Source organism: Camellia sinensis, chromosome 15, assembly GCF_055761805.1.
Source record: "Camellia sinensis isolate YWXY chromosome 15, ASM5576180v1, whole genome shotgun sequence".
NCBI classification, from domain to species: domain Eukaryota; kingdom Viridiplantae; phylum Streptophyta; class Magnoliopsida; order Ericales; family Theaceae; genus Camellia; species Camellia sinensis.
The window spans coordinates 90,766,449-90,838,537 of record NC_138975.1 but is presented as its reverse complement, the minus strand read 5'-3'; the positions used below and the strand labels follow the sequence as shown (position 1 = coordinate 90,838,537).

At 37.5% G+C, this 72,089-nt stretch overlaps 3 protein-coding genes and 3 long non-coding RNA genes across 9 annotated transcripts in view; 3 read left to right on the top strand and 3 right to left on the bottom strand.

The window, feature by feature from the left end:
- The window catches only part of LOC114302760 (GDSL esterase/lipase At5g62930), a 12,131-nt gene extending 8,587 nt beyond the window's left edge, over window positions 1-3,544 (top strand). For 2 of the 4 annotated variants that reach the window (XR_014356858.1, XR_014356857.1), the window contains exons 4-7: window positions 773-849; window positions 1,384-1,548; window positions 2,252-2,390; window positions 3,161-3,544. Coding sequence is in view for 2 of the 4 variants with exons in the window: in XM_082909395.1 (XP_082765521.1) it covers window positions 773-849; window positions 1,384-1,548; window positions 3,161-3,329 (411 nt within the window). In the remaining 2 variants the exon portion in view is untranslated. The remainder of the gene's footprint in view (window positions 1-772; window positions 850-1,383; window positions 1,549-2,251; window positions 2,391-3,160) is intronic. The other 2 variants (XM_082909395.1, XM_082909394.1) reach the window with 1 other exon arrangement.
- Window positions 3,545-28,753: 25,209 nt separating this feature from the next.
- Window positions 28,754-32,046, top strand: LOC114276260 (uncharacterized). Its single transcript, XM_028218052.2, has 3 exons — window positions 28,754-29,446; window positions 29,811-29,940; window positions 31,418-32,046. Exons 1-3 carry the CDS (start codon window positions 28,773-28,775, stop codon window positions 31,862-31,864), a joined length of 1,251 nt encoding a protein of 416 aa, XP_028073853.2. The 5' UTR covers window positions 28,754-28,772; the 3' UTR covers window positions 31,865-32,046.
- LOC145812729 (uncharacterized) lies at window positions 31,317-37,626 on the bottom strand. Its single transcript, XR_014356229.1, has 2 exons — window positions 36,808-37,626; window positions 31,317-31,736 (listed from the first exon to the last, which is right to left on the bottom strand). It is a non-coding gene; the product is annotated as an uncharacterized LOC145812729 (long non-coding RNA).
- An 808-nt stretch (window positions 37,627-38,434) lies between these two features.
- LOC145812728 (uncharacterized) lies at window positions 38,435-40,659 on the bottom strand. Its single transcript, XR_014356228.1, has 2 exons — window positions 40,533-40,659; window positions 38,435-38,653 (listed from the first exon to the last, which is right to left on the bottom strand). It is a non-coding gene; the product is annotated as an uncharacterized LOC145812728 (long non-coding RNA).
- Window positions 40,660-41,768: 1,109 nt separating this feature from the next.
- On the bottom strand, window positions 41,769-51,887 carry LOC145813511 (uncharacterized). The gene is made up of 2 exons (XM_082908991.1): window positions 50,993-51,887; window positions 41,769-50,883 (listed from the first exon to the last, which is right to left on the bottom strand). The coding sequence occupies exons 1-2, from the start codon at window positions 51,462-51,464 to the stop codon at window positions 49,910-49,912; spliced, it is 1,446 nt and encodes a 481-aa protein (XP_082765117.1). The 5' UTR covers window positions 51,465-51,887; the 3' UTR covers window positions 41,769-49,909.
- Window positions 51,888-60,084: 8,197 nt separating this feature from the next.
- On the top strand, window positions 60,085-64,136 carry LOC114276266 (uncharacterized). The gene is made up of 4 exons (XR_014356752.1): window positions 60,085-60,389; window positions 60,935-61,116; window positions 62,169-62,244; window positions 63,919-64,136. It is a non-coding gene; the product is annotated as an uncharacterized LOC114276266 (long non-coding RNA).
- Window positions 64,137-72,089: the final 7,953 nt, after the last annotated feature.

Below are 72,089 nucleotides of genomic sequence, written 5' to 3'. Positions count from 1 at the left end.
TATTCACATAATAATATATACAAATATTATTCTCACATATTTATCAATACAAAAAGTTTTTATATGTGGAATATGGTGGGGGGGAAGGGAAGGCAGGATTAGATGGACTGCCTCTAAGTTAGGGTGACCTGAAAGCCTACTATCTAGAACTGGTTGGTCATAACGAGGTGGATCAGTGGGTCCATGTAGTGTAGTATCAATGTCCAATGTCTATCTATGTGCTGTCTAGAAAAAGAATAACGTTATGGGACACAATGCTGTTATGTTTGTTGTGGTGGAGAGAAGGCATAGGTTGTTTGATGAGGTGAAGTCACTGCTTATTGTAAAGAGCAAATATTGATCTTTTTGTGTAGTTGAATTGTTCATAGGGTAAATTGTTGATGGAGTCATGCAGCATATGTAGCAAATTTTCTGAAAAATAATTGCTTTAGTTTGCTTAATCATATTTCTCGATGTCATTGTTGAATATATTTGGAATATGGCACTTTTGCCTTTTTAATATTGCCAATTTTTTTTTTAGATTAGTAAACATGTTATCACCTTGCAGGTCAAATCTTGTTTTCCTTTGATTTAAGTATTCCTCACTCATGGTTCTTACTCATGTTAACACATTGTATACTCTTTTCATAAAATTCTTATTCCAAATTATAAGTTTAGGACCTGCACTTCCTATTTTTGCATTCTTTCCTCAGGAGTCTTTTCACTATCTATTGTGTGTATACCTTTTTAATTTCTAATTAATAGCTCACTCTTTCTTGGATGTTGACTGCAGGAATGCTCTCCCGCTATGCTAGTAGTGCTTATTACTCCACCACCCATTGATGAAGAAGGACGTTTTACATACTCACGGTACCTCCTAATTTCATATTTGATTATGACAGAAGGGAGAACTGGAGATGGAATAAAATTTCTGTAATTCTATGGTCCCAGAAAGGGAACCAGAAAAAAGGAAAAAAAGGAACATCAATTCAATGGTTGATATTTAAAGTTGGTGTTGTGGGCCCATACCTTAAGTAAATCTAAACCATTGATACAAAATTCTGGGTATTTTCTGGGTTTTTATGTCTGGGATTGTAGTATTGCTCATAAAATTTTGAACAAAATACTACACTTTGTGTTACAAAATAATAATAATAAAGTTAAAAAGTTTATTTGAGATGCAATGTTGTTTTACTATGAGGAAATCTACTTACCTTGGAGGGGACTTGATTCCCCAATTGTTGCACATGGTCATGAAGGATTCTCGTCCTTCTTAACAACAATGGCTGCTAGTGGATTGGGTAACCCATCCTGTAGCCTAGGTCATGCATTAAGTTCAGTATGTGATTATTTATTAAAACCAGTATACATTATTATGGTAATAAGTTTAATTTGGCTGAGCAGATCTTTATATGGCGAGAGAGCAATGGAACTTCCAGAAAGGACAAATGAAATGACAGGAGTTTATGCCAAGCAGTGTGTTGAATTGGCCAAGGAACTAGGTCTCCCTTCCATCAATCTATGGTTGAAAATGCAGGAAACAGAGGGTTGGCAAAAGAAGTTCCTCAGGTCAGTGAATATTTGGAGGTTTTTTATAACTTGCTGTGTATTGATACCAATGCTGCATAACTGCATTGGTTACACATATCATGCACATACCTTTTTTGATCAGCTAAAAGAGAACTTTATTGATGGAAAGAACATACAAAGTATGGAAATACATCAATAAAGGGGGAATTAGTGCAAAAGCATGACAGAACACAAACTCAATCCCAACTAAGTTGACACTGAGAAAGGGATCCTATCAATTGCTAGCACTAACCATAGGGGTTGGTGAGAAACCAACAAGCAGCCAAAGACAAACAAAGGCCACTGAAATACTAGCCTGCACCCTCAAATAGAAAATCTAATCTGATGGAGATTGGAGACAATATCATGAGTTGAATAATCCACCTCCATGTGCACTATAACCAAAAAAGCAATCTGCAACATCACCTTTTCACCTAATACTTCAAAATTGGGTTGGACCCCATTAAAAAGACAATCATTTCTCATTTTCCAAACAGACGACAGCACAACTAAAGGTACTATCCTCCACATTTTGAACAACCAACTTTTCAATTTGCCACCTGACCACCAATGACGTAGGTCCTCGATTAATCGAGGAATTGCCCAGGATTGGTCCCACCAACTTATCATTTTTTACCACAGCTTCCAAACCAGTGGACAAAGCATTAGCACATGGTGTACTGATTCCACCTCTGATTTGCAGAATACACACAAAGTGTTGGCAGTGGCATCTAATACCCCAATCCTTTGAAGGAAGACTGAAGTTTTAACTCTGCCTCTCCAAGCTAACCAACCGAAAAATTGCACTTTTGGGGGAGTTATATTTTCCCACAACCCTTTAGGTAATTTCAGACTTGGTCCTTTTGATTCTACCCACCACTTCCACACACAGGCCACAGAGTACTGCCCTGAATTATTACCTACTTGGGTGACGTTTCTTACGTGGAAATGTGTTTCCACACTCTCAAATAAACAAAAGAAAAACAATTCAAACTTATTCTAATACTTTCTGTTTACATAATATTTATTCATACTTAACAAAGACAATTTGTAGTTGACATTAAACTCCAATAATAATTCATATTTAAACACATTGCAACTAAGCAGAAAAACAAATAATGGTTAGATTATATTTATATATTTAATTTATAAAATATATACATGCTGCCATAAGTGCTCCCAACCTTAGAAACTTCTATGCTCTCCTGTCCCTGCTTTGTGCAACTGAGGTACATACCGTGACAGCAGATCTCACTTTAAAGGGGCTGGTAGCTTTAAACTACTGCTACATTGTTCTGATTGAGTTGATATGTTCCTTGTTTGTTTGGGCTTACCTGTGAGACACAAATGTGAGCTGAATTACAGATGTGCCCATATTTTCTTGAAAATAAATGCTGGACAATATCCAATTAGAGCCTTTAAAGGTCATGGCATTTGGTTTCTGGAAACAAATGCTAAATCTTGATGTACTTCAATTACTATCAAAGAAAGGAAATGAATTTATAACCGTTAGCATGAATATCCTAGTTGTCACCGATGTTTTTTTAGTTTACCAGGGTTGAACTTGATGTTTGCTAGTGTGTTCTAATATTTCCCATTGTGTTGTTTACAGTGATGGGTTGCACCTGACACCAGAAGGCAATGCAGTTGTCCACCAAGAAGTCGTAAGAGTTTTTAATGAGGCAGGGCTTTCTGCTCCAGAAATGCCATATGATTTCCCTCATCACTCAGAAATTGATGGGAAGGCACCTGAGAAAGCTTTCCAGCAACAATGCTTATGATGTTTTAGTTTTTAATGGAAAGTTAACTTCATTTTTTCTTTTGAGAATGTGTATTGATTTCCATGAAACGACTACTACCATTATTATTTTTATTTTTATTTTTATTTTTATTGGTTGTACCTCCAAAAGATCATGAGCAATGTTCTTGGTGATTCTGCAATAGATTTGATACTTTATTTTTGTTGTTTGATTAATAATATACTCTATTTTGAATATCTTATCAGTCTTGTTGCTTAAATAGGGGTCCAAGTATTGTTGATATGTATGGCTTTGTTGTGAATCCCTTTTTCATTCGACTGCATTGAGATTAAACTAAATAGATGGTATCCCATATATGGATGTATGTTTCTGAATTTGAGCATTTTAGACTTTGCTTAGCTTTTCAGATGATCATACTAGCATGTGCCCTTCAAATAAGGGAAATGGTGGTGAGTTAATAGCAGAAAGTTGGGTAAATTTAGGTGTAAAAACAGCCTGAGGGCCCAACAGCCTGCCCGCGGCCGAACCAGTCTTGGAGCCTGGCCCAGCCCGATACTCTGAGCTAGGGCTTGGGCTGTGTGTCTATGGCCCAAGCCTGACCCAATCTGGCCTGACAGCCCAGCCCAACGGTTCGAAATTGGTCTTTTCTGGCCCGACCTGCACACACCCCTCCCCAAGGCAGCAATGGTCCAAAAAAAAAAAAAAAAAAAAAGGGAAAAAACAATCAAACGGCAATGGTCAATTTTTTTTTTTTTTTAAATTTTAAATTTAATTTAATTTTTATTATTTATTTATTTATTTATTTATTTATTTATTTATTTATTTTTAACATTTGGCCACTCCAACTTTTTACTATAAATAACCTCTCATTTCAGTTTTTTTCTCAAACAAATCTCTTTGACTCTCAACTCTCTCATCGCAATCAACTTTCAAGCCTCATTTCTAAGAGGTTATTGTAATTGTGCAATTCTAAGAGGTTATTGTAATTGTGCAAGAAGAAATTTTTATCAAAATAAGTTCATTTTTATATCGCATTCGTCATTCGGTAATATTAATTGTTTAAATTAATATTTATTAGTTACTCAATTTTTTATATTAATTGTTGTTAATATATATTATTTGTTATTGTTGATTTATTAGTTACTCATTATTTTAATTAATTGTTAGTTAATATATATTATTTTACTTGTATTAATATGGATCTTAATGTTTTTGTCGATATTTGACATGAATCAGTTGATTCTATTGCTAATCCTTCTAACCCTACTGTAACAGCATCATCATCATCTAGGGGTTAGTTTATTTGTGAGCATTTTGAAAGAGTATCTGTAACTAATCTTGATGGGACAATTGTAACTAAGCAAAATGTAATTATTGTGCAAATTTACTTAGTTGTGCGTGGTACTAGTCATTTAGAAAGGCATGCTCAAAGGTATTTAGGAAATTAACAACTTGATATTAGAAGTCAAAAGAATTTGGGACTTCATCAACTGTTAATTTGTCTACCTTTTCATATGATCTTGTATGTGTACAAGATATGGTAGTTAATTATATTGCTAAAAAAGAACGACCTTTTACTGTTAGTTAGTGAATGTTCCAATTTTGTTGAAATGATTCAAGGAGGTTTTGTATCTCAATTTCAAAGTTTTTTAAGAAATACTATTAGAAATAGTATATTAAGAAATTTCATGATATTAAAATTGAATTTTTAAAATTTTTTAAATATTTGAATGGAAGAGTTTGTTTAACATCTGATTTGTGGAAGTCAAATAAAGGTTAAAAATATCAATGCATCACTGCACATTATATTAATAATGCTTGAAAATTAAATAAAAGTATAATTTTATTTAAATTAGTTGAACTTCCATATACTGATAAGCAACTTGGGATAGAAATAAGAAATGTATTATCTAAGTATGCTTTGCAAAATAAAATATTTACAATTAATTTAGATAATGCAACATATTACAATAAGACTATAGCGCATCTTAAATCAACTTTACAATTACATCTCAGTGGTGATTTATTTCATGTTCGTTGTTGTACTCATGTTTTAAACTTGATTGTTAAAGAAGTTATAAATACATATGAGGATTTTTTAATGATAATAAAATAAGCGATTTTTACTATTAATAGTTATTCTCATCGAATTTTTGTATATAAGAAATTTTGTCAACAAGAAAGTATGAAATCTAGAAAATTACCTTCAGTCATTGACACCTGATGGAATTCGACATATAATATGTTAGAGGTAGTTTTAAAACAAAGAAAAATAGTAGATTTGTTTTTTTGAAACAAATATAATAACAAGAGTACTGAAACCCACGGAGCATGATTGGCTCCACATAGGCTTATATAAAAAATTTCTAAAACAATTTGTTTGGGTAACACAATTATTTTCTTATATATATATATATATATACACATATATACTTGTTTCACCATTTATTTTACATATTTTAATAGATATAATGATAGCTTTCTTAAATATATATCTATTGAATATTATACCACCATTATACGAAAAAATTTAATAAATATTTTAATCAATTGTCTCATCTTTTAGGTTTAGCCATTAATCTTAGGTGTAAAAAAAATAGTTTAAATTTTTTTTTACAACTTATTTTCAGTGATAAAAACAATTTGATTCTATTATTGAAATACTGCATAAATTATTTCAAGAATATAAAGATGTAGTTGTAAATAGACCACCTACACACACACTACACCAACATTATCTTGAAGTGGAAGATTAAATATATTTCAACAATAAAAACTAGAAGAATGTTTCAAAATGCGAGCGTGAGTAGTTTTGAATTATAACATTATTTGGATAATACACTTGTTGATGATGATGACGGTTTTAATATTTTAGATTGGTAAAAACAAAATAAAAATACATGGCCTATGCTTGCATAGATGATCCATGATATACTAACCGTTCATATTTCTACAGTGGCTTCTGAATAAGCTTTTAGTATAGGTGGATGAGTGTTAAGTGATTACCATGACGTGCACCTGATATGGCTGAGGCACTTATGATAACGAGGGATCATTTTTATACAAGCACAAGAAGACAAGACTGTATTAAAAATGAGAGAATTCAAGATGATTTGGATAACATATCATTGGGTACTCTAGATGAATGGTCCAACTCCTCTGATGGTTGATGAAGAATTTTTTTTTCACTATTTAATTTCAAAACGTTTTTATTAGATTGTTGAGGTGAAGTATAACGCAAATGATTGATAAGTTAGTAGGTGTCAACCTAATTGGGATGTACTTGACTAATAGTGATGCAATTTTTCTACTATCAATAATCTACATCAATGAATAAAAGTTATTTGTTGTAATTTCTTTAGTGTGCAATTTCTCTCCTATACAATTTGTAATGGTTTATTTTATTTTTAAATAATGCATTATTTAAATCTTATACCCTTTTTTTTGATATATTTATTGTAATTTTTTACTCTTTAAAAAAAAATTAGCCCGATCCGGCTTGACCCCACTCCTGAGGAGGCCTGGATTTCTTTAAGGCTTGGGCTTGGGTCGAGATTTTGTACAAATGGGCCGGCCCAGCCTCATTTGATTTTTTATGAGAGTCCGAAAGGCTTGAAGGGGGGGCCGGCCAGGCCCAGATGGGATGGGCCAAAATTATATGCCTAGGTAAATTGTATAAATTATACAAATGGTCTCTAAAGTAATTTTTGGTCTTAAATCGTTATTTTATATAAATTACATTTCTGAACTTCACACACTAATTTAATGTAGCCTCTGTTTGGCAACATAGGTTTTGGGTTTTTTTTGGCTATTTTAGCCACAAAAGACAAAATAGGCTATTTTAGCCACAAAAAACAAAACATCACATCCAACCCATAATCATTACACTCTTCTCTCACAAAAAAAGCTAAAAAAGTCAAAAAGCCAAAAAGCCCTTCCCAAACCAAGCTTTTTAACCCAGGCTAAAATAGCCAAAAAAGCCAAAAGGCCAAAAAGCCAACCCACTTCCCAAACCAACCCGTAATATCTTTTCCTGATTGTCGTCTAATACATATAAAAATGATTATGTCAGCCTTACATCAGGTATTAAAAGACATTAACAATATGTAAAACGTCTATTCTTGTAATATATATATATATATATATATATATCAAATAACCAAACACACTATATATTTGACTATCAATAATGGAGTAAAAGGTTTTGGATATAGATTTCAATTGCCTCATGATTAGGATTACGCAAAATATCATTCAATCTGTTAGAATTGTATTGATTCCTATCAATCTGCACTATTTTATTCTCTAATCGCGGATTAAATTTTAAAGTTATTAATCCGCCTTTGAAACAGCTTCACTCCATTATAGTTAATATATACATATATATTTAACCTCTAATGAAATATCAAAGTAAAAATGAGTGTGAGAGGAATTTAATGTATGAAATTTATTACAAATTAGTAGTTATATATATGAAAAAAACTATGTAAAATTAATTTGTGTTATATATATGAAAAATATTATATAAATTAGTGTAATATATTATGCAAATACTTGATAGTTGGTTAGAATATATTATGTAAAATTAATGAGTGTGAGAGGAATTTAAGATATGAAATTTATTACAAATCAGTAGTTATATATATGAAAAAAATTATGTAAAATTAATTTGTGTTATATATATGAAAAATATTATACAAATTAGTGTAATATATTATGTAAATACTTGATAGTTGGTTAGAATATTTATCAATCCATCAATTTGTCCAAAACCGCCCAAACCACGATTTGACAATCTCGCCATTCAATTTATAATTTTACTCTCAAATTGTCCGAATTACACCGCGCACACTCCTACTCACGATTCATTTAGAAAAGAAATGAGATAAATTTCTCTCAACACCCTTCAAATTTTTAGATTGCAGTTACGATAGATGCCACATTAAAGACCACATTAAATTAATGTGTGAAGTTCAGGTATCCAAGTGATACATATTAAAGATATAAGGATTAGAATAAAATAGGTGTTATATTTTAGAGATCATTTGTCTAATGGGCTGGGTTTCTTTCATGTTGAGATCTTAATATGACAGAACTTGAGGGGCATATAGAGCTCATTACGAGTCCCGTTTTGGTTATTCAAACCGTTCATTTTGTAGGATCCACGATGTATATTATCTGTAAGAAAATTTATGGCAATTCGAAAACCGTAATTTATCATTTTATCGCATTTATTTTTTAAAAAAATGGATGGCCTATTTCAAATATACATGTCGTCTATTTTTTCGGAGAAAAATGCAATAAAATAAAAAAGTCATGATTATTGGATTGAACTAAATTTTTTCATAGATAATATACATTGCGAGTCTTACAAAATAAATAGTTCAGATCATTGAAATGAGACCCGTGGTGGGCCTTATATGATCTATTTCAAATATATATTCGTCGTCCATTTTTTCGGAGATGAATGTAATAAAATAAAAAAGTTATGATTATTGGATCGAACTAAATTTTTTCATGGATAATATACATTGCGAGTCCTACAAAATGCACTCTTCAAATCATCGAAATGAGATTCGTGATGGCCCTATAGGACCCTCAAATTTTTTTTAATATTGAGATCTCAACATGAGAGAAGCCTAACCTTATCTAATTTAAGGGGACTTACATGTATGTCCTAATATGTGGACTTATTGTCCAATAGATCATGTGATAACTAACGGTATTTTTCATCAAACATTATTAAAAAAACATCCGTAATTATTACTTTTTAGTGACAGTTTGAAAATTTTGTCACAAAAATATTACTAATTATAAGTTTTACTGATAGTTTAAAAAAATTGCTACAAAAAAGTCACAGAAAAACGTGACTAACTGTAAGTTTTAGCGACAATTTATAAAACCATGACAAAAGTTACTGATTGTCAATTTTTAGCGTCATGTGTAAGAAATCGTTACAAAAAAATATTTTTAGTGATGATTTTGTTAGGACTAATTTTCAATAAGACCTAATAGGAATTAGGTCCAATTATTAGAACTTATGGGTAGTTTACTCTCTAATTTACCCAAAAGTTTAATGGGTACAACCTCATATGCATGTTTAGCCGATTTTTATTTATTTTATTTTTTATTATTGGTAAAGATAAGAATGACGACAAATTAGATATTCAATTAAAACAATGTCACAATTAGGGGTGTAAATTTGGCCCATTGGCCCGCGATCCACCCAAAAACCCGCCCGTGGCTCGGCCTGGCTAGGCTTGTCCAGCCTGAGCCCAACTTGAGATCCTAAGCTTGGGCCGTTTGTTTCAAAGCTCGACCTGACTCGTGAGCCCGACCTGCTAGGCCTAACCCATCGATCTGCTCATTGCCTACTCAAGACCTGACCCAAGACCCGGCTTGCCCTACCCGACAGAGGCCTATTGTCATTTTTGGTGAAAAAAATAAAATTTTGATGAAAATATATAAAAAAAAATGGTTAGGCCAGGCCCAAGCCTGCCTGAAACCTGACCCCAACCCTAGCTCGTCAACCCACCCTAAACCTGACTACCCTGTGGGTAGGCCCAGCCCGACCTGAATTTTAGTGGGAACCTGCACCGCTTGACAGTAGGCCAGGATTAAGCCGGATTGAGTCGAGCCAAATTTACACTCCTAGTCACAATGTATAATAAACTCAACAATTGGACGCTAAAAAGAGCCAAGTGCAAAATACAAGGATTCATCGTCAACGGACTAGTCTTATTGGTTGCAAGTTTAGGTAATAACAAAAGGTTGATTGTATTGTATTTGTACGCCATCTATCTGATCAATACCTTATAGTTTCGTTTCTTTCTTTTACACACACAAAATAAACAATAATTTAGATGGTTTAAAATACACAGTGAACAAAAAGTCTGGTTAGATATGAGTATGAAATTTTGAATTAATAATTAAGGACATTAATTTGCTAGTATAACTAAAGGTGGTAAAATTCTTCTCTATTTCTACTATTGGAGTAAATAATGAAATTAAGGTGTGTTAATTGTGTTGCTTTATCTAGGACTAAATTTTGCTATTTACTTAAACTTTTAATGACAATAGTTATTTGCAAATCAATGCAGAGAGAGAAATGAGTTTGAATTTGATTTCAGTTACTGTAACTCGACTTTTTCGCGCCCCCTTCAGAGGTTGAAATAAGTCCTATAGTATCGGACTCCCGCGGTTTTGAATCTGATTCTACAAGTGTAATGTGAAATAGATAAAAACCAAAGAGTCCAAATTCGGCAAATCTTTTGAAAAATCGATTTTGAATCAAATTGCAAAAAATGGACTGCTTTGCCAGATACAGAGTCGCCACCTAAATGTTTTATTTTGGAAAAATTTAGGAAACCCATAACTTGCGCCAAAGGCCACGTGTTCATCATCACCCAATATTGTCTCGGCTTGGGAACTTAGGTACGAGAGGGGAAGGTCATGAATTGAGCATTCCCGCTTGCCCGATCAAAGATCGGCCTCTACTAATCATGATATGAATCTTACTTTGCATTATATGTTTTTGTTCCGGTTATTAATCTAGCATTACTATGTGATGCGCACATACAAGTATAGACTAACTTGCAAAAATTGGAACACTTGAGTCATGTTTGTTTTTTGTAAAGAGTTTGAATTTGCCACTTGAAAATTGAATTATTCCAATTCAAACAATTAGCCTTCATTCACAGGCATACAAGCAGGTATATCAATTAAGCACTTAGTCTCACGGTAAGCATGCTAGACATGGCAACAATCACACTCGTGCAATATACTAAAGAAAGTAAAGGCTCACTTTATACTCCAAGCCAAAAAGACATAAGAGAGTTAGAAAGAATACATGATTCCTAACTATGCAATATGACTAATGCAACACATGCAATATGCAATCTAAAATAGGCTCAACTACTTAACATGGTATACGAATCAATCGATAGCATGTGGTTTAAGCACATATTCAAATAAGTATTAAACTAACAATGCAGTTGGAATGATGAACCGAGCCTCGGTGCATGCAATACAATGCAAACATGAAGAATGCTAATTTAAACGTGATGTCCCTATACTAACCATCATAAGCAATTAAATAAAATGAAGAAAGACGTAGGGTTGGAAAACATACACATTATTACAACATTATGCTCTCACGAAGGAGAGTCCGAATGAATAAACTAACTAGCTAACTAGTTAAGCTAAGCTAATTAACTAACTATTACAAATCAAATGAAATAAATTAACTCACAATTAATTAATTACTTTAGCTAATTAAATAATTACAACACAAGTACAATTAAAAGAAGTCAGTAAACTAAACAACTAACTACTCCGCCTCGGGAAGCGAGGAATGTTCATGCACATGCTCGAGGTCCACTCGAAAAGCCACTGTTTTGCTTTTAGAGAGCCTCTGTTGCACAATAGAACACATACACTATTGCCCACTTCCAGAATGGCTCTACTCTGCCAAAAAAACACACTACTGAATTTTGCATTAGTGGCCGGATGGCCACTAGTGAGAGATGTTGGCCATGGAAAGTGGCTTGCTGGCCACTACTGCCCAGTTCACCTTATTGCAATAGAGGACAAACAGAGCATGCACAAGGTATTCTCTAGGGTTGTCTGCACAACTCACCCCTCCTTCTCATGAACGAATCAAAGGAAAAATAAACTTAAGCCACAAACCACTAACTCAAGCAATTTCATTGCATGATGGCTTGTGAACCAAAGTGTACAAGTTCAATTAATGCAACAAAATATGATTCTAACCTTTTTCCTTTCATGAATTGATCAAGGAAAGTGGTGACCTTGGAAACTTGAATCATTTCATCACTAATGAGTATTAACTGCCTGAGTTTCTATGTGTTTAATTAACGTCCGATTGGACACAACCAAATTATTATCTTGCACAATTTTAGCCTTAATTTTAGTTACTCATCCGTTCTTTAATTTATTAAGTCCAATGGTGAGTTTAAGTCTTCTAAATGGAAAGAAGCGTCAAACAAGGAGCTGTTCTTGGCATGAGAGAGATGTAATGTCCTGATAATGAACCTCCGAAGAGATTAAACCATTTAGCATGGAAGGTCTCTTTCTCATGCTAAAAACAACATATATGGGACTTCAATTCACCACTTTCAATTAGATTATAACAATATACAATATAACAATAAATCAAAGCAAAAGAGTAAAATAAGTAAGAAATGCAAGAAAATGAAAGGTTTGTGAAATTCATCTCCCAAGGAAAGGATGAACTCCTTAGTTCACAAACCCCTTCTTGATCACCCTCAAGTGTAGGAAGTGTGTTCTCAAATCCTCAATCCGAAATTATGGCGTGTTTTTGGTGTATGGAAATGAGGAATTTCAGTAGTTATGGAAGCTTGGAATTTGGCCATAATGGTGAAGGTTAGTATTAAAGTTAAAATTTCATCTCTCTTACAGAATATTCTGTGAGAAACACATTCTAATTGTTATCATCGAGTAATCAAAAGAAAACATCTAAGTCTTAGAGCCGGTCAAAATTGAGATGTCTACAGTTACTTAATCCAATTACTCATTTGGAATGAAAACCTTTTTATTGAAAAAAAGAAAAAATATATATATATTTTAATCTTTTTAGGGACATTTTGGATTACTTTCTCACGTTTCGTACCCAAATAGACATGAAAAACAACACTTCTTTTATTTTTAAACTGTCCATTTGATCGGAGAAAAAATAAATTTTATTTTGCTTATTTGTTTCCTTTTCATTTTTTTGTATATTAATTTAGGGAGTCACTATTTTCATTATTTTTGGAGTGAAGTGAAATAGGAATAATAGCTCCCTTAATTTACCATTGTTTTATTTTTATATGACAAACTTGAAAGGGAGAGTTTCGGAGGCAACTCATCAAAGCTTAATCAAATAAATAGATATACCAAAAAGAATTTCTAGATGAATAATACTAGGGATCATGAAATGTATGATAAAAATTTTTCATTCTTTGATTAATGTGTGATATTTTATTGTATATGTATTTAAAGATGGAGAATATTTCATGATTATCTTCATAGTATTTTTTTTATAATCCCAAGCGTTACTCTTTCTAGATATATATATATATATACACACACATATAACGTATTGCTTTTTGTACGGAAATATTTTTATGAAGAGACAAGTATCACTATTTTGGAGAAAGGCTCTTTGCGTTACTTTTTATATTCATTTTTTTTTTATATATAGAATTTATCGGTGATAAGTTCAATAGGAGAGAGATGATATTAAAGTTCAAAGACTGATCTTTTACAGAGATAAAAATATAATTAATAAAATTGCTTAGTGAGAATAATAAATTATTGTTTGAAGAGAATTTTTTTTTTTTTTTTTTTTTTTTTTTTTTTAATGCTGCTAGATCATTGTTGGCACAAAAAAATTCTTCGGTAGAGGCCTGTCAGCTGCAACTCCTGCTAGTGGTGATATGGACAAATACACATATTAGATATATGAATAAGTAACATATAGAGAAATAGGAGATGACATGTGAATAAATAGGTGATGTGAACATATATATATATATATATATATACATGAAAGGATAATGGCCTTTTCATATTGTTTTGTCATTTTGAGCCCAAAAGTTTTGAAACTGGATTTATGGCCCTAGTTTCTTTTCCTTTCCTTTTTCGTTTTTCTTTTTTTTTTTTTTTGGCTGAATGGATGACCACAAAAAAAAAAAAATACTATATGTAACAATAAAACCGTTGACACAAAATATTAGTCACAAAAATTACTCTTTGCGGGATTTTTTTTTTAAAGATCCCTAATATTAAGATTTTATAGCATAAAGGACATTCAATATTTTCATAATGTCTAAGGTCCCTTAACATTGATCCAGAGAAATTTCAATCCAGAGAAATTCTGGACTTCCTAAAGAATTTCTCTGGGTTTATTTTGTCCAATTTTCTCTGGGTTCAAATTCAAATTCAAATTTCTCTGGATTCAATTATAAACCAGAGAAAATTCAAATTTCTCTGAGTTCATTTTAACCAAATTTTGCTGGATCTCTGAACTAACATAAAAAAACCTTTGAACCTTTCTCAAATTTCTCTAACATCAAATTTCTCTAGATCTCTTAACTAACATAAAAAACATTTGACCATTTCACAAATTTGTTTGGACTAATCATCAGAGCCAATTTCTACTGTGACATTTAAGAAAACATAATTGCTGTAATCTTTTTGAGAGAGAGAGAGAGAGAGAAAGAGAGAAAGACCTAGATTCTGAAAACAGAGAGAGCCATTCTTGGACAAGTTTTTCCTTCCTCGTGGAACAGCAGATTGAACCAAACAAACCATGGATTCCCACTGGTTCCGATTCAACGAGTCTCCAAGAATTGTGTGTGCCAAGCATCAAGAGACTGTGCGATTGCTTCCTACTGATTTAGTATAGGAAAAAGCAGAACCAGGAGTAAATGACTGATGAAGAAAGCCCAAATTGGCTTTAAAAACTTTAGAAGCATCATTCATCTATGCCTGTAAAATCAACAAATCAGTAACAGAAGTGACCTCTTAATTTACTAATTTGAAGAAGGGTGCAAATATGATGATAAGACCAACAAAAATCTGAACTTATTTCCTGGAATAAATTACCATCAGGGCTCAAATTGCTCAAAGTATTTCTTAAATTGGTAGGAGAAGCAACTTCTTTCGTCCTATTTGTAGATGCCCTGCGTCAACAGCGCAGGCTTCGCCTTAAAGCTATCACACTTCAACATGCATCTCGAGTTTCGGCAGCTATTTCATGATGTCTAAGGTCCCTCAACATTGATCCAGAGAAATTTCAATCTAAAAAAATTCTTTCTAAAGAAATTCTCTCCAAAGAAATTCTGGACTTCCCAAAGAATATCTCTAGATTCAACTCAGAGAAAATTCAAATTTCTCTGGGTTTATTTTAACCAATTTTCTCTGGGTTCAAATTCAAATTCAAATTTCTCTAGATTCATTTATAAACCAGAGAAAATTCAAATTTCTCTGAGTTTATTTTAACCAAATTTCTCTAGATCTGTGAACTAATATCAAAAACCTCTAAACCTTTCACAAATTTCTCTGGACTAACATCAAATTTCTCTGTATCTCTTAACTAACATAAAAAAACATTTGAACATTTCACAATTTTCTCTGGACTAATCATCAGAGCCAATTTCTACTATGACATTTAAGCATATAAACAAAAAACCATAGAAAAACCCATTTATATAAAAATATAGAGAAGGGTCTTTTTTTACTTTTTCTTTTTCTGTAATCACTAGCATATGTATATATATATATATAGTGATCAATATACAAGTTCAAGTCATGGATCATAAAAGCAATAACTTTAATCATCTCAAAATCAATTAAAAACTCAAGACTACTCACTGATTCAACAACATAGCAAGGAACCATCAAGATAACCCCAATCAAGAATTTTGCTCCTGTCAAAGAAAACCTAAAATAGAAAAATTCAAATAAAACAGACGGTATAACAAAAGTTTAATCATTGAAATGGCAAATATAAGGTGCAGAGAGAAAAGACCTCAGGGTTTTTGTAAGCGGAGAGGTGTTCGAAAAGTAGATAGATTGAGAGCGTAAGAGTGACAACCACAAAAGTCCCAGTAATAAGAGTTGCCCATGAAGGTGTTGAGTATGACAATGCCAGTTCCACCAGATTCAAATAATCAATTTCTGTTATCTTCATTCCAATTCTATAAATCCGATAGGTTTAGCATCATGAGTGAGAAAATCAAAATTAGGGTTTTCCACGCCTAACTTTTATAGATAGATAGAGCTTGGATTTCATTTAAAAGATAATCGAGAAAGAGATTTGATCAGATTGAATTGAAGAAAGCAATTTTTTAAAAACATTATAATAAAACAGAGAAGAGAGATTAGCTAATTGAAAATAAACGATCCCCTTGCGGAGTGTTGGAATAAAATACAATCCCAAGAGACTGTGCAATTGCTTCATGCTGATTTGTATAGGAAAAAGCAGAACCAGAAGTAAATGATTGATGAAGAAAGCCCAAAATGGCTTTAAAAACTGAGGTGAGAGGTGATAGAAGCAGTGGCGATAGTGCAAAAGGAAGAGTCGAGGTTGCCGGCGATGGAGCTACGGGGGCCATAGACCACCTTGAACCTCTCTGTAAACAGAAGCAACATGGCTGGTTGACAACCAGAGACTTTGCAATGGAGAAATCGCCGTTGGATACCAACCCAACTGCCATTGATGTAAGACAGAGAGAGAAGAAGCAGAAAGTGAGAAGAGAGAGACCAAAGCTTAGTTTTTGAAGATATTTTTTTGAAGCCCTTTCGTTTCTTCTCAAATTTCTCTGTGATATATGGAAGTGGAGTTGAGGGATCTTAGACATTATAAAATAATATTGTGAATTTCTTTCATTATTAAAAATGGGAGAGAGACCTTACACTAATTTTCCCATTTCTTAATTGACGGGCCAAAATAATATCATAAATGTTGACTTAAATAATAATAATAACAAAAAAAAAATGTTCACTAACCATAACCATCTTTGAAGCAGCGAAGATTAAAATTCTTCATACTAACACTATGATATAACAAAAAGTGTGTTACAAAATGACAATATTTTGTCTCCTTTACTGTAAAACTAAAAAAAATACACATAATTTCCATCAAAATTGTCCTGGATGATGCTTGAGATAATAGAAATCCACTAACTTTAGTGGTTTTTTTTTATTTTTATTTTTATTATTTATTAGCAGATATCTGTTCTTTAGATAGATGAGGTGAGACCACCATCTTTCAAATAGAAGAGAACACAAAAGACAAATAGTAAAGAAACACCAAAAGGGGCCACTTGTTAGAGGTTACATAGAAAAAATAAGTCTAATATATATATATGTAAGAATTCTGCGAATTTTACAGGGGTGGGAACCAACTGAACCCCCCCCCCCCCCATATTAACATTTCACCTTGATGCATAACGGTTGCAATTTTTTATTTTTTAATTTTTTAATTTTTGGATCCACCTTTACATTATTTATGTTGGCATTTGGTGCAATTTTATTTATTTATTGGTAGTGTATACTTGCAATAACAATGTGAATTTGTGAAAGTAAAAAAGGGACATCTTTACAAGTTCTTCCATAAATTTAAGATTAAAACACAACTCAATTTTATTTATTTATTATTGTTATTTTTTTTTTAATTCTAGTTCTTGTTGCTTATGATGTTAAAATAGTCCATTCAAATTTTAAACCACAAAACTCAAATCTCATTTAATGGGAAGAAGTACTAAATCGTTTATGAAACTGGTTAAAAGATGATTAGTGGTTTGACTGTTCAATGTAGAATTCAAAACAAATTAAAACAATAGTTGGTTTTGTATATACCACGTGCGGCAAAAGTTTACTATGCTTCTACCTAGAGTTACTTCTACCAACCCATCTTAGTCCTTAAAAGCCAAGTTACGTTTGTATTTAGAGATTTTTTTTTAATTTTTTAATTTTATATATTTATAAAAAAATTTAAAACTATTTATAAAAATTTGTTTGGTATGTATTTTTATTTTAAAAAATTTATAAACAATTTACAAAATTTATTGAATTCTTGTAGCAACAAAGACATTAATTTAGATTTTTTAATTTTTTTCCCCTTCCTGTCATCACCTTTGGCCACCCGTAGGTCATTCACTCCCCTAGCCACCCACCCCCGCCGGCCATCATCATAGGTTGCCTCATTTGAAATCACATCTAACCATTACTTCCTACAACTGACAACCACCTTTGACTACCGTCAACAAACTCCCACCAACCATAACTACCTTTAGCCACCTCTTGTTTGAAACTATATTCGACCACCACCTCCGATCACTATCTTAAGCGGCTAGCAATCACCTTTGGCCACCCATTCTTGCCAAAAACCACCTATAGCAGCCAACAACACGCTTTGACCACTATCTCTAATTGTTGACACCTCCTATTAGCCACCTCTCTCACTTATTTTAAAAACAAGTATATGTACCAAACATTTTTTTTTCTTTAATTTTTATTTTTATAAAAAATAAACATAAACATATTTAATATTTTCGATAAACAAAAAGTAGTCAACTATAAATATTGTTAAACGGCATCTAAACTTTTAAGTTTTCTAGTCCACTATGTTTTAATCAGAAATACTATACAGATATATCTTTTTATAATTTTTTTTACAAACTAATGTGGAAGGATTGATAAAACTTTGAAATGCAAAATGACATTAAATTTATTAATAGGTAATTCTATACAAATACATTTATCACACAAAAATTTCACATAGAATAATGTTGCCTTCTATGGTCTTTCAATTTCAAAGCAAAACACTCATAATTGTAAGTCATAATTATAAAAAAAATATCATTACCATATCATTTTGTACAAATTTTACATATAAAAATTTTGTTTGTAAATATTTTTCTTTCTAATACAATAGTGTGGCACATCAATTTGTAAAAAAAGTTAGATGTATATTTAACGTACACTCCCCGTTTAGGGGTGCACACCATATGCATCCTAATATAAAAATATATAATTTTATCACAAAATTTCGTAACATCAATTACAAAATGCATAATTTTACCATAAATTAGCGTAACAAAATATTCAAAATTGTGTGATTCATATTATAAAAGTTTGTAGCTTAGTTATAACTTTTTTTTACGCTAATTTGTGACACGATTATATATTTTATGATTGATGATATGAAATTTTATAATAAAATTATAAATTTTGTAATAAGATGTATATGGTATGCACCCCTAAAGGGATACTCATCATAGCATTTCCCTAAGATTATATAAGAATTTTGAGATACCAAAATTTTGGGATATCATTAGATGACAAGAAATGCATAGGCACGAGAGGATTTAGAAACAACGGATTCATATTTTTTTTTTATAGTAACATTACATGCCATATGCCTGTGGATTGATTCCTATTTTTTACAGTAATACTACATGCCAATTTAAACTTAAAACATTAGTGTATGGCTTTAAATTTGTTATTTACACGCATTCTTAAAATACACCAATTAAATTTTAAAGACAAATTATATTTGTAATTCCTATACTTTAATTCTTGTCAATTCGTTTGATTTTAATTCTGAATTTATGATTTTGTCTTAATTTGATTTAATTGATTATAATTATTAATTTTTTTAATGATAAATGCATACATGAGTAACATGTGTTATGTTTTTATACACAAACTTGTAAACCTGTCCAATTAAGTGAGTTAATCTCAACTAACTCAATGGTCATTGTCCTTAAAAAATCTTAATCCACATTATCAATTAAACTAAATTAACAAAAAAATTTAAAATTAAAAGTTAAAATCGCGCTAATTGCATTGAAATGTAAGGACCAAACTAATATCAGGCAAATTTATATATATATATATATATATACTTCATCCGTCTCAAAATATTAGTCCCTTATTTCATTTTTCATTATCCTAAAATATTAGTTTCATTTCAAAAATGAAGTACAAAAATAATATAAATTTCTTATTTTGCCTTTCTTTTAAATTTATTAACAACATAAAAAGTACAATTATGACATTGATATTCTTCAAAAAAATATATTATCAAAGGATAATTTTGGAAAATCAATTTTTTTTTTTTAAATTACAAGGATTGTACTATCAAAAAAAAATTAGATTCTCTAAAAAGAATCATTATTTTGGGACGGAATGAGTGTTTTTTTTGGATAAATAGAGTTTGGATGCATCCCAAAAATTAGTGGGACACTCTAATACTTTGGACACCCCAATTTAAAATTTATTCTTCAAAAACCTTAAAAAATATTTAGGAGTTGTTTGAGGTGTCCTAAATAAGTGTACTTTTTGTCTTTTTGGACTAAAAAATTGAGGAAGAAAATATAGATGTTTTGGTTAACTTTTTAACTTTTTATGAAAAAATGTGTAATAAAAAATTGTAAAAATTAGTTTGTAAGAGAAAATTAGGATTGGGAGTTGTGCAACCGTAATTGTTGACTTTTGATGAATAGTGTTAACTTTTTAATTTTTTGAGTAACTTTTTGACTTTTTAACTTTTCCTAGACATATCAAACTTGGCCTTAGTACACCCCACCAATCAAATAAGCTCCCAAAACCACCCAAAAGCAAATTTGTCATGGCAGAGAAGAATAGCAAACCGAGCATATCACGGCAGAGCCACGCCGTCGTAGCCATTAGTCGAATCGTCGCCCACACCGCCGTCAGTCAAAGAAACAGTAGGAGAAGTGAGAAAGTACACTAGAAGAAGTTAGAAAGTTTAAAGGTATAGAAACATATGTTTGGTTTGTGTTTGAGAGATGTGTTTTAGAGATAAAAAATACGAAAAGTTGTTTGGTTTGATTTTTTTCAAAAGATGTTTTGGAAAATTATTTTGAGAGAGAGTTTTGGAAAAAGTGATTGATTTGATGTGTGTGGGAGAGAGATTTGTTTGAAAAACTTGTTTGGTTTACGAGTTTTGAGAAATTTTTTTGGAAAAATTTGTTTGGTTTGATTACTTTTAAAAACTTATTTGTAGAGAAAATTTTCCAAAAATTTTTCAGAAATACAAACCAAACGAACCTATAGAGTCAAATGTCTTTATTTTTTTGAACACTGTGATTTGGAATGTTTTAAATAAGTTTATTTTTTAATTTTTTATAAAAAGATGTATAAAAAAATAGATAAAAGATATTGATTGATGTGATTCAAAAAAAATAATAAAATAAAAAGTGTAGACTAAAATTGAGATGCCAAACCGCCTTAGTTCATAATAAAATTGAATTTATTTGGAAACAAGTTTCTGAACATATGTAATTTTCTTGGAGATATATTAACAGATAGTTTCTTTTTCTTTTTCATTTTCTTTTTTTTTTTGTTCAGAATTGAAATATGAATAAGTTAAAAAAAATTAAATGTTTGAAACACAGAGCCAAACACAGATAATTTGTTTGGATATTAAATACTAAACAATATCAAATAATAAGAAAACATAGTGCCGAATATATGATTTTTTTTTTTTTTTTTTTAAGTTTTCAAATAAACATAATTGGTCCAATACCAAATTTCCAAACGAATTCTAAAAACCTGTTGACCAAAAACGATGAAAATGAACAGAGAACTTACTTTCTCTATAAAAGATAGCCTGAACACGTCTTCTTCATGGTCTATTGTTGACTTTATTACGAAATAGGATGTAAAAATGATGGAATCAAGTGGAATAGGGTTTAGTATGAAGATGTATAGTGAAAAAAGTAAGAAAAGAAAAGAAGATTGTGACTGATTATGAGATGGAGGGTTGAAATTAAACACTATAATTTGCACTTTTTTTAGGCCGCATTTGTGATTAAGTTATTTTAGTTAGCTATTTGATTTTTTAACTATTTTATGGGTTGTTTGGGAAGTGCTAGATTAATATATTTTTTAATTTTTTACGAAAAAAATGTGAAATGTGAGTTGGAATTGAAGTGATGTAGTAAAGAAGTGATGTGATCCAAATACAATAATTGTGACCCAAATAAGATAATGTGCTAAAATATTATTTTAGCACATGCCAAATAAAACCATTAGCTTTGCTGAAAAAAAGTTGTGTTTGGGATGAAAGTTGTTTTATTTATTTATTTTTTGTTTATATTTTTTTTTGTAATTTATTTGATGGTTATAAGGAAAAAAATAAAATGATTATGAATTAGTTGTGTCATTTTATTTTATTGACTATTTTAACCTATTTTATTTTTATTGACTATTTCAGCCATATAACCTCTACCCAAACAAGGCCTCAATATCAAGTACTTTTTTCTTTTTTTTTTTATAATCATTTTGAATAGGTACATAATAGTAATATTATTTATTTTTTTATTTTTATTTATTTTATTTTTTGTTTTATTAAGTTGGTATTTACACCACAAATCTACCACATTACACCCATTTTCTATTTATAATCCATTCAAAAATTTTAAAAAAATTATTTCCTCTTTCCACACACCTTGTAATTCTACATTTACCCTTATCCCTGTTAATGTAAATTGTGTAAATATAAATTACCACTACCACTCACTCCACCTACCACCTCCACTACCACCCACTCCACCTACCACCTCCACTACCACCTACACCTACTCCTCACCTACTCCCAAATCCTCTCCTATATAATAGGAATCCTTGTAATATACATATACACAAATCAATCAATACATAATTCATTTTCTCTATTTCTCTATACATAAAATCTAACATGGTATCAGAGTAAGGTTAAGAACTTAGTATTTTTCGCTTCACTGGCGGGCGGCAACCTCGCCTTGGCCGCCCGCCGGACCTCAACCTAGTCCGCTCGAATTTTCTACACATACCTTGAAATTTCCTTTCTTCAACCTGCTGAGTGCACTACTGTTCAGTCGCCGGAGACCACCGCCGCTTGCACGTCGATGTCCCTTTGCCGAAGCTCCGTCGCGACACCGGCCTTCCTTGCGTCTGGTTTCAATCCTCTGCACATAGCCGCAACTCAATCCTCTCCCTGATCACACACAGATACATGCATACACTAGCTCTCTTCTCTTCCTCTCTCTAGCTGGGTCTCTCACGAGACACACCCATCACACACCCAACACATGGTAGAACACACCCAGCACACCCAACACAGACCAGCCACACATAGACACCATTCACACTCTTCTCTCTCAAGATCCATACACACCAAAGAGGGACACCCAACAGATGCATACACACTGATACACAGACATACACTTCTCTTTGGGGTCGGGGGAGGACAGACGGAGCACTCACACATACAGATGCACACACGGGTTTAGGGAGAGGGAGAAGAAACCATTAAGAGACACCCATGCACACCTACACACGGACATGCACTAGCTCTCTCTCTCTCTTCTCTCTCTAACACAAACCCAGCAGCTCACACACACACCCATCACCTCTCCCTCTCGGCATACACACACATATGCATGGCAGCTCTCTCCCTCATTGCTTGCTGATATGCTCTGAAGCCAGAGTGCAACTTCTTCACCGTTCCCCACATCCCGTGACGGACTCCTAGCTTCGCCACATCTTTGGGGATTCCCATGTCCTCGTAATGATGGGCACTTGTACTGCTTAATATGCTCAGCCCTAGCTGGGGTAATCTTCACACACTTGCCATGGAACCACTTCTCACATATGTCACAACAGATCCAGAATTCATCCGATGCATAGTTCTCCCCACACGCCCCACACAAGGTCTCTCTCTCCTCTTTTGTAGTCTCATCTTTCTTTCCTTCTTTCTTTCTTTCTCCTCTGAAACTACGTGCTTTTTCTTCACTCAAAACCTTGCAAATCACAGCAAATCACATGCATTTATTCTCTCCCTCTCGGCAGACCTATGCACATGGGCACACACTCATTCACACTGCCACATACACACACATGCACAACATCCCTCTCTCTCACTTTACACCCACCCACTCTTTCAATCCAACAAACAGATTTTCTCCACTAGCGTTGTTCTAATTTTTTATTCCTTTTTCATTCTCTCAGTGCTTAGTCCACCAACTCACTCTCCCTCTCACATAATAATTCTCCACCGAATTGGACACCCAATGAGGGAGATATATTGTATTTAAAAATAAAAAAATAAAAAAATAAAAAAATAAAAAAAAAATAAAAAAAACATTTTCCACCCACCAAACAACCTTTCCCACCACCCCACACCAGCACTCACTTCCCTCTTTTATTTATTTATTTTAAGCACTTTTCCTCGGATAGTGAGCAAACCCTTTTCAAATAATTTTCCATTACATTTTTATTTAAAAAAAAAAAAAAACAAAACAAAAAAAAAAAACAAACAAACAAACAAAACAAAATTACATTCATTCCAGTTGATTTTTCTGCCTTACCACACCTCCCATTCGAGTTTGCAAAACCCACTTGTCCTTTTATTCATATCAGGGGATCAACCCCGATCACAATTTTACATAAAAAAAAAAAAAAAACAACAACAACAACAACAAAACAACCACATCCACAAGCAGGATATTTCTTCTCTACTCTGCCGCCGGTCTCTTCTTCTTGTCTCCGTCCTGGACAGCCCTTGACGGTGCTGACTCTGTGTTTTCCACGCCGCCGAGCATGTTCACTCCCACATACTCCTCCACTGCAGCATATGGCAGACCTCCAAATCGGAACATTACGGTGGCCTTCCGCTTCAGTTCCTTATTTTCCGCCTTTAGCACACTTATCTCTGCTCGCCCATCCTTATACATGCGCTGGAGCAGAGCCAGCTGGGAGTTTAACTGCTGCACCTTATTTGCCCTACTCTGCAGCCGGTGCGACAAGTTTGTGACCGCCATCATGGTTTCCACACATGACTTCAACGTATACTGATTGGCCTCCACATCCAACTGCACCGCCATTTTTTGCTCCACAGACCGCATCAGAAAGTTCAACGGAGCAAAACCGGAAGCGCTTGGTTGAGTTTCACTGGCCACCGCACCCGTTATCTCTCTTGTTGACTCGTTGAGGTCGGGAAAGAAAGTCAGCAGACCACGGGACGACGAAGCCATTTTCTGGGCAACAGAGTGTTACAGAATATCTCTCGCAACAGAGTGTTACAGACTATCTCTCTCAGCACCACGAAGAGTTTTTCAGAGGATTTCGCAAGTTTTTTTGCCTCTGCCTCGACCTCAGGCTCCGTCTTGGTTAAATAGCTGAGGCAGCCACGCGCATCGCGCGCCTCTTGACGCCAGACAAACTAGGCACGCATTTTGATGGCACGCCTTTTGAAAGATTGGGCACACCTTTTGAGGGCACGACTTTTGAGGGCTCGATATCTACATCCATGTATATCTTTTGGGCAGCCTATATACACACTCATACAGTGTCTTCTACACCGGTCAGCTTTATCAATCCTTTTTCAACCTCAAATAGGTTTCTATCTTCACACCTATTTGAGTTTGAGGGGGGGTTATACACAGTATCATGTATAAGTCGCTCATGGCGCACTCCCTAAGTCGCCCCCTTGGTGCACCACCACAACGGTCCAACATGACCCCATAAACTGTCTTCTACAACGGTCTGACACGACCACACAGTGTCTGCTACAACGGTCCGACATGACCCCGTAAACTGTCTGCTACAACGGTCCGACATGACCCCATAAACTGTCTTCTACATCGGTCTGACACGACCACACAGTGTCCTGCTACATCGGTCCGACATGACCTCATAAACTGTCCTGCTACATCGGTCCGACATGACCTGGTAAACTGTCCTGCTACATCGGTCCGACATGACCTGGTAAACTGTCCTGTTACATCGGTCCGACATGACCTCGTAAACTGTCCTGCTACATCGGTCCGGCATGACCTCGTAAGCTGTCCTGCTACAACGGTCCGACATGACACCGTAAACTGTCTTCTACATCGGTCCGACATGACCCCGTAAACTGTCTTCTACACCGGTCTGACACGACCACACTGTGTCTCCTACAACGGTCTGACACGACCATACCGTGTCTCCTATCCTGTTTTATTTTATTTTTCTGTTTTGTGACTCTCTCCAAACTCAAGTTGGCTAGTGCCTATCCTCCTTGAGTTTGAGGGGGGCTGTTAATGTAAATTGTGTAAATGTAAATTACCACTACCACTCACTCCACCTACCACCTCCACTACCACCCACTCCACCTACCACCTCCACTACCACCTACACCTACTCCTCACCTACTCCCAAATCCTCTCCTATATAATAGGAATCCTTGTAATATACATATACACAAATCAATCAATACATAATTCATTTTCTCTATTTCTCTATACATAAAATCTAACAATCCCTAACCTCGTTCTTCTCCTTACCATCAATCTTCAAACTCTTAACTCCTCTACCTCCACATTCGACCATCGTCCTACAACTCCGACCATCGCCGCCGCCGTCGCCACTGTCGCCGTAGTCGTCCCATCACCACAGCCACCACCTACAAAGACTTTCAATTACATCGACCATCACTGTTTCGAGCACCATAGCCACCACTGCGACCCCCAACCCATATGCACGATCTCATTCCTTGTCCCTACTGGCACCGCGATCTTCTCTTGCCAGTGCGATGTCCATCTTTGTGACCCTCATTCCAGACCTTCACTATCCCGATCCTTTTGCTTTCACGACCTTGTTTTCACTGCTTCGAATCGAACACCCAGAGCCGCATTACCTGAGAGAGAGAGAGAGAGAGAGAGAGAGAGAGAGGGGGTTCAGATCTAGGGTCTGGAGGAAAAAGAGAAAAAAAGAGGCATTGGTGAGGAAGAAGAGGTTGGTGAAATAGCAGTATAGGTGAGTGGCGACACGCAATGACGGCGGCAGACGACAGTTGTGGTGGTCCGGTGAAGAGGGTTAAAATTTTTTTTAGATGAAATGAGAATTAGAGTTTGTAGTGTTAAGGCTTGAGGGGTTTTTTTTCACTAATTTTAGTTAGGGTTAAAATTATAATAAATTTTTTTGAAAATTTTTGGAATGTAATGAGCTAGAATGATTATGTAACTAGAATTACCCTATTCTTCTAGGGTACAAATAGAGGCACCCATAGGAATGGCAACGGGCTGGGGCGGGGCCGGGGACTACGTTTCCCGTCCCCGATCCCCGATGATAAAACTTCCCCGTCCCCGGCCCCGATCCCCGACGGAGAACCTATCACAGTCCCCGTCCTTGCCCTCAAGAGGGATTGGGTTTCCCTAACCCTGAAAGTTCCCCGGACCAAAAAAAAAAATCCAAACAAGAAGAAGTTAGCAACAGCAACATCATCATCATGGATAACATCATCAGCATCATCATCATCATCGAACAACATCAACACCAACATCATCAACATCACAAAAGGAGTGAGAGATCTGAGAGAGAGAGCCGAGTGAGAGGATCTGGCGGCACGACAAACATAAGGAGTGAGATCCAAGCCACATGAGGCAAATCGGAGACTTGGTGGCCCCGCTGAGTTTGACGTTAATGGTCGAGATCTGAGTTTGCAGATTTGAGTTCAACGGAGATGGGAGGAGGGAGATGATGACAGCGGAGGAGGAGGGAGAGGAGGACAGTGAAGAGAGGGAGATCGGCGCCGGTAGTGAAAGAGAGGAGGACAGCGGCTGAGGAGTGAGGCTTTTAGAGAGAGAGATGAGAGGCCGTGTGAGGCCGTTGGGTCTGTGTTTTTGGGTTTGGTTTATATATGTATATATAAAGGGTATGATAGTAATTTCACTTCAGGGAGAAACGGGGACGGGCCGGGTCCGAGGCTATGAAAGCTATCCCCGTCCCCGGCCCGAAACTAATCGGGGATTTAATTTCAAATACCCTCCCCGTCCCCACAGGGGTATTTTTCGAGGAAAAACCATTCTGATCGGGGTCGGGAGGTCGGGTCCCCGTCGGGCCAGGTTCAAATTGCCATCCCTAGGCACCCACAGAGTGTTCCCTATTTTATGTTAGAATTACTAAATAGCCCTTAGTTTGTCAGACCAACAACCCGTTGCCATACTACCACATCATCCAATTGGAATATCCCATATCAATTCGGTTAGGACTCGATTACAATCTCAGGTAAGACTATACAAAATACCGTTCAATCAGTTAAAATTGTCCAATTCGCTAACCGCAGATTAAATTTTGAAATTTATAATCTACCTTTAAAATCGCTTTGTTCCGCTATAGTTAATACATATATTTTTTTAACCTTTAACAAAATATTAAATTAAAAATGAGTGTGAGAGAGATTTAAAATGTGAAATTTGTTGCAAACTAATAGTTATATATATAAAAAATATTATGTAAAATTAGTTTGTGTTATATATATATATATATAAATATTATACAAATTAATGCTATATATTATGCAAATACTTTATAAATGTTTAAGAATATTTTTCAATCAATTAGCAAATTAAAACCGCCCCAAACCGCTCAAATTATGGTTTGATTGCTTGTCAATCCGTCATTCACTGTTTAATTTATAATATTACTCTCATTTCGCCCGAACCGCACTGCGCATACCCCTTAGCTTAAGTGTCTGAAAAGTTGGCCATCCTTTGACCCCAAAAAAAAACAAAAGAAAAATGAAAATTTAAAAATGAAATTTTTTTTTTTTGACAAACGATCAAATATTAGTAAGTAAATAAGATAGATTACAACAAAATAATCACACAGTGGCTCCATCAATTTTAACTTTAACCCTTTCACATTATCATTGTTCTAAGTGTCAATTACATAAATCTACTGGTCAACTATTCTGTAATTCTAAAGGTGGAAATTACATAAGGGCACTATCATTACTAGCATGGTTCATTTGGTAAGTATTTGTATCAACTGAATGCCTTGTTAAGTCCCATGCAAATACAGCATAGGATCAACCCACTAATCACTGGTTAAAATCAGTCTATACTAGTCTACACCATAATAAATGCCTTCCCATTTACTACTATGCTATTAAGAAACACAAATGAGAGAGAGAGAGAGTTACATTTCATTTACATCCATTTTCTTGCTCATTTTCTCATACTTTCTCTCATGGAGTTTGACACAAAGTACAGAGAAGATCTCTCCTATCAACCATCACTTCTGTCCAACAATTACTTGAAACCCGAGATCGACAAGGATTTTTACTTTGAATCATCTTCATCAAATGGTTTTTTCTTCCATGATCTTCACCACCTCGATCAGTTTTCCTTTAATGGGTTAAACCCTGAATTCTGTGTCCAAACTATATGTTTTGATCCTTTCGATCCCTTCACAAGTAACTGTTCTCCGAATCTCGACGATTTTTATGAGTCCAAACCATTTGCACACAGTGGAGTAAATAATGGCACTAATGAAGCAGCTAATGGCAGTGGTGGCAGCGGCGGCGGCGGCGGTGGTGGTGGAGGAGGAGGATATTTGAATTACCCTAAAAAAACTCCAGGCGACGCAGCTGAATCCGATAGAAGATATGAAGAAGATATAAAACCTGTGAAGTTTGTGATACCTCCTGATCAAGGTTCATCATGCATAACGGCTGAAAGTAGTGGTGCATCGGCGGCACCGCCAACAAGAAAGCCATGCAAGGGTCGCAAGAAGTCCAATTCAGTCAAGGGACAATGGACCATTGAAGAAGATAGGTGAAAATAAAGAAATTATAATAATTTATTTTGTGCATTTTTTTTTTTGGCTAATAATATTAAGGAAAATATCAAAAAAAGAAAAAAGAGAGAAATAGAAAAAATAATTATAAATTCATAAAAGTACAACAATCACTTGCACAGTCTAATGCATAAATAATTCGTATTTTCATGAGTTTGAATTTAGTTTTCCAACTTTCTATTTTTTATTTTTTCGGGGTTATTTTCCCTACTATTAACATCCCATTATTTGTTAATTATTGATTTATTTATTTTTTAAATTTGATTTTGTTTTATGTTTGTGATCACAATAATGTTATAACAAATGTGGATGGTTGTATGTATGTGTATTGTGAATGTGTAGAGAGTTAATTGAGATGGTAGAGAAGTATGGAGTGAGGAAGTGGTCTCAAATTGCAGAGATGATGGAGGGAGGAAGGATAGGCAAGCAGTGTAGAGAGAGATGGCACAACCATCTTAGGCCTGATATCAAGGTATTCTATCATTCCTTCCTTCCTCTTTCTTTACCACAATAAATCACAAAATTCAATTGCTTTTCTTTAAAGATACAATAATGCGACGCGCACAATGTATATATATATGCATCACATTGATGGTACAATTTATTTAGGGAGGAGGATCTTGGTAATGGATTTCGTTTTGATGATTTAAACCGTTTATTTTGTCAGGCATTTCATGTATTTCATCCAAAAAGAAAAAAAAATAGGTCGATCCGATAATTGTAATTTATTTAATTTACTGTGTTTTTCACTAAAAAAATGAACGACATTTGTGTTTTTTAAAAAATAAAGCATTTATTGATGACAAAAATAATAAATTGAACAAGTTGCAATCATCGGATTGATTTATTTTTATTTCTGAATGAAATACACAAAATGTCCACAAAATAGACGGTTCGAATTATCAAAATAAAACCCATAATGGACCCCACGAATCCAAACAATTCCCTCCGGTTCACATTTTAGACCGAAGGGAATCTTCATCCATTTTATGTTGCCTAAAAAATGCATATCTAGTTAACTTGTTAGGCCAAAAATTGCGCCACAGAACCAGAAAATAAGTCTTTATTAGAAATAAATTATACATAAATCTGTTTGCTAACAAGTCGGGGTGGGATCTGGGGATCCTGCTGTGCACAGCAAGCTGTTGTGCTCCCTTGTGAAGTGTCGTCCCGAGCCTCTTTCGATAATATGAACCGTTTATATTGTAGGGTTTATCGAGTAGATCATCTATGCAAAAAATTAAATTGATTGGACATCTGCACATTTGTTTTTATAAAAATTAACAGTTAACATAACTTTCATTAATTTTTAAAAACAATTAAGATCTAATCATGGGGTAATGAATATTTGATTTACTTGATTTTTTGGTTGAATAATATTTTTGATGAACCCTACAATACAACGGTTCAGATTATCGAAAAATATTTGGGATGAACTCCCACAAAGGGACATAGCAGGCTGCTGTGCCTTGAAGGCACATCCCCAATTCTGGGTGTGTACCTTGAGAGAGTTGACAGAAGTGCATATCCACAAAATATATAGTGAATTTTGTAATTTTACTTATTTGAATTGAGTGGCACATAAAATGAAATACATTGGAATGTTATTTGTCAGGCTGCTCAACTCTCCATGAGGTTTAGGACGAAATCTCAATGAGACTTTTTTAACATTTAAATGATGAACTGTGTGAACTTGTGAAAACAAGAATTGCCTTTTAGGTGTAATCAAACTCTGTATGTTCTAAGAAGTTAATGATTTCATTTCAAATTTGAAGTACTTTATTTTTACAGAATTTTCTATCATAAGTTACATTTGCCTTCGTCGTTCAAAATTAAAATCTTAGATTCGTCCTAAGAAGGAGAGATGAACACTTAGCACATCAATAATACACATTTATTTATGTGTGTGTAGAATAAAAGGCCAAATAACAGTTCATTTTCTTTTGCAGAAGGATACATGGAGTGAGGAGGAAGACAAGATACTAATCCAAACCCATACAGAAGTAGGAAACAAATGGGCAGAGATCGCAAAGAGGTTGCCAGGAAGAACTGAAAACTCCGTCAAGAATCATTGGAATGCAACAAAAAGAAGGCAATACTCAAAGCGAAAATGCCGAACCAAAAACCCAAGGCCTAGCTCTCTTCTTCAGAACTATATCAAGAGCCTCAACTTGGATGGAAAATTCGACATTAACGCGAAAAATGCTCTGGCCACTGAGAAGTTTGAAGAGAGTAGCACTCTTCTTGATCAGATTCCTTGTCCTCCTCCTGTGGATGATGAGAAAAGCTTTGAGATGGAGGTGCCATTGAATCATATTCATGTGGCTTCTTTCATGAAGCGTGAAGTGAAGAAAGAGAAGGATTTGATGGAGATGATCACCCAAGTCAATCTCTAAATCCTTTGATGAAGCCAATCATACTTACATACCCCCCTTACAAGGTATATTATACATCTTACATATTTGGTACTCTTGAAAGTAAATTTAGAGGGGGAAAAAATAAAGAAAATAAAGAAAAAGAAAAAAGATGTCATGGTTTTTTGACATATTTTTAGAAACATTTGTATGAAACTTTTGGATGATAGCTATAACTTGTTTTATATATATATATATATATATATTGTTTTTAAATATAATCTCTACTTTGTTAGGGTTTTGAGTGGTGTTATGTATATATGTTGAGTTGAATTCATTACGGGTGCTCGTGGATTAGATTGGGTCAAGTGGTCTTCTATCTATACCACCCGTTCTAATTTAAACAAATTGGAAAAGAGGGTCATGCGGGGTTGGCAGGTAAATGAAAATCAATCTGACAGTTTGAGTTTTACTAGTTGAATTTTTTTTTCTAGACTATTTACAATAGTTCTTTACTGTTTTTTGGCCTTATTTGGACTCAAAATTTTTTATTCTTCATTTTTTAAAATAAAAATAAAGATTCAACTTTCATGTTTCATAAATAGCTATAATTACTAGTTAATAAAATTTTATTTATTTATTTTTGATCAGTCAAAAAAATAACTTTATTGATAAAAAAAACATATAACCGATGGAAATACATCAATAAAGAGGATATGAGCACTGTGACACAGTAGGCCTACATCATCCCAATCATCGTGAGACCTACCCAAACAGATGCAAGCACAACCTCAAAGATGGTGAGAATCCAAGAAGCAAGGACAAACAAACACACACATGCGCGCACACACACACAAAGGAAAAAGAAAAACAAGGAAACAGAAACACAAAACAGAACAGTAGCCGCAAGCTTGGACCACCCCTAGTGGCAGCACAAGCAGATCAGTCCACCACAATGCCTCCCAAACTCTTCCTGATTTGCCTCAAGTTGAGAATAAAATCTTGCACTGTGAAATGAAATTCCTGGAACCGTGGTTTTAACCACAGAGCAATCATAATCTTAACCAATTCACAAAGCTCCAGCTGGTTTGGAGTAGAATTTCTAAACAAATTCATTTCTATGCTGCCAGACTGACCACAACACAGCCAACAGGATAGCTCTCTAGATCACCCTCTCATTCTTCTTCAACTTCCCTCCTGCCCACCCTGAAAATAAAAGATCTACAGAACCTGGTAAGGCAGCTTGAACATCCCACCACTTTAGCATTTCAGCCCAAATCTTCCAAACAAAGGGGCAACAAATTAAAACATGGTTCACAGACTCACTGGCGTTATTGCAATTCACACAAAGGATGGATGCATTTTCATTAATAATACCCAAATTTTGTAAGAACTCTTTTGTCTTAACTCCCCTTTTCCACGCAAACCACCCAAAAACTTGCACTTTAGGAGGGATGTAATTGAGCCAAATCAACTTGGTAATTCTCAGAAATGAGCCAAGGTTATCCAAGACAGACTTATACAATGCTGCTACAGTAAGCTCACCTGATGATGTTGATGACCAAAATAACCTACCAATATGTACTGATCTCATTACAGGAGCTGCCAATAGGTGAATAAGAAGCCTTTCAAGTTCCAACTCCTCGCACTCATACAACTCTCTTCTAAATGCAAGGTTCCATTCTCCAAATATAGCTTTCCTAACCAAAAATGCTCTCCAGGATTTATTTTTTTCCACCAATAGTCTATAAAGACCAGGAAATTCTTCCTTCAGGCTTACTGACTGGCACCATTTATCCTTCCAAAAAATTATCCTACTTTCATCCCCAACCTTTAAGGGCATGTTTGATTCGGTGGATTAGAGCATGGGATTGGGATTATTAATCCGTGGACCCAATTATCCTATGCTTGTTTTTAACATTTTTGTTTAGGATTATTAATCCAATGGATAATTAATCCAACAAATTTATAGGATAATTAGTAATGGGGTAGGGGTGGGATTATTAATCCAATGGATATTAATCCAATTGGATAGTAAATACCACACTAATTTAATAGGATTATTAATACTTCACTATTAATCTTGTGAATCAAACATGACCTAAGTGTACATTATTCAAATAAAACTCTTTTAAATTGCTACACTGCTCAGCAATAGATAAAACTCATTTCCAAACTGCAGAGTGGCTACTTCTACGAATAAATGATGGGATCCAATTTCCCACCTCCATATTATACTTGCCGTAAATTACTCTCTTCCACAAAGCTTCACTGTCATTACCAAACTTCAACCACTATTTAATTAACAAGCAATTATTAACCTCTCTAACCTTCTTGATGCCTAGCCCACCTTGGTCTACCCTTTAGACGAGTCCCCTCCCACTTGATCATATGAATCTTTCTCTTTAATTCTGAGCCACCCCACAGGAATGTAACTGAAGCTTTAGCTACTCCTTCAAGTATCTTAAACAAGGACAAATAGTACACTGGTAACGCTGATGAAACTGCCTTTACAAGTGTTAGTCTCCCTGCAAAAGACAACAGCTTTCTTTTCTAACCAGCTAACTTGCTTCTGACTTTATCCAATACAAGCTTTCTTCCTTGGGTTGGCCCTAAAGGGATCCATTTTCCCACCTCCATATTATACTTACTGCAAATTACTCTCTTCCACAAAGCTTCACTTTCATTACCAGACTTCAACCATCATTTAATTATTCTCTAACCTTCCTGACACCTAGCTCACCTTGATCCACCCTTTTAGACAGGTCCTCCAACTTGATCATATGAATCTCTCTCTTCAATTCTGAGCCACCCCACGGGAATGCAACTTGAAGCTTCTCAAATTCTTGAGCTACTCCTTCAAGCATCTTAAACAAGGACAAATAGTACACTGGTAATGCTGATGTAACTGCCTTTACAAGTGTTAGTCTCCCTGCAAAAGACAACAGCTTTTTATTTTATTTTTTTCCTTCTAACCAGCTAACTTGCTTCTGACTTTATCCAATATAGGTTTCCATGTGGCTTTCTTCCTTCGGTTGGCCCCTAAAGGCAACCCGAGATTACTGAGAGGTAAGGACTTGATTTTGCAATTAAGTATTGAAGCAAAGCCAGCCATAGTCTCCTCTGGAGCACGTACACCACACACAACACTTTTGTGATAATTTATCTTCAAGCCAAGACATAATCTCAAAGCATCTTGGCACCCTTTTTAGGTTCCTTACCTCTGCCTCACAGAATAATAGTAAGTCATCTGAGAACTGAAGATGGGATAGCACAACACCATTGGATCCCATCTTTATTCCTTCGATCAGCCCTAGCTCATGTGCTCTGGACAATAGGATATGAAGGCCTTCTGCTGCTATGTTAAACAGGAAAGGGTACAAAGGATCACCTTGCCATAAGCCCCTTTGAGGATTGAATCCTTCAATTGGAGATCCATTGACAAGCACGAATATCCTTGCAGATATTACACATTCCTTCATCCAGCTGCACCATTTATCACAAAAACCAAACTTAGAAATCATTGTGAAAGAAACCCCCAATTAATGGAATCATATGCCTTCTCAAAATCCAATTTATGATCACTCCCTTCTTTCTTGATTTCTTCCATCCATCTACCACCTCATTGGCTATTAACACTTTCCACTTAAGAATGCTGATTGTGTTTCACTAATGATATGAGGCATCACTGCTTTCAACCTATTTGACAACAACTTTGCTATGATCTTGTAACTTAAGCCCACCAAACTTATAGGTCTGTAATTAGAAAGCCCCATTGGATTATCCTTTATAAGAATAAGGGTTATGAAAGAACTATTTATCCCCTTTACCAGCCTTCCATTCCTGTGAAAATCTTTTACATAGTTTACCACTTCACCCTTCATTTCTTTCCAAAACTTCTGGAAACACAGCAAGTTGAACCCATCTGGCCCTGGAGCTTTATTCCCATCAGAATCCATCATTGCAGCTTTGATTTCTGCTTTTACAAATTCTGCTTCAAGTTAATCAAACTCCAAGCTTTCTTGTACTGATTTAAATGATCCACCTAATACAGGCCAATGTTCTGAATATTGATTTTTAAAGTGCTCATACACTTTACACCTCACTTGGCAAGGATCCTCATAGATCACTTCCCCTACTGAAATGGAATTAAATTCATTCTTGCTTGTTTGCACTTTGTCATTACATGGAAGAATCTTATATTTTTGTCACCCTTCATTGCCCAGTTGAGTCTTGATTTCTACAGCCACATCCATTCCACCATCTTACTCAACCTCCATATCTCTTCTTTGACTTCTCTCCATCTTGCTTTTTTCTGAATCACCCTCAGCCAGAAGATCAAACCTATGCAACTCATCCTCTGTTGCTTTCAGTCTGTAATTTATATTCCCAAATACATCCAGATTCCATTTCTTTAGGCCTAGTTTCAGTGTCTTCGTCTTCCACTTATTTAGCAATATATACCCAACCCACTACATCGGCCTCCCTCCAACTATTTACCCAAAAGTTTTGAAATTTTGTTGTAAAAACCATGCATTTATAACTCTGAAGGGTTTAGGTCCCCAATCACTCTCATCCTCCATCAAGAGAAGAGGACTGTGATCAGAATTTAATTTAGGTAGTCCCCACAACTTATGGTTGAACACCTCAAGCCATTTTGGATCTGCTAGGACTCTGTCAATTCAACTCCACTTCTCACATTCTCTCAAATTACACTAGGTAAACTTCCTACCTAGTAGTGGTAAATCAGATACCTCACTTTTGTCAATAAATTCATTCGACTCTTTCATGCTTCTATCTCTTCTTGAGCATCCATTTCTTTCACTAATAGTTGTAATCTCATTGAAATCCCCAGCTAGGCACCAAGGCTTGAGGAACTCCTTCTTCAAATTTAGTAGACTATCCCATAGATCCCCTCTTGAACCCACATCATTAGGTGCATAAATATTCAAAATAGTACATCCAAATGAGTTAAAAGAGTGTACCTGATTGTATGATGAACCTCCTATTGTTGCAACACTCAGAAATTTGGAAGATGTCTGGATCCCAAATGCATAGTAAACCTCCAGTTGAACCCTCAGAATCCACTGCCATAAACTCCATTTTTTCCTTTACCCACATTGATCTGACTTTAGTCTCTGATTTCTGACTTTTTTGTTTCTTGAAAGAGAGCAACATCCACTTTCCTTTCCCCCAACAGTTTCTTAATCTTGCCTTCTTTTCCTTCTTACCCAACCTTCTAATAGTCCATGATAGTACCTTCATTACAAACAATGGTTCTCTTTAAATTCACCCCAGTTGGTGTACTCTACACCTCAGCTGTAACCCCTCTCCAATTTTGTCTTTATCCTTCACTTCAAGCTTCACTATCTTGTTTAGGACATCATCTTCTTTCCCATTCAACTCTACTCCCAAAACCTTCCCCATCTTCAGAGTTGCTTGAGCTTCATTCAGCACTAGCCTCCCTTTATCTGCCCCACTCTCAATCGATGCTGATAGAGAGAATGCTGCCACTGTTGCTCTCCAGACTGCAGCCTTTGGGAGTGATTTGCTTGTTGAAGCCCTCTTTTTCCATACCTCCCGAGTAAATCAAAGGAACCCTTTTTTGACCAGTATTGATTGTACTTGCTTCTATTGCTTGCCTTCTTCTTTCCCTGCTTCTGCTTTGTAGGTCTATTAGTGGGCTCAACTTCGTGGACTTCAGATAGGCTTGAGTTTCTACCAACTGGCCCTACTTCACCATGCATTTCACTTCCATTACTAACTTGCAACCTAGGACCATTTTGAGAGTCATTTAGTCCACACATTTGGCTTGATGCATAATTGTGGCCTAAGAGCATCCACAATGGTTGTGTTAATGTATTTGTTAGTGTCAGCTGTTAATTTTTGGCTAGTAAAGTTTGTTGTTTGGTGTTGCAATAGAGCTGCTAAGGGCAGCGTTAGTGATTAAAGTTGGTGTCAGATGTTAGATTGTGTGTTAACTGCAGTGAGCGTTTTAGTCAGTAAGGGAGAGAGATGAAAGTACTGTGGGAAAGTCCTCTCGAACGTCTTGCCAGAAGTCCCCCCGGACGTCCATCTGGAAGTCCACCCCTGCGTCCGGACCCTTCAAGAAAAGGGAGGAAAAAAAAATTGGGTTTGACCAGTTGATCGGCCGAACGTCTGGCCGGTCAACCAGCCGATCAACTGATTATTTTTTTTTTTACTTGTTGGGATTATTTTTTTGGCTTGATATTTTTTATTAAATTAAATTATTTATTTACTTTATTTATTATATATATATATTTAACACACACCTTAACACACCCCTTAACACATCCATTGTATCACCATTCACTCACTAAATTAACAAACTCTTAACACACATTTTTTGGTCCACTTTTAACACTTTTTATCATAGAACACACTTTAACACACAACTTTAACACATCCATTATGGATGCCCTAATGTCATGACCCAAACCCGCCCCCATAGGATTAGTATCGTAACCGGCCAGTAATTCGCAGATTACCGAAAGCCTCTTAAACAGAAAATAAATTATTAGGGGCTAGCGGAAGCAAATAATAAATATACAATGTCCATTGAGTTGTGCAGACTTACATGAGACAAAAAAATTTAAACTTTGTTTTTTTTATATACATACATATCATATCATCGTATATATCGACTAGACAAAAAGGGACTTAGCCCTAAATACAGAATAAATGAAACTTAAACTTTAATCACATGGTTTTGACTATTTGACATATCCGGAACCTCCATGAGAGGCACATAGGTTGGTTGACAGGACAGAGTCCAAGCAGAAGTTCTAGGCTTAGTCACGCGCCTGATCACTTGCATACATAAATAATACAGTGAGTTAGAGCCTAGTGAATAATCTCGATATAAAGAGGTTAAATAAATGAGATCCTTAACTTAAACAAAACAATATAATGTTCTTGACATAATTAAAGCATATTTCGGAAACATATAATAACTAATATGAATCATCAAATCTTTCCACAATTCGTAGTACCCAATTGCCTTATCAAAACTTGTCGGAATACCACACAGGACGTTCATGACGGAACGAAACATTCAGAACACCCTCATTGGGCAGCTTCAAACAAAACGCCCACATAGGACGACTTCATGCAAAATGCTCATATAGGACGACATTATACAAAATGTCCTTATTGGATGACTTATACGAAACGTCCACTTGGGACAACTTGGTACAAAATGTCCATATAGGACGCGCTTATGCGAAACGCCCACTTTGGCAACTTTATTCAAAACGTCTGTAACGGGTAGATATGATACAGATCGATGCAATCGAAATCGTGTGAAATGGTCAATACAATCGAAATCATGCAAAACGATCGTAAAAGATTGGCATCATATATTATACCACAATGAGTCAATCACTTATACTGAACATACATGACGAGTTGAATACTATACAGAAGTCATTGGGAATCAAAAGGCATTTCCCAAACTGTTATCATAGTTATCATTTCAAAAGGAACTCATTCACTCTTTAACAAATTCCATTTTTTAAAAGCTTATCATATCTTACTCATTCATTCCTAACAAAACCTCATTTTCGAAGACATTGTATCGTACACGTTTTAGAGTTGCAAAGTATAACTTAACGATTTCAAGGTTCTTGTTCACAAACTTACTGTATCAACATCTCATAAACATTTCATAACAAAACATAGGTGGCACAAATTATCAGATAATATAGTCATTCTCAAAGTAATTCAAATACGAAAATATTCTTTACAAAGAAATTATTCACAGTGGTTGGCTGGATGATACTCCTTGTGCAAGCAACCTACACAAACACATAACATATACGCATTGAAACGCAATATCACTTCTTTGATTCAACTTGGCTTCTCTTGTCTTTTTTTGTCTAAGTAATCCGAAATTCAACTACACTTATTCTTTCTTGATTCAAATGAATCGGGTTCGCATTTCACATATTCTTTCATTACTAAATCATTCTTTTCCAAATAGACCGATTTCTAACTTGGCTTCTTAATCCATCATTACTAAATCAATGATTTATTCATGCAAAGATTTCAAATATTTTTCCTTGATTTTCAAAACATGAAATTAAAATTATAAGACTCTTAGAAGAATATTTGCACGTAATTTATGAAGCTTAATTTAACCATAATTTTCAAAATCAAGCCCAAAATAATTACTTTCTAATTTTACTTTCATAAACTTGATCTTAACTCCAACTCATCATTTTCTCATCAATTTTTCTAGCAAATATTGCATGTCTGTAATTCAAATAAACTAACTAATTTAATAAATATATTCCAAAATATGGTTAAATCAAGTAAGACTCTTAAATTGCATTACATACATGGATTAGGGATTTAAAATCAAAACCTCATTTATCTTCAAGATTAATTCTAGATTTCCATGGATTTTAATATTTATAAAAATTTTCATTCTTCTCTTCAAAATATGGAATTGATTAACTCAAATTCTTCAAAATTTATAATGCATGTACAGATAAAGTCCAAATTCGTGAAAAATAACACAAATTAAACTCAATTGCTAAATTTCTAAATTAATTTCTTAGTTCTTGAACTTTATTTTTCTTTTCATTATATTTAAAATTACATTAAAATTACATACAATTGGATTTTATTTCTTCTTGATTTGTGATGTTGGGAGCATTAATTCCAAAATTAGAGTTAGAAATCTTACCTAAAATTGTTGAATGATTGAATCTCTTCACTTTTTCCGAGCTTGTCCTTCCTTATTTCTTCTTCTTCTTGGGCTCTTGGGTTGAATTCCAGCACAATCTCTCTCTCTCTCTCTCTCTCTCTCTCTCAGCTCCTCCCAGCACAAACACTCCAACAATACATATATGTGATCTCATTCCTTTTTCTCAAACTCTTTCTTTAATACATACTAACTTGTTAATTAGTTGAGTAAAATTAGATTAGTTTAGTACACTAATTACACATTAGTTTAATTAAGATTAACACAATTAAATTAATCATGACTATTCACAAGTTTCACATAATTTAATTAATTTGATTTGACCTCCCTTAGAATCCAATTAATTAAATTTAAATTTATCAATTTAAATCAGATTTTTAATCAAACTCTCAAAAGGCTCCAAATGTCAAATTAAACTTATTTTCATCATTAATTTTGGCTTCTCACATCATTAGAGTCTTCAATTTTAGATCAAATCTAAAATCTCCATCAATAAATTACATATTCAATTGATTGCCTCATAAGTAAATTTAGTTCATAATAATCTTAATTCTCAATTCTCACAACCTAATTAACTCCAAGTTGGACCCAATTGATCAAATTCAATTTTACTAAACTGTATCGAATATTTAATTAACCCCCATATGGTTTCAAAATTAAAATAATTCAATTCATCAATTTTACTCTCTTGAGCCATTTAGGCTTCCAATTTCTAATTTCAATATAAATTCTCGATAGAAACACATACGAATTAATTTTCATAATTTTCATAAATCTTAAATTAAATCAAAATAATAGACAATTAAAATTTAACTCTCCTTAATTAAATAAATGCTAATTATTTTTACATAGTGGATCGTCACACCTAATACCACTGCTATGTTCACTCTAGGCCTATTCAAACTTGACGCACTTAAGCTTTTCACATACCCTGGCGTAAGCACATGGTTTTCAATGCTCTGACTTCTGTCAGCTTCCTTTGCAGCACCGTTCCTCTAGTTTCAAACTACCATCATTATGTTGCATGCTTCTCCATTGGTTTCTTTCACCACTCCACTTCTTGACTCTAGAACTTCCGTCTCTCTCCTCCCGCACTTCTCCTTCTCCACCTCCTCACTCTTACTTTCTCCACATGGCATGTTTTCTTTTGCCACATCATTCATAATCTCCATGTCATAGACTGAATCATTCGTTCTCACTAATGCTCCTGTAAGAGGGGCTAATTTGAGCCCACTAAATTATTTAGGCCCAATAGCCCAAGATTAGTGGGCCCGAATTTATCGCAAGTCCAAGAATCGGTGGGCCCAGATTTATCGCCATCAAACGGATTGAATCGCTGTAAGCCTCGAAAGGGTTCGGGTCCACGAACCTAGAGACTTACTCGGGCCCGGACTCGAAAGGGTATTAAGCAAGTCTAGAGATCCGAGGCACTCGGACTCGAAAGGATTCGGACCCACGAATCTAGAGATCCGAAGTACTTGGCTTCGAACGGATTCAGACGCAATCTAGAAGTCGCTCCGTTAATGAGTCCCAGAACACTTGCGGGCTCGGAGCTTTCCGGGATCTACGCACCAGAACCATGGGCGTAATGGAGTTCGAACAAAGGACCCGATCCCGAGGACGGTGAGTGGAGATAAATTCACTCTTCGGTTAAACTAGCCTATACCCGGGTCGAGGTGGCACGACCCCGGGGGGTCCATGAGACTCGGCAATATTTTGCAGCAGGACGTCCTCTGGGACTACCCCTGACCCTTTGGGATGATTGGGGATCATTGGTTAGGTGTGGCTAAGAAGAAGGGTTCGCCGAGGGACTGATCTCCTCTTCGGGGTTTTCTCATCCTCGGAGAAGTCACCTCCTCGGAGAGGTCACCTCCTCGGACAAGGTGGTTAGAGAGAATATCCCCCATGTGCCTTGCACATGGGCTCCATCCTACATCATGAGGTGCCTATAAATAGCACTCACCCATAGCTTTACAAGGGATGGATTTTGGAGATTTTTAACTCTTGGGAAAGAACTAATTTCCCTTCTCCATTATCAACCTTGAGAGTGAAAGTGGGAGATCAATGGGAGAGCCTTGCCATTATTCTATTCTCTAGCCATTTTGCCTTCTTCTTCACCCAATCTCTTATCTCCATCATCTCCTTTATTGTTGTGTTCCTAAGTTGAGATTATTGAAGAATCTAAGCCTCTCATCATATTCTAGAGAATTCGATCTTCGAATTTTCCAACTCCTTTCTTGAACCCTCTCCTACATTTTGGCGACTCTGCTGGGGAGGCGGATTGGTTAATGGTCTCAACGAGATCTGGAATCCACACAACTCCAACAAGGATGGCGGGAGAAGATGAAGTTCACCAACAAGGATCCTCTAATGGTGGTGATGACAGAACCATGGCTCCAGATCAACCACTTTTGCTTGAAGCCATTCAAGGACTTCAAAATACTCAGCAAGAGATTCTTACCACTCTTCAGAATCTCACTCACACCATGTTAGTGATGAGTTCTAATTTTGCACCGGCGCCAAACGGAAATCAAACGGGTGGTGGAGTTATTCCCGCCGGAGCGCAAAATCAAATCCAAGGAGAAGCAGGCCCCAATCAACCTGTGGCTCATGGCAACACAGCCACAGTAACACATGCTCAAACCACAGTAGACGGCAGCAGTTTGCCCATGCCCAGGCTCCATGGCGTGCCGAGCCAAGATCCAATGGTGACTAGGGGAGTTTCTGGTGTAATGAACGGCATTCCAACGACTGCTGGTGTCCAGGAAAACATAAGGAGCATGATGGCGCAAAAGGGAGCTATGCCCGTACCTAATCTTGTTACGCCACCAGTGAATGTTACCCAAGCACCAAGCAGGCCTCCTTTGGTGCCAACAACAAATCTGCAAGCACAACCCGGTATAGCGGCGCCGTGCGGTGGACTCTATGGGCCTCAATTCAATATCCCATCACCAACTGGCTTGTCTATAGGCGCTGATGGCCAGTATCGTCAAATGTCCTCACCAATGATGAATTCGCAGCACCAGAATGGCCAAGACGCCCCTAGCTCAGTCTTCGGGTACATAAGCCAAGTCCCGGGAATACCACCATCAAACTCTCTCCCCCAACAGTTTCTCACTCTCGCCGATGTGCAGGCCATGTTCGATCTCGAACGGGGCAAGAGGACCTTACCCTCTTTGCCTGATCCAGACGTCAAGCCGCCTTACCCCATTGAGATGCTGAGTTATCCATACCCTGAGGGGTATACAGTGCCGAAGTTCATCAAGTTCGACGGCAAACAAGGAAATGCCCGAGAACATGTTGTGCGATTCATCGAGACTCTAGGTATTCATGGGTCAAACCACGTCCTCCGACTGAGAGAATTCTCTAAGTCCCTCACCGACCGAGCATATAGTTGGTATGTTAATTTGGCCCCAAACTCTGTCCGAAGTTGGGAGGAAATGGTTAACAAATTCCACTCCAAGTTCTTTCAAGTGGCGGAGAAGGTGACCACACTTACATTGTGTAAAGAGAAGCAACAAGAAAGTGAAGACATCCTTGACTACGTCAAAAGGTTTCAGGACAAGGCCGTGGATTGTCATGAAGCAGTTGAGGAGAGTTATCTGGTTCAAATTTGTCTAGAAGGGGCATTGAGCAGGTACAAAATGTTTCTAGTTAACCACAAGATACCCACCTTCTCGGCATTAATAGAAGCAGCTCGGAACATTAGCATTCCTCAGGCTCAGGAGTCCGGATTTAAAGCCAGTTACAAGACTAGTTTCAAGTCATCTAGTGGACCTATCGTTGCTGCTGCCTCTGCCCCGGATACCCGAAATTCACAAGGAGGAGGTCATAGAGGCCAGAAGAGGAAGCAATATAATAGTGAAAAGGGGAATGTTTCTTATCCATGTGGAATCGAGGAAGTAAAAGCTCTAGTTAAGGAATGGGTGGCTGACGGAGAGCTAAAATTGCCTTATGTTGAAGAAATGCCTTCAAAAAAGGACCGCGAGAGCCCTGAATTTTGTGTCTACCATCGTACATTGAAACATCCGACAGAGAAGTGTTGGACTCTCAGGAAAATCTTCAGAGATAAAGTCGAGGCAGACGAATTGAGGTTCAAAAAGCGAGGGACTCAAGACATCCGAGAACAACCATATCCTCAACACCGAGACAAGGGCAAGAATGTTGCTATGATAGCTTATGAAGGCCCGATGATCGAGGCTATCGCCAATCTCGATGACGATGACTGTTATCTGGACGACATCCTCGAGCCAGAGGGTGAGCAAGTTTACTATGGAAGTGCTATCGATCCAGAGGGCAGAGCATTTATGACTCATGGCGAAGATCCCTTTGATCCAGAAGGAGGAGAAGAATACTATGGAAGAGGAGGACACCATGTTTATGTGGCATCTTATTTTGAGGAGACCGAGGAGATGGTTAACTACGAGCCTCCAAGAGTGGAAAAAGATCCGGATCACTATGCCAAAACTTTGCAAGACTGTGTGAAGTTCAAGCAGTTCTTTGACCAGCTTGGACTTTCCAAGGTGGCAAGAACAGAAATCACCAAGTCTATCATTAATATAGCCGAGGCACACCATGAGGAATGCATGTCGACTGAGGGATCTATCCCGAGGAAGGCAAAAGAGCAATCTAGTGCCATTACTTTCTCCGAGGTTGATCGGAAGTATCCTTTTTCTCACAATCGCCCGCTTTATGTGACTGCTTTTATTAACGGGGTTGAGTTCAAAAGGGCCTTTCTAGATAGTGGAGCCTCTATCAACATTATGACTCGCGCTACTCTAGAAAAGGCCGGAATCACTGAAGAACGCATTGTGAAGCAGCCGATAGTCATCACTGGCTTCGGTGGAGAAAGGAGAGTTACTATCGGATGCGTAACAGTTGATTTAGCCGTTGGAGAGATTCGCTCGGCCACCAAGTTCCATATTATCGATTCTGAGGCAAATTATCACATCATTCTAGGGAGGACCTGGATGCATAGATATGGGGCTGTACCATCAAGTTATCACCAGTGTGTTAAGGCTAAATGGGGAAAGAAGACGGTGACAATTCAGGCTACAGAAAGGCCGTTCGAGATCCATGAAGCTCATTATTCTGATGCCATCTACTTCACCGAACTGGCTGTCGAAGAAGTTCCCACCACCTCTAAGCCTCGAGGGGTCAAAATTCCTCGTTGGGAGGATATCAAAGATGACAAGGAGCCGATGACAGAATCAAGTAAGCGGGCGATGTCTAGACCAGAAAGTCCGCCTATTCCTCGGAAGGTGATGAAAGTTCGAGAAGGAGGCAAGATGGTGTATTATTTATGAAGGTGCGGGGAGTCGGTTTCTTCAGTCACCGACTCCGAGTCAAAAGAAGAGCCTCCTGACAATGATATAGTAATAAAGCCTGAAGTGGCTCCAGAATGTATGCAAGATGGGCCGAAGCCTCAGCCTGAACAACTTATCGAAATAGATCTGAGTGATGGACAAGATGCACCGAGGCCGGTATTCGTAAGTTCGAGCCTTAGCCCAGAAAAGCGGGAACAGTTGTTAAAGTTGATAAGCTGATACTCAGATGTGTTTGCTTGGTCATATAAGGAAATGCCCGGACTAGATCCTGACCTAGTCTCCCACTATCTTGATGTGTTCCCAAACTCCAAGCCAATTAAGCAAGCTGCTCGAAAATATCATCCAGATCTCGAAGAGAAGATTAAGGAGGAGATTGAAAAACTTCAACAGGCTGGTTTCATCCGGCCAATACAGTACCCCACGTGGTTAGCAAACATCGTGCCAGTAAAGAAGAAGAATGGCCAAATCAGAGTATGTGTAGACTTTCGAGATTTGAACAAATCTTGCCCGAAGGATGAATTCCCTCTTCCTCACATCGACACCCTCGTGGATACTACCTCGGGACACCAGATGTTCTCATTCATGGATGGATTCAGTGGATACAATCAGATTAAGATGGCTGAAGAGGACGCAGAAAAGACTGCTTTTAGAACACCTCTCGGAAACTTCTTCTATACAGTCATGCCTTTCGGACTCAAGAATGCCGGTGCAACTTACCAAAGGGCTATGACTGCAATCTTTCATGACATGATCCATCATGAGATGGAAGATTATGTTGATGATCTAGTGGTGAAATCCAAGAAAGAAGAAGACCATCTCCGAGACCTTGAGAAGGTATTCAAGAGGTGCCAGAAATTCAAAATGAGGATGAATCCTCTCAAATGTGCTTTCGGGGTGACGGCCGGGAAGTTCCTCGGGTTTCTTGTACATAGGCATGGTATCGAGGCAGATGAAGACAAGGTCAAATCTATCAGAGCAATGCCTCCCCCGCATTCTCAGAAGGAGTTAAAGAAGTTCCTCGGGAAGGTGTCTTATATTCGGAGGTTTATCCCAGCACTGGCAGAGATCTCTACGCCTTTCGGCTCTTTGTTAAAAGGAGATGCCAAGTTCGAGTGGAACCAAGAGCACCAAAAGGCCTTTGAGAGAATCAAGGCGGCCTTGACCTCGCCTCAGACCATGATAGCCCCGCAGCCCGGGGTGCCTCTAATGTTGTACCTAACTTCAACCCCCAAGTCCATAGGGGCATTATTGGTCCAAGATGTAGATGGAGTAGAACGCCCGGTGTATTACATCAGTCGGAAGATTCGAGGAGCAGAAGTCCGATATACTCCAGTAGAGAGACATTGTTTAGCTTTGGTATTCACTGCCCAAAAGCTCAGACATTACTTCCTAGCACATCAGATTCAGATTGTTACTAGAAGTGATCCAATCCGATACCTCCTCAGCAAGCCTGCTCTAACCGGGAAGGTGGCAAGATGGTTGTTAGCATTGGGTGAATTCGAGATCACATGTGTAGCCCCCAAGGCGATCAAAAGCCAAGCCTTAGCTGATCTCCTTGCCCAATTTCCAAGTGGTGACTATGAACCAGTGAATGAAGAATTAAGAGGAGAGGTGCACGCAGCTATGGCTTCCGAGGAAAGCTTCTGGACATTGAGCTTTGACGGAGCAGCAGCCGGAGGGAAGGGAGGAACCGGGATAGTCCTTACAAGCAAAAGTGGGGAAAAGTTATATTTGTCTTATAAACTGGATTTCCATTGTTCGAATAACGAAGCCGAGTATGAGGCTCTTATTTTAGGCTTGATAGCAGCTGAGAAGCACAGTATCAAGAAGATTCGGATCCGGGGGGACTCAAAGCTGATAGTGAGGCAAGTTTCAGGACAGTTCGTCTTAAAGGAGCCTGCCTTGGCCACATATCGAACAACAGTCCAAAGGCTTCTTGACAAATTTCAGAAGGTCGAAATAGAGCATGTGCCTCGCTCCGACAACAAGTTTTCAGATGCCCTCGCAACATTAGGGGCAAGAGTTGACATTCCAGAGGAAGAGGCAACAATTGTTATCAAGAAAAGAACAGAACCTTCAATAATACCAGAAGACAAAGGCCTTCCGGAGGACTGGAGAGGAGAAGTCCTCGAACAACTCAGAAGCAAAGTTGGAAAACTGACTATGGCCAAGCTTGCCCAATTCACAATTATTCAAGGTGAACTTTACTTCCGAGGAGGTACCGGATTCCTAGCCCGGTGTATTGGCCAACAAGAAGCAAGCTTCCGACTACAACAGATCCATGAAAAGTCTTGCGAGGATGGGGATATCAGTCTGTATAGAAGAATCCAAAGACAAGGTTATTATTGGCCCGAGATGGAGAAGGACTCAAATCAATTACAGAGGGAATGCCCCAAGTGTCAGTCATACATCCGGGAGGATGAGAGTTGCTTTGAAATTGATACCCCTGACTGGAGGCAAGTCTACATTGACTATCTCAAAGAGGGAACACTACCTGAGAGCCCGAGGGACATTGCACACCTCAAGAGGAGAGCGAGGCGGTACTTTCTTGATCAGGACAAGCTGTATAGAAGAAGTATTGAGGGCACTCCCCTGAGATGTCTCTCCAAGGAGGAGTCAGATCTAGTCCTCGGAAGAGCCCACGAGATTGAACATCAAGGAGGGGCTCGGCTGTTCGAGCAACTTATACACCTTGGGTATTACTGGCCGACCATGGAGTCAGATGCATCCCATCACGTGAAGAGGTGCCAGACTTGTCAGAAACACGGAAATTTGATCCACGCTCCAGCTGTAGACCTGCATAGTATCCGAACGCCATGGCCGTTCCATACCTGGGCTTTTGATCTGATAGGGCCCATCTCCACATCTTCTAAGGGGTACAAGTGGATTCTCGCAGCCACAGAATTGAGTACAAAGTGGGTCGAAGCAATTCCTCTAAAGAACGCTACGGGGCCTGTAGTCGCGAACTTCATCAAGGAGAATATCATTTGCCGATTTGGGGTACCAAACACCATCCTCTCGGATAACGGCACTCCCTTCATAAACAAATATGTGAAGAGCCTCTTAGAGACTTACCAAGTGAAGCATCACAAATCCACACCCTACTATCCAAAAGGGAACGGGCAGGCGGAAGCCACAAACAAGACACTGATAAGGATTCTGAGCAAGATGATGGATGAGTTTGGGGGGACTTGGTCCGAACAGTTGATAGTAGCCCTATGGGCGTATCGCACTTCGAAGAGAAAGCCAACTCAAGCAACTCCTTACTCCCTTGTGTATGGGTCCGAGGCAGTGTTACCTATAGAGTTGGAAACGCCATCTGCTCGAATGGCTCTCGCCTCGGGGATGGTATTGGAGCCTCGAACCACCAGATTGGAAGCATTAGAGGAAAAGCATGACAGAGCTGCAAAAGTCATGGAAAGGTATCATGAATCCATCGCCCGAGCCTATAACCAGACTGTGATACCAAGGAAGTTTGAAGAAGGTGATCTAGTATGGAAGATTGTAGACCCAATCATGCGAGGACAGCCTTTGCCCAAGTTTTCTCCAAAATGGGAAGGGCCCTACAAGGTGGTTCGGGCGAGCTCAAGCGGGTACTACAAACTTGTAAGGGTTGAAGACGGCTTCCGAACTGGCCCGCTCAATGCAAAGTTTATCAAGCATTACTACCCATAGTTGGACTCGTCTATGTTGAAATTCATTTTCACTTTCTTACTTTGTCTAAAAGATGTATTTCCCTTACGTTATGAAGAAGCTGGTTTTCTCTATGGTGCATGTTTTATCCCATCACTTACAGTGAATCTATTATACTTTCGTCAAGAAAGTTGAAGAACTAATGAGAATATTTCAGCTTTTATATGTGCATATGATTGTTCTTTCCATTGTATCATTCGAAATAAATATTTTTATCAAGTAGAATGAGAAAACAATGCGAAAATGTCCAAACAACAAAAATTTTGTCATTTCATTGCATTGTCCTAGATAAAACATTTTTTATCGAAAGGGGCAAGAAAGTAATGATAAAAAAAAAACTCAATCTTTCCTAAAGACACCCTCGAAGAAGCTGCCCGTCATATCTACATCTGGAGGACAAACAGTAGAGTGTGCCTCTAAAGTCTCCAAGGCCCGAGCATAACCCGACTCAAGTTCACGAAGAGTTGCCTTTATCTCATCTATAGAGGTGCGATAAGAGGCAAGCACAGACATAAGTTCCAGCTGATGACTGGCGTTCGAAGCTATATCCAGGCGCTTCCGAAGCCATGATAAGTCCACTTGGTGACGCTCCATGTCAGAGATCCCCTGATACGCCGTCTCGACTACTTTCCCATTAAGGTCACACAACCGTTGCCTGTCCAAGCTATATAAGATAGTGGCAAAAGACTCGAGAAGAGCAGTCTGAATGAGCGGACACTGGCAAGCAAATGAAGCAAAGGTCTCCGGGTAACTTGAATGCACAAGCTGTAGAACTGAAGCAAACTCAGGAGCTACCCAATAATGGAGAAATGATACTTTGCCAGAAGCTGAAGGAGGGATTGGGGCCGGAAAGCTGCTAGTCTCAGGAATCTCCCCAATGTCTATCGGGTTAGATGAACCACCCGGAGGGGTAACTCCCGGCAGAGGTCCCGAGCCTGAGAATGCCGAACGATAAGGGGAAAGACCAAAAGCATCACTATCAATGTGGAAATCACTAAGATTCAGATCCAAAATATTCGAAGGCACTGGCGATGAAGAACCTCTGGCAGTCGTCTCAAAGGCAGGTGTCCCCCCTTGAGAAGGAGAACCGTGAGGAGTTACAAAGAGAGTCGGAGTAGAGCCCGAGGCAGGTGAAGGCAGGACCCCGGTAGCAGCTAACACTGGAGCAGAGTCCGAGGCAGGTGAAGGCAGGACCCCAGTAGCAGCTAACACTGGAGCAGAGTCCGAGGCAGGTGAAGGCAGGACCCCGGTAGCAGCTAACACTGGAGCAGAGTCTGAGGTAGGTGAAGGCAAGACCCCGTTAGCAGCTAACACTGAAGAAAAGATAAGAAGGCCTTATTAGAGGTAGGGAATAGGAAAGTCATTTAAGTAAAGATTTCTCACAGATATAAGTAAATGACAAACTTTAGAAAGAAAGATTACCAGAGGGAGAATCAATATGCAAAGCAGGGGCAACTGAAGGACTCCTAGCATCAACAAAGTCACTTGGTCGTGTAGAGACCACCTGATCGATCTCAATGTCTGATGAAGCCTGAACAGTAGCAGTCATCCCTGAAGAAGGAAGGAGGGCCGGAGGATGAGAATCACCATAAGTGCCAGAGCGAGTCTCAGAGATTTCTAGCACATCCACCTCCACACCATTCCCAGAGGCGCACCTCGTCTCTACATTGCTTCTAGAAGCATGGCCTACGGCATCAATTTCTGAGGCATCAGTCCCTCCAGTAATCTCAACATCAGAACGGTGAGCCCCAATAACCTCGTCACCAAGATAGCGCTCCTCCTCAGCTATGGTAGGGCGGTGACGACGCATACGTGGAATAAGGTCACAAAATTGGTCGGAGGACTCAGCCTCATCATCGTCATCATCTATAACTGCTATACGAGAGGTGCGCATCTTCACAAGTCTTGCAGACAAGGGGAGGGTGTCGTCCAAGTCTGAGTCCGGCCTGGGGGAGGCAGCATGGCCAGGAGCCACGGTACTGAGAACGTCAACAACCGCAGGATCCTACACAACATGGGCAAATAAAAGTTTTCATTTTTTAGAAGGTATAGTCGCAAAAAGGAAAGTAGCTTCAAATCAAAAATTTCGGGTACCTCATGAAGCCTTTTGGAAAGGCGAGGAGCGGAAGGACTGGCATCAGAAGTCCTCTTGTGAGCCATCTTCTTAAGGCGGGTCGTCCGAGGACCAGAGGCCTTATTCAAAGGGACTGGCTCTGGAGAAGTAATTGCCAAGCTAGAAGCAGATGCTCGAGCAGAAGGGTCAGTTGGAGCAGATGAGGTGAAGAAACTCTCGTACATGTGGTCAGATTTTCGGCTCTCGGGTAGCCGAAGAGAAGAATCCTTCTTATAAATCGGCGGAGGCAAACATACGGTCGATCTGCTCTGGACAAATGCAATAAACGCGTCGATATTCTTCTGCCAATACCGCCTGAAAGAAGGGGTGAAACCCCCTACTCGGCTCAAGCCTGGCATCGTCAAAGAGCCGGATATGGGAAGCACGGTGTGTACAAGCCCGCGACTGAAGCGCCCGTAGCTCGCTGAAAATGATAATAAAGGAGGTGCTGGCCCCGGGGCACATTGATCAAACCCGAATTGACATGCTACACGGTCAGGCCTATAAACGGCACTATCAACGCCTTCCTCATGCCACACCGGTAATGAACTCGGACGGATCATAATCAGCATATCAACAAAGGGTGCAGGGATGTTTTTCGGCAAAGGAAAGGACACCGAGCGGGAGGAACCATGATAGATAAGCGGTGTGGCCACACGCACAGGTGGGCATACATACGGCTGTGCCACAAAGCGTCGGGGATCATCCACCAGAGTATTCAAGGATAAGGTGGAAATGGTACGTGACCACCGTGTAATCAACGGCTGGCAAGACTTCGCTTTCTCAAATGTCCGAGACCCATCAGTATCGAGCACGGGGATGCCATCTTTATCCACTTTCTCCCGAAGAACTTCCGCCTCAAATACAGTCGGAGCAGGGGCAAATTTTGGGAACCTCTCGAAGAAGAAACATAGCAGGAACTGGCTGTGAATAAAGGAGACAGGCTCATATCGACCCACGGAGCGAACCATATCTCGATGTAGTAGATCCAGCCGATAGTAGAGATTCCCAAGAAATAGGGGAGCCAAAGGGATCCGATCTCCTCTAAAGAGCCTGACTGCCAAGGGGAAGACGAAAGGATTGAGGGAATCCGGAGGTGTGCTCGGAAGAATGAAGAATGAAAGGAAGCAAGCCAGAAATCCCAAGAAATAGAGCCTGGAGCCATACATCGGACCGGCTTCATACTCCCGAGAGTCAGGGTCAGCATCTCTGGCCAAGGGCTGAAGATCCTTGAAGAAGTGACGGATCCATGCAGTATAGGAGGCACGGTCCGTCCTTACTCGACTAGTCCTCCTCGCTGAACCATCAAAAACAGAACTCCACCGACCACAAGTTTGAAGATTTAGCTTCAGAGATTGGATCAAAGAATCATCTTCGGGGGGTGTCTGCTCAGGGTCGAAGAAATGACAGTATGCATGTCTGAGAAATTTAAAATTTCTCATACACGCAAGGGGCAAATGTAAGAGGGGCTAATTTGAGCCCACTAAATTATTTAGGCCCAATAGCCCAAGATTAGTGGGCCCGAATTTATCGCAAGTCCAAGAATCGGTGGGCCCAGATTTATCGCCATCAAACGGATTGAATCGCTGTAAGCCTCGAAAGGGTTCGGGTCCACGAACCTAGAGACTTACTCGGGCCCGGACTCGAAAGGGTATTAAGCAAGTCTAGAGATCCGAGGCACTCGGACTCGAAAGGATTCGGACCCACGAATCTAGAGATCCGAAGTACTTGGCTTCGAACGGATTCAGACGCAATCTAGAAGTCGCTCCGTTAATGAGTCCCAGAACACTTGCGGGCTCGGAGCTTTCCGGGATCTACGCACCAGAACCATGGGCGTAATGGAGTTCGAACAAAGGACCTGATCCCGAGGACGGTGAGTGGAGATAAATTCACTCTTCGGTTAAACTAGCCTATACCCGGGTCGAGGTGGCACGACCCCGGGGGGTCCATGAGACTCGGCAATATTTTGCGGCAGGACGTCCTCTGGGACTACCCCTGACCCTTTGGGATGATTGGGGATCATTGGTTAGGTGTGGCTAAGAAGAAGGGTTCGCCGAGGGACTGATCTCCTCTTCGGGGTTTTCTCATCCTCGGAGAAGTCACCTCCTCGGAGAGGTCACCTCCTCGGACAAGGTGGTTAGAGAGAATATCCCCCATGTGCCTTGCACATGGGCTCCATCCTACATCATGAGGTGCCTATAAATAGCACTCACCCATAGCTTTACAAGGGATGGATTTTGGAGATTTTTAACTCTTGGGAAAGAACTAATTTCCCTTCTCCATTATCAACCTTGAGAGTGAAAGTGGGAGATCAATGGGAGAGCCTTGCCATTATTCTATTCTCTAGCCATTTTGCCTTCTTCTTCACCCAATCTCTTATCTCCATCATCTCCTTTATTGTTGTGTTCCTAAGTTGAGATTATTGAAGAATCTAAGCCTCTCATCATATTCTAGAGAATTCGATCTTCGAATTTTCCAACTCCTTTCTTGAACCCTCTCCTACAGCTCCCTTCCATATCTTGTTTCTCCAGGTTATTTGAACTGCAATTCTCGTCCATCTCTAGAAGCTTGTGACACTTGCAACTAATTTTCAATGTTTTAGCCCTTACCGCCTGTTCTTCATATACTCTCACTGGGCATACCGAACCTCTGCATTCTAGATTTACTATCATGTTAATTGGTTCAATGCATTTGGTGGAGATCTTAACCTTGGCACTCACAAATGACATTGGTTGGTTTGTGTCACCCTCCAAGCATATAACTTGCCCCCACAAACCCCCAAACCTTTTTAAGTTTGTACCATTCCAAAGGTTTAACGGAAAGCCATAGTAGCTAATCCATACTCTCCTTTCCTGCTCCAGCACCCACCCTGTTTTTTCCATAGCATTTTCTTCACTTCAGTCCATGATCAATTCCTCGATAGGCTTCATTTTCAGTTCCATCTCCTCCTTTGAGTTGAATGTTAAAACCACATCCCATCCTCTGCTTTCTCTCACCATAATATCCTCCATACCTATAATTTTAAGTTCTTTCTTCGGGCTAATATTGGCATACTCAGCCTTTAGACGTACAATTACGCTTTCATACAACCACCCATTTCTTATTTCCTCTGCCTTTAACATAATGCTACATGTACCACCAGTCATGTTCCCTATTGTAGCCTCGGCATATGATCTCTGATTTGTATAGCCTTTTGTGCCTCTTCTGCCTTCCCCCCTTGTACAGCTTGAACTTGACTCTTTGTTTGAGTATGAAATGGTACTCTTGTAGCTTTTTCCTTTGCCTTTTCTTTACCAAAATTTGCATTTACCTTTATTTCCTTATCATCCACCCATAGGCCATTGGTTGTTTGAACAGCTACTTTGGCTGCCACAAAGTAGTTAAACCTTACAAAGCCAAACCTTGTGTTGGTTACCCTTCTTTTCTTCTCCAAACAAACATCTCCGTCTGGGGCTTCTCATGGTTTCCCGAGAACACCGACAAGTAATGTTGTCAACATTAAACAAGGCTAAGCTGTCCATTAACACAACTCTGGAACAACTGGTGTCACTAATCACCCGAAGAGAAACTGCTCTCCTGATGGCCTTCTCCGACAAAGAGCTACCACCGGAAGGATCAAGACATAATAAGCCTCTATATGTGTCACCGGAGTGTAAAAAGAAATAGATCTCAATGGTTTGATTGACACTGGATCAACTATCAATGTTTGCCATTCGCGCACTACTTATGCGATCGGGCTAAAGCCGGCAGATTTCAAACCCACTATTCAGTTAATTCGGGCTTATAATAATACTAGTCGGGAAGTTATGGGGACAATCAAAGTGCAAATAATAGTAGGTCCTTTTGAGCATGAAGCTGAATTTCATGTTATGAATGTCCTCGTAACATTCAACTTGCTATTGGGAAGGGCCTAGCTCCATTAGATGAAAGTCATATCATCCACGATGCATCAATTGGTAAAATACCCATATGACGAAGGTATTGCCACTATATTCGAAAATTCATCCATTTATCCTCTCCAAGAAGTTACAATGTTGTTACTAGAAATACAACATGGGGAGGAGGGTGTATTTCTCTCAAGCTTTACATTGGCAAAGGCCCAGCTAGTTTAAATACTCATTCCAGAAGATGAAGACGTATACATCAATGCCCAATCAATTTACTTCATGAGTAAACTGGGTCACATTCCTGGGATGGGGTTAGGACAAAGTGGCAAGAAGGGTATTGCTACAACCGATGAAGTACCTCATAACCCGCATGCATTCAGAGTAGGGTATTCATCTACAACAGATGACTAGAAAAGGAAAAGTGAAGAGATCAAGGAGAGGATCAAGACAAAGAGAATTCGGCAACAGTTTGAGTTGGTCCATAAGCTAATTTGTGGAACCTTGAAAGGGCGCTTTGTTCGAGAATGAGAGGATTTCCCTTTCTATGGGTTTCCAGAGCCATGGATCAACCAAGAGGAAAAGAAGAGATATCTCGGGTTTGAAACCTTCTTCGATCATCAGCTTTCTGATAGCAACGAGAAAGGCATCTCCAAGCATCGACATCGGTCAAGACAGTGATATCAATTCTGAAAGTAGTACAGAAGGCGTCCTAGGTCTGACACTGGCTGATTTGCTAAAAGAGTCTGATACTAGTGTTGAACCAATAAACTTTGGGGATATGACTATTTCTGTGATCGGGGAAGGACCGCCTATCAATTGCTCAAGCTTCATCGTGGATGTAGTGAATGGCACGCAAGCAAATTAGCATGTTGAAAAACGTTTTATTGGGAGTTCTAAAGTGGTTATTGAGTCTGAGTTAGCTGACCTTGTTGGTTTGGAGTCAGATCCAAGTTTGTTTGAGATGTTAGAGTCTTCTTTTGCTTTATCTTTTTCTTTTGAGTCTGTTGCAACATTTGAGCTTGAGATTCTGAATGAAGATGTTATGATTTCTGCTTACTTCTCTGTGTCTATAGTTTATAGTATTGACCATAATTTTTAAAATTTTGATGAAAACGAAGAGGAAGAAATTCCTTGGGCTTTGAAAATTTTAATCAATTGGGAGGAAGAAAGGCATGTTAAGCCATTGGTTGACAAAATTGTTTCCATAAATGTGGGTACTGAGATAGATCCTCGCTTAGTCTAGATTGGTTCCACTTTATCTTCAGAGGAACACAAGCATTTAGTTGTTTTTTAAAGAAATTCAAAGATGTTTTTGCGTGGTCCTATGAAGATATTCCTGGAATTGATCATGAGATTGTACAAAATAGAATCCCTCTTAATCTCAAGGCTCAATCAGTCAAATAGAAAATTCACAAAATTCGTCCGAATTGGGCATTGAAAATCAAAGAAAAGGTTACTAAACAAATCAATGTCAAGTTCTTGCTTGTATCCAAGTATTCGACCTGGCTGGCCAACATTGTGCCAGCCCCAAAGAAAGATGGTAGAATCAGGGTGTGTGTTGACTTCCGGCATTTGAACAAGGCTAGTCCGAAGGATGACTTTCCATTGCCACATATTGATGAATTGGTAGATTTCACTGCAGGGCATGCCTTACTGTCATTCATGGATGGTTTTTAGGGGTATAACTAGATCCTTATAGCTCTAGAGGACAAAGAAAAGACTGCATTTATGACACCATAGGGGACGCATTGTTACAGGGTTATGCTATTCAAATTGAAAAATGTAGAGGCCACTTATCAGAAGTCGTTACCACACTGTTGCATGATATGATCCATAAGGAAGTTGAGGTGCATGTGGATAACATGATTGTCAAGTCCAAAGATCGGGAAGGTCATTATACCACATTAAAGAAATTCTTTGAGAGAATCAAGAAATACAGGCTAAGGCTGAATCCACAAAAATGCACCTTTGGGGTAACTATGGGCAAGATGTTAGGATTTCTGATCACACAGCAAGGCATCGAAGTTGATCCATCTAAAATTAAGGCCATCTTAGAAATGCCGCCACCAATGATTGAAAATGAGGTGCGGGGCTTTTTGAGAAAAGTACAATTCATAAGCAGGTTTATTTCTCAATTAACCATGACCTGTGAACCACCTTTGGTCTATTAAAGAAAGGAAAGAAGTTTCAATTCGATGATCGATGTCAATTCGTGTCACGATCCAAACCCCACCCCGTAAGGATCGATGAGGTGACCGGCCAGTAATCCGAGATTGCCAAAGACTTGCTTAATAACAATACAATACTAGGGACTGGCAGAAGCCTTAAATAATAAATTATAACATCCAATGAGCTGTGAAGACTTAAATGAACAAAATAACCCTTTATATATACATACACACACAAGTCCACATCAAGTTTAATTACAAAAAAAAAAAAAAAAAACTTAACTTACGGATTAAGTCCCAATAACAAACCAATCTTACACACATTCATAACACTTGTTCACAAATATAAAAAGGTGAATTCTAAATCATCCATGTAAAGCTTGACCCGGTCAGAACCTTGAAGTGAGGCATAAAAGCTAGCTTTACAAAAAGAAGAGTTCAGGTCGATGCCACTAAGTCCGGTCTTGCACTTGATTATCTACATACATATATAAAACAATGAGCTAGAGCCTAATGAATAACAACGGTGTAAAGGGGTAATGAATGATGTCCTTTCAGTAATTTTAAACAGTCAATTCCATTAGTGAATCAGTACCTCATAACATATCAAATCATATTGAAATCATAGCAATCATACGTGGAACATCCAATAGCAAAACAATACAGTAGGTAATATAAGACCGAACAGTTATAATTGATGGCCATCAATACAGTAAAAAGTAGTTTCAAAGATTGGAATTGAGAGAGATCTCTGTAACAGTAACAGATGCTATGGATGCCATGAGTACATTTCATAAATAGGACAATCATTCATTTAGTTAAAAAGCACCATTTCAGAAATAGAGCATTCTATAATTCAAAAAATACTTATATCTTGAACATAGCTTTACAAGGTTGTTACTTACAATTGGCTCCCTGAATCATGTGCAATACAACCAAAAAAGTCTTCGGTGACGAAAACACATAATGAAAAAAAATTTAGTCTCCAAATATACATGTTTTAGAGATAAAAGTAAGATTTCGTCTCCAATTGTAATATTTTTAAAAAGAAAAATCAAATTTTGTCACCAAATGCTTAAAATCAATAAAACAATAGGTGACGAAAATTTTATTCGTCTCTATATTTTATTTTTCGTCGCAAAAAAAATTCCCACCCTTGGAAAATTTCGCGAAATATTTGGGCGCCGTTTTATAGACAAAAATTTTGTCACCATTGTACAAAATTTTCCACGAGGAAATAATTTCGTCTCCTATAGTTTTATTATGCAAAACGACGTCGTTTCATGCTATAAGTGAGAAGCTCTCTTTGTTTGCCCAAATCAGTTCCTATTTTGCAAAGCCCTCTTTGGGTTAGATATGAGTGTTTGTTTAAATGGATTTTTCTACCACCACTCCAACACCACCACCATCTCTACCGCCATGGATCCATTACCACCGCTACTACTGCTGCTACCACTCTACCACCACCTCTCCTCCACTTCCATCGCCATAACTGCTACTACTCCACAACCACTGTCGCCATTACTCACTACCGTTGTCACTCCACCACTACTATCACTACTATCACCACCTATCTTCCACCACCATCACCACTCTACCACTGTCGCCATGAACTCTCTTCCACCACCACTACTACTACTACCACCGCTACCACTTTACCACCGCTACCATTTACCACCACCACCACTACCGCTACTACTTTACCAATATCATTACCACCACTACCGCTACTCCGCCACCGCCGCTCCCACCACTGCATTACCACCACTACCACCATTACCTCTCCATTACTTCCACTACCACCACCACTACCACTGCCCCACCACTACCATTACCACCGCCGCTGCTACTATTTTTCTTCCATCACCACTGCCTTACTTTACCACTACCGTTACAGTCACTCCACTTTCACCGCCGCCACTCCATTACCACCACCACTCCTCCACCACCACCACCACCACTAGCACTCCACCTCCACCGAACCCAACCCCTTTATTAAATATGTGAGTTTGAATCAATTTCGTTTGGTTTCAGTTTCGAAAACTATTTTTCAAGTTTCAATCCTTATTTTTTTTAATTTTTAGTGAACTTTTTTAATATTTTAATCATTTTTTAATTGATTAAAATATATTTAATTGATTAAAATATTAAAAAATTTTACTAAAAATAAAAACAAATACTAATTAAAAACTCAAAAAATAATTTTCAAAAACTAAAACAAATTTTTAATACAAAATCTATTTTGACTCGTTCAAACCCACCGGTTTGCCATGTATTCAAAAAAAAAAAAAAAAAAAAAAAAAAAAAAAAACTAACAAATTATTTCCAAAATTCCCTCCAAAATTTGCCCACATTTTTTTTTCTCCTTCTTCTCTTGCTCATAGTTGCTCATCTCTCTCTCTCTCTCTCTCTCACACAAGGGCGTAGGGTAGCAGAGGCGGCAGCGTGCAGTGGCGTCCAGCAGCGGCAGCATCTCTCAGTCGCTCAGCGGCGTCTCTCTCCTTCTCTCTCACGTGCTCACTCAGTCTCAATCGCCTCTCTCTCACACACTCAGTGGCGTAGAGCAGCGAGTTGGCGTAGAGCGACTACGAGTAGCGACGGCGAGTAGGGGCAGTGGCAGCAGCGTCCCACTCCATCGTCATCTTCTCCAAGTCCTACTGCCCATATGCTCTCTCTCTCTCTCTCTCTCTCTCTCTATAAAAACGTTCTTAACAATTTGACTTAGCTTTAAAACTAATTCAGGAAACATGTTTACACCTTTCACACATGAATTCACACCTTCCTCTATTTCCCCATTTCTCACTTTTGATCTAGGGTTTATATAATTTATTCATTTAATTTCTTGTTTTTTTGGTTTAATTTCTTCAAATTGCAGTAAATTTGGAGTTGCATTTGTATATTTTCTAGCTAATTTTTCTATTCTCTTTGTTTTTGTTGGGGGAATTTGGATTGTCTTGAATGTTCCTTTGAAAGTGTAGATTTATTTTATTTGGGTAACAATTGACAAAACAAAAAAACAAAAAACAAAAGCACTAATTTGTAATGCAGCAGGGATGTGCCTTTTACAACTCCAAAATCAATATATGCGATGATGGTATCTAATAGCCTTCTAAATTTTAATTTATCAAACTAATTGGTTAAAGGGTTCAGCTGGTGTGGGTTGCAGAAGTGCTAACTTTTTCTTACTTGTTTACAGGATTCAACTGAAGTAGTATTTGCCCGAACAAGTGATGTGTTTCAAACTCTTAAGCGGTATAACAATGTTCAATTGGATGGAAAGCCTATGAGGATTGAAATAATAGGCACCAACTCAGAGGTTCATGTTTCAACTCGTGTCAATGTAATTGGAGGTGTAAATGGGACGCGAACTGTTGTTATGTATGTATCATTTCTTACTTCCTTTGTTACTATCTATGTGTCACTACACTTCATAATTATTTTGTTTGGGGTTAAATTTACTATATTCTTGTCAAGCTAGCTATTAAATATAAGTGGCTGAAATTTTGAGTAACTTGTCAGGTTGAAGATCAAGGGTTTAGTACAATATCTATGTTGTTCAGTATTCGCAACTGCCTTGCTTGAGGGGTGTAGGGATTCGTTTTAATTCAATGGCTTAATTTGAACATTTTTTTAACCATTTTCAAGACATAATTGGTTTGATAATTTACTACTATGTGTTTTGTCTTTTATAAGCAATTGGTCATGTTCTGCTACTCTACTGGTTTTAACAAAAGTGCAAGAGCCATACTGCAGATTGTTTTCAACAATGCCACTAATATATTGTAGTCTTTACCATGCCATTTTGTTGTTAACATCAACACAACTCCATTTCACCCCCCACCCCCATTTGGATTGCCTATAGTTAGAGATCTAATCTTGCTTGAAATGTGATATGCTAAGTGAACAAATTGGAATCTTTTGATGGATTATGGACATGTTGACTTACTGGAAATAAACAAATGGGTTCCTTGAATATAAAATATTAGAATTGTGGGCTGGCCTCTAAACTTCATTGCCACAAAATATCATGGTTTTAACTTCTTTTGGTTTTTTGGTAGTTGTTGTATTTACCTTTTATATTAGGTGTTGCCACTGAGATCTTTACCAAGCATTTTTCTTTTTAAAGACGTAATTAATGTTATTTTCTAAAAATCAATTTTCGCAGAGTAGTGTTAATTTTGACCCAAAATTTGATAAAAGATAAAATTACTGATGCCTTTATATTGACTTAATTTAATGGGACCTTTCCCCCTTCCTCCCTGAACTAGGAGATTAGTACACCTGGTTTATTTGTGGGCATTTTAAAGGCGCAATTAATGTTATTAACTTTTGTGTAATCTTCATGTTAAATATAATTAAGTTTAGGTGAATGTTTTTCTTTGAACGCTTATTAGTTATGTTGTGTTTTTCTTTGAATGTTTTGGCTTCAGATTTTGTGGATCTTGTAATCGAGTTTGATCTTAAGGTGACTCTTCTTAAAGGCCTTAGACAGGAATTGATGAGCAGGTATCTTCTACACATTGATATATATATATATACAAGCATGTACACAATCCCGCACGTGGATAAGGTTAAGGGTGAGCCTACTAAAAACCTATAATGGTCTTAAGAGGCTGAGAGTGAACCTACTGAAAATCGTGATATGTTATATTTGTTGTATAGGTTGTTGGTAGAGGTTGCGGGTGAACCTACTGAAAACCCATGTATATTGTTTTATTTATTGTAGCATTATTGAAAACCCATATATGTTAAATGGAAATGCAACATCAAGTAAAAAAGAAAAAGAAGCATATCCAATTAAATATCTAATACATCTTCATAAGTCATAATAATATATGCGTGGATATAGGATGGGACTCTCGGTTTGAAAACTATGTAAAAAAATATTACTTTTTCAAACTAAGTCAAAAAATGCACTTTTCCAATACTTAGGCTTGAAAATAGGCCATCGGGGGCAAAAATCGTGAAAAAATCATGAAAAGGCCCAGGAACACCCTTAACACCTCGGAAGGGACCAATGTAAGTTGTGGAAACTTATGGAACTAGCACGGGACTCCCGGTTTGAGAACTAAGTCAAAAAATGTACTTTTCCAACACTTATGTTTGAAAATAGGCTATCAGGGGTCAAAATCGTGTAACAGCCACAATAAGGCATGGGGAACACCCCGAACACCTCAAGAGTGACCAATGTAAGTTGTGAAAACTTATGAAACTAGCACGAGACTCAAGGCTTGAAAAATGCATTTTTCCAACACTTAGGTTTGAAAATAGGGTATTTGGAGCCAAAATTGTGAAACAGACATGAGAAGGCTCGGGGAACACCCTGAACACCTCAAGAGGGACCAATGTAAGTTGCGAAAACTTACAGAACTAGCACGAGACTCCAGATTTGAAAACTAAGTCTAAAAATGCACTTTTCCAATACTTAGGATTGAAAATAGGCTATCGGGGGCTAAAATCGTGAAACAGCCTCGAGAAGGCCTAGGGAACACCCCAAACAACTCGGAAGGGACCAATGTAAGTTTTGAAAACTTACAGAACTAGCACGAGACTCCCAATTTGAAAACTAAGTTGAAAAATGCATTTTTCCAACACTTAAGACTTGAAAATAGGCCATCGGGAGTCAAAATTGTGAAACAACCACGAAAAGGCCTAGGGAACACCCCTAACACCTCAAAGGGACCATTGTAACTTGTGAAAACTTACAGAACTAGCATGTGACTCCCGGTTTGAAAACTAAGTCAAAAAATGTACTTTTCCAACACTTGGGCTTGAAAATAGGCCATCGGGGGCTAAAATCATGTAGCAGCCACAAGAAGGCTCGGAGAGCACCCTGAACAGCTTGGGAGGAACCAATGTAAGTTGTGAAAACTTACGGCATGGGACTCCCGGTTTGAAAAATACACTTTTCCAACACTTAGGCTTGAAAATAGGCCATTGGAGGCCAAAATTATAAAACAACCATGAGAAGGCCCGAGGAACACCCCGAACACCTCGGGATGGACCAATATAAATTGTAGAAATTTACGGAACTAGAAAGGGACTCTCGATTTGAAAACTAAGTCAAAAAATGCACTTTTCAAACACTTAGGCTTGAAAAATATTAAATTGTATATTTGATTGATAAGATAATAATTGTCTTCCTTTTTCTTTTTTTGTTTTTTGTTTTGTTTGTTGTAGATTAGAGATCATATATGGACATGTTTGGTAATTTGGAGAGCAGAAGCTTGCGCATTTTGTGTTTTTGTTAATATTACCTTACATGTATTTTGGTTGTGTTGTAAATTTTATATTTTTCTAGGTATCAGGGGATATGTTTGGTAATCTGCACTTGATATTATATTTTTGTGGATATTAGGAGACATTTTTTTTTTTTTTAATATTAGGAGACGTGTTTGGTAATCCGCAGTTGATATTGTATTTTTGTGGATATTATGAGACATTTTGACTATGGTGTTTATGAAAATGAACAAATTTTTGTATTGATCTGTAATAGATATTTTATTGAACATGTTATTAAAATGCGCAGGGAATTTTTAGTGAAAAGAAAAATTGAAAATATTACCCTTATTTTTAAAAAATTTAATTATTATTAAAGACGAAATAAAAAATCATCGCTATTAGTTTTCAAACAACATGACGAATAATTTTGTCACTAATGATATAGTTCCAAACAAATAATTTCATCACATTTGCTGAATATTTCGTCGCTAAATTGAAATATTTGGCGACAAATTTTTTCATTGAAGAATTTTGTTTTGTGCTCATTTTAGTGACGAATTTTTGTGTCACCTTAATCTATATCATTGGTGAGGATAAATTTCGTCACTGAGACCTCTATCTTCATATTTGGTGATGAAATATTTCGTGGCCAAAACATTTAAAATAAAATATTATATAATTCTAGTGATGAAATTGATGTTATAGAGGACGAAAAATGCAACATTTAGAGATGAAAATTTTCATCGCAAAAAATGAAAAATAGGTGACGAAACGATTGTTCCTCACTAGTTACTTTCAGCAACAACATATAGGCGACGAACGTGGTGACAAAATTATTTCGTTGCAGATCACTTTGGTGACGAATATATGTTATTTGGAGACAAAATGAGTTTGTCATCATAGACCTTTTTTGTGTTGTAGTTGTGATTGAAATGCGGCGTCTAACCTACAAAAACACATTCAAGCACAATGTCCCAAGGCACATTCAATTCATTTAGTCGGTTCTTAAACCTTCGATTCATCCAGTTGGTTCTTAAACCTATTCGGTTCATTTGTTACAAATTCGTTAAGTCACTCCTATTTGTTCTTTAATTTCCTCTGTGATCGTGATATGCATATGAGTTTAAAACACGTGTTAAAACCATGCAAATGAAGGCCCAAACATCGCAAAAACGAAGAGAAAATGAAACTGAAAATCATCCTAAAAGCCACACGTGCGGAAGGCCAGGCCGCACGTGAGCTCCACACTTGCAATTAAAATAGTGTTGGAGCCTTGGTGTGTTCTATTTTCTGCACGTACAGGGCTCCTAGCCACACCTACAGCCCTGGGTTTCCTCAAATTCAAAAATTGTCTTTGAATTGGAACTCACTCTTTTGCAAAACCAACTTCAATTTCATACCTTTCAAGGCCCAAAACTGTTAAAAACAACTTGAATTTAACATTAACCTTGAAACAAAACTCAAAATTTTAATTATAATATAAATTTCTTGAGTTACAAGCTAAAACCATAAAACACATGGTTGAAAGTTCCAAATTCATCTTTCATGGAAAATTCTTTAGAAAACCTATAATCCATGTAAGAAAATATAAAAACATGGACATGAATTTCCAACTTCAAACCAAATTGCAACTTCAAAAACAAACCAAATTTATTAATTGAAAGCTCAAAACTTCAATTAAATTGTAAAAATATAAAACATATAGTTAGAAGCTTCAACTTTAAAATCCATGAGAAAATTCCTTTAAAATCCTTAGAAGCCATAGAAACCATGCAAGAAAACAAGTGTTTGAACATGAATCTCATGAATTAATTCCATGCATGGTAAATTTGTGAGTTAATTTATTCAATTCTTCCAATCGCTTGTAAAATCATATAACGTGTATATTTGGGTTCCAACTTCTAGATTCATGAAGTTTCCTCCTTAATTCTTATGACCCATGCAAGAAATCAATTATGTGAACACGAATTTTTATGAAATTATGCCATGCATGTAATGTTCTTGAACTAATTCTTACAATTTCTTCCTTATCTTGTTCATATATATATATATATATTCAACTTCAAATTACTCCATAAAACTACCAATTAAGCTTGAATTCTTGGTAATTAAACTTAGATTCCATGAACTTATGAGTGAAACAAGTCAAATTCATGAAATTAGAAGAGAATTCCTACCTTGAGTTGATGAATTAGAATATTAGCCTTACTTCTTCCTTGTTCTTCTTTCTTCCTTTTCTTGAGCTCTCTCTCTCTCTCTCTCTCTCTCTTACACACACACACACACAAGTTGTATATTCTCCTAACAAAACCCACCAACTTCTCTTTTTCGTATTTAGTTGATGAATAGGCTTAGGTAGTATAATCAATTTACTAATTTTTCCTAAACCTCAATTAGTTATAAGTTTAAATTAATAAATTACATTGACTTTAATTACATCAAATTCACGTAAATTAAACAATTCTCATCATAATTTAATTTAAATTAAACTAAATTTAATTATACAAATATGAATTAGACTCCAATTATCTATCTAAATATTTAATTTTACCCTTGTATAAATTACTGATTCAGACAGGTTCAATTCTTATCCTATACACATCTGTTAACAATAACACACTTCAAATCACACGTGGCACATATTAACACATAAACACAATTTGCCTTCGAGCAAGTTAAGCAGTATTTGTAGAATCCGCCTGTGTTATCACCACCCGAGCTAGGAAAACTATTGATTTTGTATTTATCAGTGACTAAATCAACCATGGGTTGCATGCTTGCGCAAGAGTTAGACGAGAAAATGGAGAAAGCTATCTACAACTTGACCCGCTACACTCTCTTGGAAAAGGCTTGCCTAGCTTTGGTTTGGGCTACTAGGAAGTTGAGACATTACTTGTTAGCTTACTCAGTAATTCTGGTTTCAAGATTAGATCCCATCAAATATCTCTTTGAGAAACCAGCACTTACCAGTAGGCTAGCTCATTGGTTGCTTTTGCTTTTTGAATTCGATCTCAAGTACGTCGCTCACAAATCTGTTAAAGAAAGAGCTATGGAAAAAATTTTGGATGATCCACCGATTGAAGGAGAAGAAGATATGGATTATTCATTCCCAGATGAGGAGGTCATACAGATGGAATAAGACACTTGGAAGTTGTACTTTGGTGAAGCATCCAATCAATTTGGCTACGGGATAAGTGTGTTGCTCATAGCGCCAGATGATTCCCATATCCCTTTAGCTTTCAAACTCTGATTCAAAGTATCCAATAACCAAGCAAAGTATGAGGCATGCATTGTTGGACTGGAAGTAGCTCTAGAACTAGGGGCAATAAGGTTGGATGTGATTGGGGATTCAAACTTGGTTGTCTCTCAAGCCAATGGAGACTGAAAGGTTAGGCAGGAGAAAATGAAAGTCTCAAACTTTGGACATATTGATCCTGAGGTTCTAATGATTGACATTTATACACCTAGTGAGAGAGAACAACCGATTTGCTAATGCGTTGGTAACCCTGGCCTCCATGATATATATACCATTTGGGGTTAAGATGCGCCTAATCCTGATAGAACAAAGATATACATCCGCGTATGAAATGGTAGCTGCAACAAAAGAGGTTCAAGATGAAAACCCTTGGTACTTTGATATTTGGAACTTTTTGGAAAGTAGTATATACCCGTAAGGGGCAAATGCCAAGGACAAAAGGAGGATACGACATCTAGCTGCTCAATTCATCATCTGCGGATATAAGCTGTACGAAAGGGGACATCTAGGAATGCATAAGCTATGTGTAGAGAAATAAGAGGCAAAGCGTATCATGGAAGCCATCCATGGAGGATAGTGTGGAGCCCATATGAACGGTATAATGTTGGCTAGAAAGATCCTTAGACAGGGATACTACTGGTTAACCATGGAGAGTGATTGTATTGACTTTGTTAGAAGATGCCACACATGTCAAATCCGCGCCAATCGCATGAATATCCCGCCATAAAAAAAAAAACTCTACAACATGACTTTGCCTTAGCCTTTCTCAGTCTGGGGCATAGATATCATCGGGACAGTCACACCGAACAGTTCAAATGGGCATCAGTTTATCTTGGTTACCATTGACTATTTTACCAAGTGGGTTGAAGCATAGTCATTTTTTGTGCTGAAAGCATCACACGTGGCCAAATTCATCATGAATAACATTATTTGTAGATATGGGGTGCCAAACAAAGTAATTTTAAATAATGGCTCATATTTCAGAGGAGAAAAGGCAGTTCTACTTAAGAAATATAACATGATTGTTCACACATCATCAACTTACAGGCCACAAACCAATGGAGCCATTGAAGCTGCAAATAAGAACATCAAGACCATTCTACGTAAGACAGTGGAAACCTACAGAGATTGGCCAGATAAACTAGCTTATTCACTTTAGGAATACTGGACATCAATCCAAACGTCTACAGGGACAACTACATACTCTTTGGTATATGGAATAGAGATGTTTTGCCGATTGAGATAGAAGTGCCTTCGTTGAGGATTATAGCTGAATGTTAGATAGCAAAAGCTGATTGGAAACAAAACTGATTTGAGAAGCTGATATTGTTTGATGAGCGAAGATTGAAGGCATTATACCATGTTCAGGGTTATCAACGCAAGATTTCCAAAGCATTCAACAAAAAGATCAGATCTAGGAATTTGAGGGAAGGGGACTTAGTGCTGAAGGGCAACCAAGCTCCTATCCACGACCCTAGGGGCAAGTTTAGACCCAATTAGATGGGTCCGTACATCATCAAGTCAATCTGGTCAGGAGAGCAGTCATTCTCATGGATTTGGATGGTTTGGAGTTTTCGCAACCACTCAACATAGACAAGCTAAAAAAGTACTATCCTTGAAAGGCTCACTGGGTCAAAAATCCAAAAAGGCAGCCCAGGCAAAAATTAGAGCATAAAAATGAAAAATAAAAAAACGCACAAGGTCGAAAACCATAAGGCGACTTTGGCAAAAAGTTAGAGCACAAAATGAGAGTGTTAATACTCGAGTGAACCTTAACCGGAACTACATGAGGCATGCTTCCTATCTTTGGGATACATAGATAGCTTCATCTTGAAGTTTGTGTTTAATCGGTTGTTGACCTATCCATGTTTGATTGGTTCGTCTCATTTGATTCAGTTGTCCTACTGCTCCTTTATGATGGGCAGTTGCCAGATAGATTCAGTTGTGCATCTCATGGGTTGGTTTCATGTTGGTCGGGTAGTGACTATTTGTAAATACAGATTTTGTGGATTTTTTTAATGAAGTTGACTGATTGTCTCGAAAATTATGTCATATGTTGCAAAATCCATACTAGTTTTTGGACCAAAAGAGAAAATTTTCAGTGCTCACATTTTTTGCTCACATGATTTCAAGATAGAAAGTGGAACAAGCATTCTAATTTACCTCTCATGAAAATCGTTTTAGCAAAAAAAAAAAAAATAATCAAAGCGATGAGCTAGGGACACAATCAAGTCAGGTTTTCTATCTTTCCCTTGTATTCTCGACAATCTCCATTTACATTGTCAATCATTCACGGAAAAGTGTGTAATCGTTGTATAGAACCCTTTCAGTTGGCTGGTTGTCTGGGTAGTTGATCGGCGGTGTTTTTTTTGGTTTTGATCTTGTTCTATCACGCTCGCGATATGTTTACGCCGCGCCCACGATAGACTACACTGCGCCCGCAAGTGTCGAGCCCGCGATGTTTATAACTGCACCCACGATTGTCGTGCCCGTGGTGTTTCTCACCGTGCCCGCGATGAAATTCTATGTTCTTTCTATTTCGGCAAGTGTCAGTCGATTTGTTTAAGTTATTTTTGCTTGGTTTTTCTTTCATTGAGTTTGGTTTCTGGTCTGTTGGGGGTTTAATGTCCAATTTAGAACTTAATAAAATGCAACCACTTTCAATTTCAAAATTCAAAACAAAATGGTTTTCATGCTCAGTGTTGTGCCATTCATGCCATTTGGATTTGCAAAACAAAACTTTTGTTATTAAATTTCAGGGATCAAACCCCGATCAAAATATTACAAAAGAGAGTTGAAGCTATAAGTGCCCACTTCCAAGGGAAAAAAGAAAATACACAAAAAAACAATAAAGAAAAATAAGAAAAAAATAAAGAAAACAAAAAAAAAATGGAGAAAATTTCTTGGATCACTGATGGTACTCCAGCAATACCAAATCAACTTCATAGCTTCATCGCTTGCCTCTACAGCCGATTGCCTCGCCACATCTTTACTCCTTGTAAGCTCTTAAAGATTCTGCTTCGGCATTTGCAAAGCTTCCAAAGGAGATTACTCCATGTCCTTCATTAAATGAGGAACAACCAGGAGCTCCGAATCGGGCTACAGAGGTTTCTTGGCATTTCAGCTTTGTATTTCATTTTTTCAATTGGTTAATCTCCTTTCGGGCATCTTGAAACATGATATGGAAGAGACAAAGTTGTATTTTTTGCCGCTGCACCTCATTTGTCCTGTTATGTAGCCAGGGGGACAAATTGGAGACTGCATTTACAGTCTCCACACAAGATTTTAATATATAAGAGTTGTCATCGTTGTCAGACTGAGTTACCATCAAGTGCTCAACTGAAAATAGGGGTACTCTGTCGAGGCTTAGAGGAGTTGGTGTCAGCAATCTTTATCGGGGAGTCATTAAGGTCTGGGAAAAGGGAAATAGTATGGCCAGAGGACGCCATGTCAGAGGAGAGTAATGGTAAATAGAGGGTTTGCAGGCTAATAGCAAAAAGGGATTTTGCAGTTTTGCTTTCTGCTCTACTCTAACTTGTAGGGCTCATTTAAGAAGATGATGGAGGAAGAAGAAGCTAAAGAGGGATTGCCGAGGCAATCGTTGAAAATTAAGGCCGGTCCAGCTGTTGTCGTTCAGGTGCCATGATTGTTGAAATTGCGCGCCAGACATGACATTCAAAGGAGATGGGGGAGGGAGAGAGAGCGACAAGAACAAGGGAGAGAGATGGATGTGTATATTTGTATATGTATGTATATGTGTGCATATCATATATGTATATGTATGCCGTATGTATATATTGTGTATGGCAGAGTGCCCCTGCCCCTATTCTCAACTTTCATGCGCTATCAGTCGAGCAAATAATGGCAGCTCAATCTGACATTGAAGCCAACCACTACACGCTGAAATCCTACTTGAAGACGGTGACCGCGACCTCCAATTTGTCTCACCGGTTGCAGAACAAGACAAGTGAGGTACACTGGTTAAACGCCCAGCGTTCTCTGCTCCAGCACATGTACAAGGATGGTCGAGTAGAGATTAGCGTATTAAAAAGGCAGAACAAGGAGCTGAAATGCCAGGCCACCTCCGTGGCCCGATTCAGAGTTCTTTTATACTTCTAATTTAACGGTCAGTGGGGAGTAATTTCTTTTGGAAGCTCTGCCAATGCCGAGGTAGAGTCTTCAAAAGCTTCTCGGGAGTAATGGTGAAATGAGGCAGCTGACGGTAGAGTTGAGCGACAAAGTTGTGTGCAAATGAAGCCGATTGTAATCTTCGCCGCCGGGATGCTGCCAGAAAACTAAGAAAATGCCCCTCTTTCTGTTTTTTTCACTTTCATTTTTTTCATCTTTCTTTTTTTTGTTCTTCATTTTTTGTTTGTTTTTCTTAGGAAGGAGCACCACTGCTTTAGAGTTTTCCCTCTTTTTTTTGTTTTTGAAATTTCTATCGGGGATTCACCCTGAAGTTTAAATAAAATGAGTTTCATTTTTTGCACATCATGGTGTGAATGACATAGCACTTGAGTATGAAAACATTTTGTTTTAAAATTGAATCTAAGAGTGATCAAATTTTAATGAATTTTGAATTGGATATTGAGCCTTCAACTGACCGGAAATCAAATAACGACTCAATGAAAGAAAAACAAAGCAGAAGCAAACCAAACACACCTATCAACACTTGCTAGAATGAAAGACACTCAAAAATTGACTCGAAAGGACAAACCATTAAGCCTATGCAAATTCTGCAATTTTTTCCATTATGGGTTCATAAATTGGCTGGGCGGCTGATTTATGAATTGCCTCTGTGAACGACTAACGGGCCAGTTGATTTATGAAACTGCCTAGCTGAATAACTAATGGGCCGACAGATTTATGAACC

Coding starts and splice junctions, on each gene's coding strand:
- LOC114276260 (XM_028218052.2), top strand. CDS start 28,773: ATGCTATTAAGAAACACAAATGAGAGAGAGAGAGAGTTACATTTCATT. Junction 29,447..29,810: donor TGGACCATTGAAGAAGATAG/GTGAAAATAAAG, acceptor GTGAATGTGTAG/AGAGTTAATTGAGATGGTAG. Junction 29,941..31,417: donor ATCTTAGGCCTGATATCAAG/GTATTCTATCAT, acceptor TTTCTTTTGCAG/AAGGATACATGGAGTGAGGA.
- LOC145813511 (XM_082908991.1), bottom strand. CDS start 51,464: ATGCGCACCTCTCGTATAGCAGTTATAGATGATGACGATGATGAGGCT. Junction 50,884..50,992: donor GCATATTGATTCTCCCTCTG/GTAATCTTTCTT, acceptor TCTTTTCTTCAG/TGTTAGCTGCTAACGGGGTC.